Source organism: Heptranchias perlo, chromosome 15 (genome assembly GCF_035084215.1).
Source record: "Heptranchias perlo isolate sHepPer1 chromosome 15, sHepPer1.hap1, whole genome shotgun sequence".
In the NCBI taxonomy this organism is placed as follows: Eukaryota; Metazoa; Chordata; class Chondrichthyes; order Hexanchiformes; family Hexanchidae; genus Heptranchias; species Heptranchias perlo.
In genome coordinates this window covers 52,557,621-52,629,709 of record NC_090339.1, presented here as the reverse complement: position 1 = coordinate 52,629,709, position 72,089 = coordinate 52,557,621, and the positions used below count along the sequence as shown (strand labels likewise).

At 43.9% G+C, this 72,089-nt stretch overlaps 1 long non-coding RNA gene across 1 annotated transcript; it reads left to right on the top strand.

Moving 5' to 3' along the window:
* Nucleotides 1–12,898: 12,898 nt before the first annotated feature.
* On the top strand, nt 12,899–59,047 carry LOC137332760 (uncharacterized). Its single transcript, XR_010965742.1, has 4 exons — nt 12,899–12,966; nt 14,231–14,436; nt 38,884–38,994; nt 58,660–59,047. It is a non-coding gene; the product is annotated as an uncharacterized lncRNA (long non-coding RNA).
* Nucleotides 59,048–72,089: the final 13,042 nt, after the last annotated feature.

Sequence of the window (72,089 nt, the reverse complement as noted above, 5' to 3'; positions counted from 1 at the left end):
GTCCTCTACACTCAATATAGCCTGTCAACATCCACTGTTTAGGTTCACACGCTAGGTGCGGTACTGATGGTTAACTGGTACCCATGTAATCGCAACCTCATTGTGAGCCTGGAACTCTCCTCCCAAAAAGCTGTTGATGCTGGGGGCCAATTGAACATTTCAAAACTGAGATTGATAGATTTTTGTTAGGCAAGGGTAACGGAACCAAGGTGGGTAGATGAAGTTAGGATACAGATCAGCCATGATTAATTGAATGACCGACCAGGCTTGAGGGGCTACTCCTGTTCCTATGTTCCTAGAGTCAGTGCCTTCAGTGGAGAAAATTGGGGCAAAAAATAAATTAAAAACAGAAAAACTATTGAAAGTCGTGACTTACTACATGCAGTTTTTGTTTTCAGTTATGGGGCTGCAGTGTGTGGAGTAAGGTACTGTGATATTTTCAAAGGTAAGATTATTTAGTTTACTGCTGAGGAAATGGAAGGCTCTCTGAAGGAGGTCTGCAGGAAGTTTTGTGCATGTGGTGTAGACTTTGTTTCATGGATCACAGATGAGGCGGGTGGAGTGGGTGTCTTGAAGATAGATTTTTTTTTATATTCAAAGCTTTGGAAAATTTACCAAAGATTTAAAGTTTGTTTATTTAGCCAACTGAGTCATAAACATTTTTATTAGCCCAGTGGGGCTATAAATATTTTATATTATTCCAACAGGACATAATGCATAGAGATTATTAGGCTAATGGAGCCACAGACAGCTTTTATTGGGCCAATGGGGCCAGAAAACATTGAAACAGTTATTAAGGCAACGTGCCTACGCAGTTTTTAAAAAAATACAGGGAGGACGCCAGAAACAGGATTTTAGTAGACCAATAGGGCCAATAAGTATTGAAACAGTTATGATGGCAATAGAATTTTTAAAAAGTTAAGGAGACCAGAATCAGGATTTCGGTACATTGAAAGACCCTAGTACTGTTTGTAACTTACTTATAGCAGCAGCTGGTTGTAGACTTCAGTCTAGATACCCCCAACCTTAGCCTCTCTCCTGCTGAAACCTATTTACGTATACCTTTGTCATCTCCAGACTTGACTGCTCCTCCCATCCTCCACCCTCCATAAACTTCACCAAAACTCTGTACGAAACTCTGCAGCACATTTCCCATTTTGCATTAAATCCTACTTGCCCATCACCCCAGGCCTTGCTGGCCTACATTGTCTCCGCATTCCCCAGTGCCTCAAGTTTAAAACCCTCGTCCTTGTCTTTAAATCCCACCGTGGGCTTGGCCCCACCCTCCTTCAGCCATATACCCCTCCCCATCCCAAACTCTCTGTTCCTCTTACTCTGACTTTTTGTGCACCCTTTCCCTCCCTTCTCTGCACTTTTGATGACAGAGTCTTCAGCTACCTGCGTCTTACTTCCTGGAATTCCCTTAGTAAACTCCTCCATCTCTCCACTCTCTCTCCTTTTAAAAATTTCCTCAAAACCTATCTCTGTGGTCCCTACTTCTAATCTCTCCTTTCCTGACAAGAATCTGTTTTCCATACATTTTTTGTGAAGCGCTTAGGAATTTGATTTTTTTTTTAACATTAAAGACTCTCTCTAAATGCATGTTCTTGTTCAGTTTGAATCTGCTAAGTCAGAAAATAAGATATTGATATCTTTTTCTTACAAAAAGTTGTGGAACACACAGCAGATCAGGTAGCATCTGTGGAGGGAAGAAGGTAGGGTTAATGTTTCAGGTTGCATTGGTTCTGAAAAAAGTCATTGACTGGAAATATTAATCCTGCCTTCCTCTCTCCACAGACGCTGCCTGACCTGCTGAGTGTTTCCAGCATTTTCTGTTTTTACTTCAGATTTCCAGTGTTTGCAATATTTTGCTTCACTTGCTCTTGGCACCTTGTTACTTCAACTGAAAGCTTTAAGTGAAGTCTGCTCAGTCGGCTATCATTGAACCTGTCATCTTCCCTTTCTCCAGGTGTGCCAGCAGGGGCAGGCACAGTGCACCCAGGCATAGTAACACAAAACACACACACACACACTGATTCCCCCATGGATATTCAGACTATAGCCATAAAGATGTGGTATTCCAAAATGGAGCAGTCTTTGATAAGCTTGTTTAGAGAGAGCCATGAGGCAGGGTTTTAATGATCTCATTGATGTTAGTGAAACTGCTTTCAGTGCCGATCAGTTGCCACGGTAAGGCAGTGCCCAGCATCAGAGACATGGTTGGAATGGATGTGGTTCATAATGCTGTCATTTGAGGCACCAACACATCATGACCCTTGAAAACCGAAGCCTCAGCAGACACTACTGCTCCGACCAATGGAGGCATCTGCACTTCTGCCTGTAGGTTCAGGTGTGGTAGTGGATGAGTACAGAATCCGCCTGGTGCATCCTTGTCTTCCAAATAGTACATGTGTAGGGAGATTCTCATGCCAAAACCCACTGTTGTAGCTTTTGGGAGGGGGAGGTGGCTACATCACGATAATTGCCATAAAAGTTCCTGAAAACTTAAAAGGTGATGGCAAAAAAAACTTTCAAACAACCTTCTTACTTGTTTAAGTTAACTTCTATACACGGTTCAATCCTAGGCAACGCCGGATGGCCCGTTTATATTGGCGGATAGACGATTAAGTGTTGGGTACACACAAATGTCAGGAAATTGCATGGATGTCTAATTGGTGTCATCAGGAACTCATTACAGTATTCAAATTAAGCTCCTGTTTCAAGTGGGCGCTCCCTTCGACCACCAATTCCCCCACCAGAGATGCACGTGATATGCAAAATAGACTGAGATCTAATGTGATGGATCTCTGTCCCATTTTGCAATTGGTAATTCCTGAAAATCAGGCATTACCAATTGTAAAATCTAGACTACCATTTCTTCTGTTAAAAATAAAAGAAAAAACATTATGTGTCCAGATATCTGTCTTCTGTCATGATGGCACTTGCTGAACAGAATTTTCCAGACAGATGGATGGCTTTTGTTGGAGCTGATTTGCACCTACTCCCTAATGATCCAGTGAGGTGATAGGTGTCCAATCCCTACTTATAAGGAGAAGCTGAAGAAAGTTGTTTGTCTGAGGTCCTGGCAGACTAGGAATGTCTGTTATGACTCTGAAGTTTGACTGTTGAAATTGCATTGCCAAAGGGCCCAAAGTTTGAACCCTCTAAATGGAAATCATAAGTTTGGGTGCATCTATGTGTTTGTGCCTGCTATCTTGGAACAGAATGCCAACAACTGAGGCTGAGCTGATTAGCTCCTTTAAAGGGGGACCGATAGGAATCGGATTAGTGGTTGTAGGGATAGGAATGGACTGAGGTGATCAAATACTCCATGATACACAATAGAAACTGTGTTGCTAGGGCAGAGGGAAATGTTGGCCGGTGTTGAATAATGGAGATGAGGGAGTGGATGAATATGTGCTAGATTGCTTGATGAACTATGGACACTAGAGAATATTTATGCACAGAAGAAAAGAAAGAAAGACTTCCATTTATATAGTGCTGTTCACAGCCTTAGGATGTCCCAAAGCGCTTTCATAGAATCATAGAACAGTTACAGCACAGAAGGAGGCCATTCGCCCATCGAGCCCATGTCGGCTCTTTGTAAGAGCAATCCAGTTAATCCAATTCCCCCACTCATTCCCCGTAGCCCTGCAAATTTTTTCTCTTTAAGTATTTATCAAATTCCTTTTTGAAAGCCATGGCTGAATCTGCTTCCACAACCCTTTCAGGCAGCACATTGCAGATCATAACTACTTGCTGCGTAAAAAAAAATTTCCTCATGGTGCCTTTGGTTCTTTTGCCAATCGCCTTAAATCTGTGTCCTCTGGTTCTCGACCCTTCCGCCAATAGGAACAGTTTCTCTTTATTTACTTTATCTAAACTCTTCATGATTTTGAACACTTCTATCAAATCTCCTTTTAACGTTCTCTGCTCTGAGGGGAACAACCCCAGCTTCTCCAGTCTATCCACATAACTGAAGTCCCTCATCCTTGGAACCATTCTAGTAAATCTTTTCTGCACCCTCTCTAAGGCCTTCACATCCTTCCTAATGTGCAGTGCCCAGAATTGGACACAATACACCAGTTGTGGCCGAACTAGTGTTTTATAAAGGTTCAACATAATTTCCTTACTTTTGTACTCTATGCCTCTATTTATAAAGCCCAGGATCCCGTCTGCTTTTTTAACTGCTTTCTCAACCTGTCCTGCCACCTTCAGAGATTTGTGCACATATACCCCCGGGTCGCTCTGTTCCTGTACTCCCTTTAGAATTGTACCATTCAGTTTATATTGCCTCTCCTCATTCTTCCTGCCAAAATGTCTCACTTCACACTTCTCTGCGTTAAATTTCATCTGCCATGTGTCTGCCCATTCCATCAGCCTGTCTATGTCCTTTTGAAGTCTATTACTATCCTACTCACTGTTTTCTACACTTCCAAGTTTTGTGTCATCTGCAAATTTTGAAAATGTACCCTTTACACCCAAGTTCTAGTCATTAATATAGATCAAAAAAGGCAGTGGTCCTCGTACCAACCTCTGGGGAACACTACTGTATAGCTTCCTGCAGTCCAAAAAACAATTGTTTACCACTACTCTCTGTTTCCTGTCAGTTAGCCAATTTTGTATCCACGCTGCCACTGCCCCTTTTATTCCATAGGCTTCAATTTTGCTAACAAGCCTATTATGTGGCATTTTATCAAACACCATTTGAAAGTCTACATACACAACATCAACCGCATTGCCCTCATCAACCTCAATGTTACCTCATCAAAAAAAGCAATCAAGCTAGTTAAACACAATTTGCCTTTATTAATCCACATTTGTCCAAGTGACTATTAATTTTTTCCCGATTATCGTTTCTAAAAGTTTCCCCACCACCTATGTTAAACTGACTGGCCTGTAGCTGCTGGCTTTATCCTTACACCCTTTTTTGAACAAGGGTGTAACATTTGCAATTCTCCAGTCTTCTGGCATCACCCCCATATCTAAGGAGGATTGGAAGATTATGGCCAGCACTTCTGCAATTTCCACCATTGCTTCCTCAGCAACCTAGGATGCATCCCATCTGGACCAGGTGACTTATCTACTTTAAACACAGCCAGTCTTTCTAGCACCTCCGCTTTAAATTTTTTTTTTTTGAATTGTAGTCACTGTTGTAATGTAAGGAAATGCGGCAGCCAATTTGTGCACGACAAGGTCCCACAAATAGCAATGAGATAATGACCAGATGATCTGTTTTAGTGGTGTTTGCCAGAACACCAGGGAGAACTCCCCTGCTCTTCTTCGAAATGATACCATGGTATCTTTTACATCCACCTGAGAGGGCAGACAGGACCTCGGTTTAACGTTCCATCCAAAACACGGCACCTCCGACAGTGCAGCACTCCCTCAGTACTACATTGAAGTGTCAGCCTGGATTTTGTGCTCAAGTCTCTGGGGTGGGACTTGAACCCACAACTTTCTCACTTAGAGGCAAGAGTGCTACCACTGAGCCAAGATTGACACCTTGTGAATATTTTTTCTCAGGAGATTAAATGGTTTGACTGTAACTCATGATATGGCACATTGGTTTGTGAAAGAAGCCGATTTCATATTTTCTTTTATAGTTCCATGCTATATTTTCTCTGTGTTCTTTTAGTAGATGAAGGGAAAGTGTCCTTGTGCATAACTTATTGTTGTAGTGTATGAAGAGGAGATGTTCAGTGTAATGGTTTTAGGTTCTTCTTTTGCCTTCTCACAAATCTATTTTTTTATGCCACTGATCATTTATTTTATTGTAAGCTGAGATGGCTTATATTTTTGTGCCTTGTTAGCCAAATGATGATTTTTGTTAGAGAATTGGAAATCACTTTGATTTTAGTAGTAAACGCCTGCTAGCTGAATTTTAAACTTTAGTCGCTTCTATGGTGGCCTCTGATACCATTGTTTGCAAGGTTTTCCCAAGTCTATTAATACTCATTGGATTTTTTTATATGCCACGTATATCCAGCTCTTGGCTGACACATTTCAATGCCAATAAAATGAGGGCATCAGATTTCATGTTTGTTGATCATGTTTGGCTGCTTCAAAGCTTCAACAACACAGTACGGATTTTTTTTTCACTGAAATTTGTTTTTTTTTTGTTTATTTTTGTTCTCCAGCTTGTTCACAAGTTCATGCCACTTGCTTTTCTGTCTTTGTTATAATTGATGCCATTTTGGTCTGTTTTTATGTCAATGAGGGACCATACTTGTAAGAAATGTAAGGATTTTTTTTTGTAGGAGTGTAATCTTAATTGCTTGCGCCATGGAATTACTCAGTGAGCATGTCGGCCGTATATTTCTTTGCGTGCTTGGTGTTTTTTGCTTTGCTGAATGCTTGTTGAGTGGTTATTGATGCTAAGTTGTTCTGAGTTTTAAGGTACCTGTCAGTGGATTGGTATATAGACCTGAGTCTGGTGAGTAGGTGTTTCTCTCCCATGTTTTTTTCCAATTGAATTGAGAATAAGAAAGTACATGTAAGAATCTGTTTATTTCCAAAGGGAGGCATACATTTATTCAGTCTTTAACTTTAACTGTTTTGCTGGTTTGTAAAAAAGCTGTGAGCTGAGCAAGCATAAGTGTGTTCTTATTCGACACCTCCACTTACGTGGCAGCCCTCACTCCTTTGTTTGAACAATAACATTTCAGCACTGTACACCTTTTTATAAATGATAATTAAAATCGACAAATATGTTAACCAATTTAGAAAAAAAAATCATGATTGACATATAGAGCCCCCAAAGGTAAATACACCATCTGATGAGCCATCCAGATCAGTGCTGTTTTTGCTGACCTCAGTTGGCGCAGAAATTGCGGTACTACAATTTAACTCAGTGCTTTGGGCCAGGGAGGGGAAAATTCAGCCGGGATGCCTGTTCCTTTGGATGAGACATTAAACCAAGGCTCCGTCTGCCTTCTCAGATGGACGTAAAAGATCCCAGGGCACTATTCGAAGAAGAGCAGGGGAGTTCTGCCTAATGTCCTGGCCAATATTTATCCCTCAACCAACATCACTAAAACAGATTATCTGGTCATTATCTCATTGCTGTTTGTGGGACCTTGCTGTGCACAAATTGGCTTCCGCATTTCCTACATTACAACAGTGACTATACTTCAAAAGTACTTCATTGGTTGTAAAGCACTTTGGGACATCCTGAGGTCACGAAAAGCCCTACGTAAATGCAAGTCTTTCTTTCTTTCTTTCTTTCCTTCTGATCATTATCCAGTGAATCCCACTACAAAGTGCATATGTGTGAACACCAGATGAGGATGTATTGAAGTCTGACATCCTAGATCCTTGCTCCCTTACACTTATCATTACTGCCATCCATTCCGTGCATCCTAACTAATTGTGACTGCAGCATCTGGAGACTGCAGCAGCCAGCTAACAGTAAGTAATCTCCTACGGGGATCATCAGACCACTGGGGGAGGATGTGCCATCATCGGGCATTTAACAGCACAAAAAAGAAGAAACAATGGCAGTGACTGCCTTCAACTCAATGTGGGAGACTGTGTGCCTTCATGAGATCCAAAAAGCAGCTGATTATGATAGAATGTGCCCCAAGCAGACCAAAGTTAACAGTATTATTTTTCTCCTGCAGGATACAATGGAGAAGATTTTTGAAGAGAAAGACCTTGGAGTCCCCTCTACCTCTGGCAACACCGGCAACCACTCACCCACCCCATCATTCACCCTCTCCTTGCACTCATCAGCCCAGAGGCACTCATTCGAGGAGGTACAGAGTGTAGACAAGGAATTGACATGTGATGAGGCACAGAGCATGAGGAAGCCACAGGATGCAGATGTGAAAGTGGAACTTGATGAGTGGAGACGTGTCAGCAGAGCAATACGAATGTGAACTCAGGCCCTGCCATGAAGAGAGGGATGCTAGCAGGGCAACAGACACATAAGAACATAAGAAATAGGAGCAGGAGTAGGCTGTCTGGCCCCTAAGCTTGCTCCGCCATTCAACAAGATCATGGCTGATCTTCTACCTCAACTCCATTTTTCTGCACTATACCCATATCCCTTGATGCCTTTAATATCTAGAAATCTATTGATCTCTGTTTTGAATGTACTCAATGACAGCCTCCACAGCCCTCTGGGGTAGAGAATTCCAAAGATTCACCACCTCTGAGTGAAGAAATTTCTCCTCATCTCAGTCCTAAATGGCCTACCCCTTATTCTGAGATTGTGACCCCTGGTTCTAGACTCCCCAGCCAGGGGAAACATCCTCGTTGCATCTACCCTGTCGAGCCCTGTAAGAATTTTGTATGTTTCGATGAGATCACCTCTCATTCTTCTAAACTCTAGAGATTACAGGCTTAGTCTACTCAATGTCTCCTCATACGACAATCCTGCCATCCCAGGAATCAGTCTGGTGAACCTTCATTGCACTCCCACTATGACAAATATATCCTTTCTTAGGTAAGGAGACCAAAATTGTACACAATACTCCAGGTGCGGTCTCACCAAGGCCCTATATAATTGCAGTAAGACATCTTTACTCCTGTACTCAAATCCTCTTGTAATAAAGGCCAACATACCATTTGCCTTCCTGATTGCTTGCTGCACCTGCATGTTAGCTTTCAGTGACTCATGTACGAGGACACCCAGGTCCCTTTGAACACCAACATTTCCCAATCTCTCAGCATTTAAAAAATACTCTGCATTTCTGTTTTTCCTACCAAAGTGAATAACTTCACATTTTTCCACATTTTATTCCATCTGCCAAGTTCTTGCCCACTCACCTGCCTGTCTATATCCCCTTGAAGCCTCTTTGCATCCTCCTCCCAACTCACGTTCCCACCTAGTTTTGTGTCATCAGCAAACATGTAAATACTACATTTGGTCCCCTCATCCAAATCATTGATACAGATTGTGAATAGCTGAGGCCCAAGCACCGATCCCTGTGGTACCCCACTAGTCACAGTCTGCCAACTGAAAAAGGCCCGTTTATTCCTACTCTCTGTTTTCTGTCTGTTAACCAACTCTCAATCCATGCGAGTATATTACTCCCAATTCCATGTGCTCTAACTTTGTACACCAACCTCCTGTGTGGGACCTTATCGAAAGTCTTCTGAAAATCCAAATATACTACATCCACTGGTCTCCCTTATCTATTCTACTGGTTACATCCTCAAAGAGCGCCAATAGGTTGATCAAACATGATTTCCCTTTCATAAATCCATGTTGACACTGCCAAATCCTATTATTATTTTCTAAGTGTTCCGTTATCACATCCTTTATAATAGATTCTAGCATTTTCCCTACTACTGATGTCAGGCTAACAGGTCTGTAGTTCCGTGTTTTCTCTCTCCCTCCTTTCTTAAATAGTGGGGTTACATTTGCTGCCCTCCAATCTGCAGGAACCGTTCCAGAATCTATAGAATTTTGGAAGGTGACAACTAATGCATCCACTTTCTCTATAGCCACCTCTTTCAAAACCCTGGGATGTAGATCATCAGGTCCTTGGGATTTATCGACTTTCAATCCCATTAATTTCTCTGATACTATTTTTTTACTAATACTAATTTCTTTCAGTTCCTCATTCTTGCCAGACCCTTGGTTCTCTAGTATTTCTGGGAGGATTTTTGTGTCTTCTTCCGTGAAGACAGACACAAAGTATTTGTTTAATTTCTCTGCCATTTTCTTATTCCCCATTATAAATTCTCCCGTCTCTCTCTGTAAGGGACCCATATTTATTTGCCTTTGCCAGTCTTTTCCTTTTTACATACAGATAGAAGCTTTTACATCCGTTTTTATGTTTCTTGCTAGTTTACTCTCATATTCTATTTTCCCTTTCTTTATCAATTTCTTGGTCCTCCTTTGCTGAATTCTAAAATGCTCCCAATCCTCACGCTTACTGATTTTTCTGGCAACTTTATATGCCTCTTCCTTTGATTTAATACTATCTTTAATTTCTCTTGTTAGCCACGGTTGGACCACTTTTCCTGTTGGGTTTTTGTGCCTTAAAGGAATGTATATTTGTTGCAAATTATGTATTGATTCTTTAAATGCTAGCCATTGCCTGTCTACCGTCATACCTTTTAATGTAGTTCCCCAATCAATCACAGCCAATTTGCGCCTCATACCTTCGTAGATTCCTTTGTTTAGATTTAAGACCCTAGTTTCGGATTGAACTACATCACTTTCAAACTTAATGAAGAATTCTATCATATTATGGTCACTCTTCCCTAAGGACTCCTTTACAACAAGATTATTAATTAACCCTTTCTCATTGCACAATACTAGATCTAAAATAGCCTGTTCCCTCGTTGGTTCGTCAAATACTGATCCAGAAAACCATCTTGTATACATTCCAGGAATTCGTCCTCCACGGTATTAGTGCTAATTTGGTTTGCCCAATCTATATGTAGATTAAAGTCCCCCATGGTTACGGTATTACCCTTGTTCCATGCACTTCTAATTTCCTGCTTTATACCATGCCCTACATTACTACTACTGTTTGGTGGTCTATAAACAATTCCCACCAATGTTTTCTGCCCCTTGCTGTTTCTTAGCTCCACCTAAACTGATTCAACATCTTGATCTTCTGAGCCAAGATCCTTTCTCACTATTATACTGATCTCGTCCTTTATTAACAGTGTTACCCCACCTCCTTTTCCTTTTTGCCTGTCCTTCCTAAATGTCAAATATCCTTAAATATTCAGTTCCCAGCCTTTGCCACCCTGCAGCCATGTCTCCGTAATGGCAATTAGATCATACCCATTTACTTCTATTTGTGCCGTCAATTCATCTACCTTGTTGTGAATGCTGCATGCATTCAGATAAAGTGCCTTTAATTTTGCCTTTTTAACATTTTTTCCTATTTTGATCTTATTTGCCTTATTGACCTTATTGACATCTGGTGGTTCTGCGTGGCCTCTCCCAGGACATGCAGAAAATGGCTGGGATAGTGGTAGAATCCACTGCCATGCTGTACGCCAACATCTGAGCGGAGTTCATTTTCTCCAAGCTGCAGGAGCATCATTTACCCTTCTCCTGCTTCCTGAGAGATCTAATCAAGTCAGTCAGCTCAATGTGGAGGGCCTGAATGAAGGACTGCAGGTCTTGGGGCATGGTCTGGAGAGGTCAATCGATTGGAAAGTATATATGGCAGCATCTTGGAGGCACTAAAGAATATTTTGTTAACTCTCTCAGGAATTTATGGATCTTTTTGATTCCATGAAGTCTGTTCTCCCACTGATTGCTGGAAACCTGAATCCTTGTCCCAGCTGATGGGTATCCCTTAGAGCTTGCTTCCCCTTCATAGCAGCAGCACAAAAGAGCACAATACCAGATCCCTACAGAAGCCTTCATCTTTGTAGGATCAGGCCTTTCCCGTATCAATCCCAGGACTTGGGGATTGGGGGGTTCATTAGGAGAAGGTCCACCTCCAGCCAAAGAGGCTTATCATAATTAGCAGCAGCTGTCTATATCTCAGTCCCAAGACCCTCAGGTAACACGTAGAAGAAGTGTTAGAATAGGGCAGCAAAAAACTTGCATGATTTCAAGGGCTGTGTGTGGTGACAGAACCAAGTAATGTTTTTCGAAATAGTTGTAATAAATCATTGGAATTTTGTAAGGACTGCTTCTTCTTTGGTTCTCTTGTATGACAATGGGGAACAGGAAAAGAAGAAAGAAAGAACTTGCATTTATATAGCATCTTTCATGACCTCGGGATATCTCAAAGCGCTTTACAGCCAATGAAGTACTTTAGAAATATAGTCGCTGTTATAATATAGGAAACACCAATATGCACACAGCAAGATCCCACAAACAACAATGAGCAGATAACCTGTTTTTAGTAAGGGAGAAACATTTTTTTTTATTCGTTCATGGGATGTGGGCATCGCTGGTGAGGCCGGCATTTATTGCCCATCCCTAATTGCCCTTGAGAAGGGCAATTAGCTCGGACACCGCCCTGAAACTGAATAGGATCTATGCCGGGCGCTTCTGCAGTGAAGCCCCAGCCTATGATGGCCACATCAGAAATTCCTGGCCCCGCAAATTAATAATTGTTGACATGCACCCCTCCCCATCCCAGGAATTTTGGGGCCTCAGTCTGTAAATGGCATGGAAAGGATGCTGACATGGTGGCGGGGTTGGGGGAGGGAGGGGGCTCTAACATTTGATCTGAGCTGGTTTTAGTTGAAGAATTAAGGGAGGAAATTCTTGGAGATTGGTTGCAAATTCTTGAAGCACACTGGCGCCCGTTTTGATGTGCAACCAGTTGATGTCCCCTGTGGTGTCCAGAGCTATGAATGAAAGGGAAATATTAGGAATAACATTTGACACTGGGAGCTTACTCTAATTTTAATAAGTTAAGATAGGGTCAGTGTTTAAGCTAAAGTGAGCATTTGTCATTTCTAATAACTGACACTGGCCCCGATATTAGCAGGGAGGCGGGTTGGCAGCGGGGCGGGGGGGGGAGATTGGGCGCATGGCAAACCCGCATGAACCAAACTTACCATTTCTGATGCAATCGCACGTTGATTGATAGTGGTTAATGTCCTCTCCGGGTTTCGCACCCGGTAGCTGGCCTGATTGACAGGCTGGCTGCCATCAGCAGCAGCAACGCGAGGGGGGAGCGGGAAAGAGAGAGAGAGCCGGACGTCATCCGGCGCTGGACTGGAAGACCGGGGCGGGAGGAGAGGGGAAGACCGGGGAGGAAAGAAGATTGGGGTGGGGGGGGGCAGATTGGGGGGAGATCGGGGGAAGATGAGATCGGGTGAGATCAGAGTGACATCGGGAGGGTGAAGAGGGGGACATCGGAGTGGGAGACATCGGACAGCGGAGCAGGTTTCAAAGGTAGGTGCATTTAGTGTTTTCACTTCATTGCATGTTTTTTTATTTAATTTTTTTGTTTCTTTCTCCCTGATCCGGCCCTTCACATTTGGTTTTACCAGGCGTGAATCAGAAGCGGTGGGCAAGCCGCCCAGGTAAGTTAAAACTCTTTCTAATCACTTCGTCTGTCACAGGTAAAGTGCCTGAAGTACCTCAATGAGGTACATTTGGCTCTTTAACTGTCGCAAGCCTGCGGGACTTATGGTTTCGGATCGCCCGTGCGCACACAGGCGGGTCCCTGGGAAACTCGGAAGCCGGCGGGTTGGGCGATTTTTGCAGCTCCCCCGCCCCAACGCACCCACATTTGCCTCCTAAAATCACCCCCACTGGGTCCGGGAGTGTCTGAATTGCTTTTCACAAGTTAGTGATTACAGACATTGTTGTAAGTTACAATATTTATTACATGATAAAAATGCAGAAAACACTTTTTTGTAGGTGGATCTGTTTGAGATTTTTTTTAAATGGCCAATTCTGTGAATGTAATGCCGGTCTCCATGACAACAGACTGTTCTGTGAAGTATGGAGGGAACATTCAATGACAGCGCAGCTGGACTTAGTTTAAGGTTATTTACAAGAGCAGCTGCTGCCCCCTGAGATCATATCACACATACACATGTAACACAAATTATTTGTACAGCAAGGGGACAGGAATTTATATGACTTCCACATACACAAAGATCACTTCCAAATATCAAATATAATCAGAAGCCATAACTGATATGAAATTCTGTTCGTTCTGGCACCAGCCACATTATTGGAGCTCTCACAATGTGGTCTGAACGATCACACTGCCACAAAAGCTTAAATTGTGTAAAACTTTTTCACATTGATTTTACTTTTCTACTGTTTTTTAGAGTAAGACCATTGACTTCAATAGAGGCATAGAACATTGGTACCTTCTCAACAAACAAATGCTCCCAAGATATTTTAGTTGATGAATTCACTGCCCAGTATGTAATTGACCTAAACAGAGCAAGAAAGTCAGATGTTCCATTCTTGGTTTAAGCTGAGTTAACTGATCTGTCTCCTGGGTGCTTGCTTTGATTTGCCTCAGCGTCCTGGCTTATGGTTAATGAAAAATCAGCCAGTGTTCCCACTCTTGATTGCTATCCAAAGGCCCCCATTGAAGTATGCATATATGTGGACAGTTGTTGAGGGCAGGACCAGGTTAGCTTCCATGGTCAAGGCTCACGTATGGAAAACTGATAAGCTTATGGATTATACATAGAATAATAGATACCTCGAATGAGTTACAAGCGCTAATTTAATGAAGGGGATCAAGTGGTTTATAGACAGAATAATGGACACCTTGTGTGAATTACAATTTCTCCAACAGTTTTCTCCCCTCTCTTACTCTAGTTGCTGGGGTGTGGTTCCATAGATGCTGGATGCCCCTGGTACCTCTTCCAAATTGCCGTTCATGTGTGAGCACAGACCCTGAAGGATGGCAGACTATTCATCATGTGGGTTATCACAGCAAAGCTTGATACTGTCCTCACCTGCTCTCCATAAACACTAAGTTCCAGCAAGGGATAGTGATTAGTAGCAGAAGGCAAGTATAGAAGGTAAGTGTCTTTATAGATAACACTTGGTCCATGTGATCTTCTGGATTGGTATCAATCGCCTGAGGGGGTCGGAGAGGAATTTTCCAGAGTATTTTTCCCTTATTGGCCCTGGGTTTTGCTCTGGTTTTTTGCCTCTTCCAGGATATTACATGGCTGCGGATGAGGGGGGTAGGAAGTGTCTAGTCATGTTGCTCCAGCCATCATGAGTGTGGGGCAGGCTTGATGGACCAGCTGGTCTTTTCCTGCCCATCATTTTCATATGTTCGCGTGTTCGTATGTTAGGAAGCAATACTAAAATACTGTATTTAGATATGTCAAGGTAGCAGAAGATGAGGACTGGTTAAGGGGCTGTAAAGAGCAAATTTAATACAGATATCAGGAAGTATTTCTTTATATTGATTTAGAAGAGGAAAAACAAAGAAAGGAAAAATGGGGAGATGCCATCAGTTTACATTCTAGTGTCAAAAGAATTATAATTATATGCATTCAGGCATCGATCTCAGGATTACCCAACCCCAGAGGGAATGAAAGGCTAGAACAAAGCACATTAACTTGACCCCATCCCAGCTCCACATCCTCCTCATCACCTGTCCCACTAGCCAGAAATTTAATGAGGTCAGGCATAAAATGTTGAAAATAGTGCTCATTTAGAGGGGACTATTTTTTTAGGGCTAAAACTATTGCAGAACTCTGAAGGACTTTGTTACATTGCACGTTTGAATATCTGTCTGCTTATGTGCTGAGTAGCTGAGGAAGGCCCAGTTTATATAAACAAACTGAAATAAGATGTGTCCTCTTGTAGTCCAGCAATAACTACCAATACCTGCTGCTGAATCCTTCATCCATGTCTTTGTCATCTCCAGACTTGACTATTCCTGGCCAGCCTCCCATCCTCTAACCTCTATAAACTTTACTCATCCAAAACTCCGCTCTGCAGCATGCCCCACACATCCATCGTCGCTCTGCCCGCTGACATACATTGGCTCCCAGTCCCCAACACCTCCAATTTAAAATGCTCATCGTCATGTTCAAATTCCTTCATCTCCCCTCCCTATCTGGGTAGCCTCCTGCAGCCATACAACCCTCCAAGAATTCTGCATGCCTCATGTGCATCCCCCACTCCCTTTGCCCCACCATTGGCAGCCGGGCCTTCAACTGTCCAGGCCATAAGCCCTGAAATTCCCTCCCTAAACCTCTCCATCTCTCGACCTGTTTCTCCTCCTTAAAGATCCTGCAAAAAAGTTACCTCTTTGGACAAACTTCTACTCACCCTAATATCTCATTCTTTTGCTTGATGTCAATTTTTGTCTGATTATGCTCCTGTGAAGCACCTTGGGATATTTTCATACATCCTTACATCATTAAATAAATTTAAAACAGAAATAGACAGTTTCCTAGAAGTAAAGGGAATTAGGGGTTACGGGAGCGGGCAGGAAATTGGACATGAATTTAGATTTGAGGTTAGGATCAGATCAGCCATGATCTTATTGAATGGCGGAGCAGGCTCGAGGGGCCAATTGGCCTACTCCTGCTCCTATTTCTTATGTTCTTATGTACATTAAAGGTGCTATATAATTGCAAGTTGTTGTTGTTGTATTCGTATGATATTCACCTGTCCGTTATTTTTAGCACAGATGTTAACCTTTTCATATTCGTCTGCTAATATTAACACCAGTAATCTCTAGGCTCACACTTTTTATTTAATCTCTTGAGAAAAGGTTCTGCAAAATTTCATCCTGATCCCCAGGTAACTCTAGGATATCTCTCTATTCTCACACTTCTGCTCTTCAAGCCTGACACCTTGCTTCCCACAGAACATATTTCCACTGTGTCCCATGCAATATTTGATTATCTCTGTTCTTCCTGGCCTTTGAAGGTAATAATTGCCCCAGATGGATTTCAAGGCTTTTTCACTGAGAAAGTTGCATTGCCAGTTTTCTCCTTCTGAACCTTTAGGATAGGTATTAATTTTATGAAATTCAGCTAGCCACAAACTGTCCACTGATGTGAACATCCTTATCTTCATCTGGGAGAATGCAATAATTGAGAGATGTTGTAAACATTATTGAAAGACAATATTGAAAAATGCTGTGCAAAGCAAATATGCAAAAAGGAAGAATTAAAGTCATTTCAAAATGACAGGGAAGTCTTTCAAACATAATTTTCAGAAAAAAGGATCTGCTTAGTAGGAAAGGTTGTTGAAAAATATATTAAAGGTTGCACTCTGTGGTACTGATAATGTGATCCCCTGTGCAGGGCAGCTGGGACTGTCACTCTTTGGTACTCCACAAGCCTGTATCCCAGTAAGCTGACCTCTTGCGATGATGTGATGGCACTCCCATATGATGTATTAGGAATGCACTGAACTCAAGAGAACAGGAGTTCTGCTGGCAGCAACTCTTAGAGGGCTGCATATAATGTCACCACATTTCCCCGGCCAGAATGGAGATGATTGGGTAATTCCCCCATCAATCACGCCTGGAGACCGCACGACTGTGATCGGGATTGATTTTACGCAAACAATTTGTATTATGCAACTATCCTTCACTCACTGCATTTTGCTGGAGAAATTACCCTCCTTTAATGGGAGACATTGCTGTAGTTTGGGTCATGAGTTCTGCTTGCTGCAGTTCGTAGAGACACTTTTTAAATACACTCTGCTGAAGTGCGCTGTTTAAATAGACTCTGTTGAGCAAATAGACTTTGTTTGCAGTAAAATAGACATTTTGATGTAGTGCGCTGTTTAAATAGACCCTGCTGAGTAAATAGACTTTGTTCGCTGTAAAATAGACTGTTTGGTATAAGTCCTGCTATAAGTCCTGCCCTACCTTCAACTCATTGATTGACACAGTGATATCCATAGGCACTTCACTCTTTGAGAGCTGCCAGCTACCCTTAAAGCTGAAGTTTAGAAAATGATCGGCAGAGAATGGCCCCATTCAGCAATCAAGCACTGGAGCATTTATTTTCAGGAGAGGGCCATTTAGCAATAAAGAGTACCATCAAAGCAGCGTGAATGGAGGTGATGGGAGTGCATCAATGAAGTCTCACCTGTGGTCCAAACCTGGAAGCAGGTGAGGAAAATATTTTTTGGCCTATACAAGGCTGCCAAGTTAAGTGAGAAAACATGAGATAAAAGCTTAATAGGTTGTTTTGAGAAGCTTCTTTATTGCTCCTCAGTGGAAGCTTGGTACATCACCACTGAGAGAGGATGCAGGGACCTTTGCCAACTGCTGCTCTTTATAAATGCACAAGCATGCTCATTTTCTTCTGTTTCACTGTGCTGTTTTACCATTTGACAGTCCTGCCCATGTTGGTCATTAGCTGGGTTGAGTATCAAGCACCAAGTACGATGCTTGAGAAACACTGTGGAAAAGTGATTGCCTAAATGGGAAGAGTTATGTACAGGAATGCAGTGGCAGTGGGAGATTGGATAATTGAGAGGAGTAGATAATTATTTCTGTAACTGAAAAGTTGAGTCCCGAATGGTATGTTGCTTCCCAGGTTCCAGGGCAAGGGACCTAATGAAGTTGATGCAAAAGCTCTTAGAGATGGACAGGGATGAGCTGAATGTCGTGGTTCATGTCGGAAAAATAGGATTCAGGTTCTGAAAATCAACTTTCAGCATTTAAGCAAATTAAGAAGCCACTAAAGGAACAGCCAGATTAGCAAGATAAGTGTGTGGCGAGAGAAAAGGGTCCTAAGTTTTCTGGACGGCAACAATGTACCTGGAAACATGGCAGCCAGTTTGTACACAGCAAGGTCTCACAAACAGCAATAAGATAATGACCAGATCATCTGTTTTGGTGATGTTGGTTGAGGAATAACTGCTGGTCATGACACTGGGAAGAACTCTCTTGCTCCTCTTGGAATAGTACCATGGGATGTGTCCACCTGAGATGACAGATGGGCCACCAGTTTAATAGCTCATCTGAAAGACAGCAACTCTGACAGTGTAGCACTCCCTCAGTACTGTATTGAAGTGCCATAGATTATGTGCTTCAAATCTCTGCAGTGGGGCTTGAACCTACAACCTTCTGACTCAGAAGCAAGAGTGCTACCACTGAGCCAAGGCTGACACCTCCTGGCAGTGGATCATCAAGGCCAAATAGGCAGCTACAGAGGCTTGAAGCTGTCCCTGAATTTCCAGGCCCTACTGCCAGTGCTAGGTCCTGCCAAGAGATGGGTCTGTGCTCTGGTTGCCCCAAGGCCATTTAAAAGGCCCGAGACAGAAAATGTTGATGATTCCAGAGCTGAACAGGTGCAGTGCACTTTTGCCAAGGAGGGGCCCACGAAAATCAATGGTGACCCCCAGGATGTTGATGGTGGGGATTCGGCGATGATATTGCCGTTGAATGTCAAGGGGAGGTGGTTAGACTCTCTCTTGTTGGAGATGGTCATTGCCTGGCACTTGTCTGGCACAAATGTTACTTGCCACTTATCAGCCCAAGCCTGGATGTTGTCCAGGTCTTGCTACATGCGGGCTTGGACGGCTTCATTATTTGAGGAGTTGCGAATGGAACTGAACACTGTGCAATCATCAGTGAACATCCCCATTTCTGACCTTATGATGGAGGGAAGGTCATTGATGAAGCAGCTGAAGATGATTGGGCCAAGCCACTGCCCTGAGGAACTCCTGCAGCAATGTCCTGGGGCTGAGATAATTGGCCTCCAACAACCACTACCATCTTCCTTTATGCTAGGTATGACTCCAGCCACTGGAGAGTTTTCCACCTGATTCCCATTGACTTCAATTTTACGAGGGCTCCTTGGTGCCACACTCGGTCAAGTGCTGCCTTGATGTCAAGGGCAGTCACTCTCACCTCACTTCTGGAATTCAGCTCTTTTGTCCATGTTTGGACCAAGGCTGTAATGAGGTCTGGAGCCGTGTGGTCCTGGCGGAACCCAAACTGAGCATCGGTGATCAGGTTATTGGTGAGTAAGTGCCGCTTGATAGCACTGTCGACAACACCTTCCATCACTTTGCTGATGATTGGGAGTAGACTGATGGGGTGGTAATTGGCCGGATTGGATTTGTCCTGCTTTTTGTGGACAGGACATACCTGGGCAATTTTCCACATTGTCGGGTAGATGCCAGTGTTGTAGCTGTACTGGAACAGCTTGGCTAGAGGTGCAGCTAGTTTTGGAGCACAAGTCTTCAGCACTACAGCCGAGTTGTTGTCGGGGCCCGTAGCCTTTGCTGTATCCAGTGCACTCAGCCGTTTCTTGATATCACCTGGAGTGAATCGAAGTGGCTGAAAACTGGCTTCTGTGATGGTGGGGATATCGGGAGGAGGCCGAGATGGACCATCCACTCGGCACTTCTGGCTGAAGATGGTTGCAAACGCATCAGCCTTGTCTTTTGCACTCACATGCTGGACTCCGCCATCATTGAGGATGGGGATGTTTACAGAACCTCCTCCGCCTGTTAGTTGTTTAATTGTCCACCACCATTCACGATTGGATGTGGCAGGACTGCAGAGCTTTGATCTGATCCGTTGGTTGTGGAATCGCTTAGCTCTGTGTATAGCATGTTGCTTCCGCTGTTTAGCATGCATGTAGTCCTGAGTTGTAGCTTCACCAGGTTGGCACCTCATTTTTAGGTTCGCTTGGTGCTGCTCCTGGCATGCTCTTCTGCACTCCTCATTGAACCAGCGTTGATCCCCTGGCTTGTTGGTAATCGTAGAGTGAGGAATATGCCGGGCCATGAGGTTACAGATTGCGTTGGAATATGATTCTGCTGCTGCTGATGGCCCACAGCGCCTCATGGATGCCCACATTTGAGCTGCTAGATCTGTTCTAAATCTATCCCATTTAGCACGGTGGTAGTGCCACACAACATGTTGGATGGTATCCTCACTGCGAAGACGGGACTTCGTCTCTACGAGGACTGTGCGGTGGTCACTCCTACCAATACTGTCCTGGACAGATGCATTTGCAACAGGTAAATTGTTGATGACGAGGTCAAGTAAGTTTTTCCCTCGTGTCGGTTCGCTCACCACCTGCCGCAGGCCCAGTCTAGCAGCTGAGTCCTTCAGGACCCAGCCAGCTCGGTCAGTAGTGGTGCTGACCGAGCCACTCTTGGTGATGGACATTGAAGTCCCCCACACCAGAGTACATTCTGTGCCCTTGCTACCCTCAGTGCTTCCTAACATGGAGGAGGACTGATTCATCAGCTGAGGGAGGGCGGTAGGTAGTAGTCAGCAGGAGGTTTCCTTGCCCATGTTTGACCTGATGCCATGGGGTCCAGAGTCAATGTTGAGGACTGTATATCACTGTACTGCCACCTCTGGTCGGTCTGTCCTGCCGGTGGGACAGGACATACCCAGGGATGGTAATGGAAGAGTCTGGGACGTTGGCTGAAAGGTATGATTCTGTGAGTATGGCTGTGTCAGGCTGTTGCTTGGCGAGCCTGTGGGACAGCTCTCCCAATTTTGGCATAAGGCCCCAGATGTTAGTGAGGAGGACTTTGCAGGGTCGACTGGGCTTGGTTTGCCGTTAGTCGTTCGTCGTGTCCAGTGCCGGGTGGTCTTATTCTTATTATGACTTTTGTTTCGCAAGATTTTACAACTGAGTGGCTTGCTGGGCCATTTCAGAATCAACCACATTGCTGTGGGTCTGGAGTCACATATCGGCCAGACCGAGTAAGGACATCAGGTTTATTTCTCTCTAAAGGGTATTAGTGAACCAGATGGGTTTTTACAACAATCCGGTAGTTTCATGGCCACTATTACTAATGCTAGTATTTTAATTCCAGATTTTATTTAATTAATTGAATTTAAATTCCCTAGCTGGTATGGCAGGATTTGAACTCATGGCTCCCGATTATTAGTCCAGGCCTCTTGGATTATTAGTCTAGTAACATAACCACTATGCTACCGTACCCTTTCATTTCTAGCAGGCTTTCCAGTGCACCAAGCATTTGGTGGTGTATACCCATCAGCCGGCTTCTGTAGCCTGGCCCATCGAAGACCTCATCTGACGCCTCCACATCAGAACCATTGCGTGACCTCGCCCTTCGGCAAACTGGCACCTGCGGTATCCATTCCCCCTGCCCCGGCTCCTGCGCACTTGTGCCCAGTGGCTCACCATGTGCAGATCCGTCCTGTATTCTAGCCTTTACAGTATGCGCAGTGTCAGTATCTGAGTTGGTGGATGCGAGTGTCAGATCAAGCGCCGGTGTGGCTTCATTATCACTTTCTTCCACCTCCTCTTCCTCCTCCTCCACCTCGGATGGTGCCGGCTCCAGTTCTTGGGCATCCGCAATGACAAAGGAAGACGGGTTGAGTTGTGGAGCGGGGATAGGAGTGAGTAGGACGTGCATGCTGACACCATCTGCAGCAAGTGTGTCAGAAAAAATTGTGGGATGAGGGAGATGTGGGAAATGAGAAGGAGGATTAGGTATGCAGAGACCCCCTTCCTTGGGACCTCCAGTGCCCTCACTGACCACGGCCGCAGTGATGTCTCGCCCAATGACTTGTAGCACTGTCTCCTCCAAGGGAGTGAGGACTTGGAAGCACGCCTGTCGTCCCTCTGGTCTCCTGCTGCTGGCTGTTATGCGCCACCTTCTCCTGTAAGACAAAGGGAAGTGTGTCAGTGAATGTCCTGCAATGTGTTTGGGTCATGTGCCTGTCATGGTAGAATAGCTGCCAGTGTATGTGACCTGTGAGTGGTGGGTGTGTGGATAGCAAGTGTGCTCCTATGTGGGGGTGAGATGCAGCATCCGAAGTGCAGGGTTGCGTAGAATGGGCAGCGTTTGTTGGTCGGTGGGTAAGAGGGCGTGTCTTGCATGGAGCAGTGCTGCGGTTGGTTGGATGTGCCACTCGACATTTGCATTCACGAACCTTGACCACTTGTGTCGAATCATTGAACTTTCTCCTGCACTGTACCCACGCACGTGGTGCTGTGCTCCTGCCATTCACCTCCACTGCCAATTCCTCCCTCTGCCTCCGTAGCTGGTGTCTGGAGGGTCTACTGCCACCCTGCGGGTACAGGATGGCTCTCCGTTCCTGCACTGCCTCCACTAAGACCTCTAATATGTTGTCGGAGAACCTAGGGGCATTCTCTCTTGCCATCCAGCACTGCTTCCGTTGACAGTGCACCTCCCCTTTAAGAAGTGCAGGCTGCCTTTACCTAGTGCTGGCCACGCCCCATATCGGGCCTCCTGTTGGTGCATTCAGCCCTCAATGGCACCAGTAGTGCTAGTTGCGCATGGGAATCAAGGTAATGAGATTGCAGCACGAATCTCGTGTGCTGCCTGCATTGCTAACACCAGGCGTGGGTTAACCACGCACCGGTATCGGGCTTTATCGAATTTAACCTCCAATATAATTGGGTTCAAAGTAAGAATAGAAAAGGATAAGAGTCAAGGGAAAAGGAATTGCATCAAAGGCTCGAGTTATAATGGATGAATAGAGTGGTTAGATCGAATTTGGGGCAATTATGAGGCAGAACAAATGAACAAATATAAAGAATGTATAAAAAGGCTATAAAAAGAGAGATTTGAAAAGCTAAAAAGGAGTAGAAAATTAGCAAAAAGGCATAAAGGGCAATAAAAAGAATAGATCTGAAATTTCATGGGGTTCTCCCGATCCACGTCCGTAACTTTGAAAAGAGCTGTAAGGCACATGCCTTGACCAGGACAGTCATTAAGAGAACCATAGGGGCCCTAAAGAGGAAGTTTTGTTACCTTGATAGACCAGGAGGTGCTTTGCAGCATGTTCCAGAGCATGTATCCTACATAGTTGTATCTTGCTGTGCCCTGCACAACTATGCTACCCAACTGGCTCACTAACGTGCTTCAGTAAAGGAAACCTGCCAACCTTACCTGGCCTGGCCTAGGTGGTTGACTCTTAATGCCTTCAGGGAAATTTTTTATTGGCAATAAATACTACCTTGCAAGTGTCGTCCACATTTCAAGAACAATAAAAAAATTAAAAAGGCCTAGTCATGGAGATTCCTAGAGAGGTAGCGCAAGACACTTTTTGGCAATGCAGTCCCACATGCTTGAGCCATCCTCTAGTACCTTGCCCGAGTGCCAATTTCTGATGTAGAAGCCTAGATAGGGAACATTGACAGGTTTTAATCGCTGCACCATTGGTGGCTGTGCCTTCAGCTGCCTAGACCCTAAGCTCTGAAATTCCTCCCTAAAGGTATCCGCCTCTCTATCTCGCTCTCCTCCATTAAGACACTCCTTAAAGCCTACCTCTCCCAATATCTCCTTATGTGGCTCGATGTCAAATTTTGTTTGATAATCTCTCCTGTGAAGCACCTCGGGACATTTAACTAAGTTAAAGGCACTATATAAACGCAAATTGTTGTTGTTATGACTGTAGGAAGCAGGCCAGCTGAGAGCAATCATTTCCTCTCTTGATGTCCAAATAATCACAGTTGCAGTTGGAGTCACTGGAAGACGATCAGGATCCCAGGTTAATTTTTCCCCTCTCTAGACCAGCATATTGAGGCCAATTACATGACCCCTACCACTGCCCTGGCTGAGAACAGCTAACTCCACACAGCCCAGTAATTAGATTTGGCGCCTTCCTTGTCTGTATGGCTCAGTTCCACAGCAGGAAGTGCACTTGCTAATTGAGCTTGGAGGGGAGGGAAGGAGGCTACACTGTTTCTGTATAATTCACTAAGCACTCGACCTTAATTTTATAAAGAAAAAATAAGATTTCGGCTGCATCTTTAGAGAGCGATGAGGTATGAAAAATCCCACTTACACAAGCTTGAATGACAGAAATGTACCCAGCAAGTTGAAGAATTCTGTGTTTGAACAGAATTTAAAAAACCCAAAGAACTTGCCTTTGTATAAAGCCTTATCACAATCTCAGGATGTGACAAAGCATCTCATGTCCAATGAACTATGTTCGGAGCATCATCACTGTTATTCTGTAGACAAACGCAGCAGCCAATTTGCGCACAGCAAGATCCCACAAACGGCAATAAGATGAATAACCAATAGTTTAACTGTTATTACTGTTGGTTGAGGGCGGAATGTTAGCTGGGACACCAGGACAGGAAGCTCATCCTGCTCTTCCAATAGCACCATGGAATCTTTTAGGTTTACCTGAACATTTTTGAAGTGCAAAAAGTAAGGAAGCCTTTATAAAATGGATCAGTAATATACATTGTATAGTAAGAGTTAATACTGCTGCCAGCCAATCAGAACTCCTATTTGGGAATGCCTCTTTAAAAAAAAGGCGTTGCCATCGGGCTGTGGGTTTTATGGAAAGGTTTAGTTCCTGGAACATTCAGATATAGCCTGCACCATAAATGCTCCCATGAGAGCCACGGGGAACAGTTCGCACTTAGACACTCGATCTGTTGCAGTGCGAGAGATTCCCTGGCTGCTTTGATTACACAAAACTTAGCTTGACTTCATTTTCTTTAAAGGGGGAAAAAATGTGTTTGGTAAACTTTGTTTTTTTTGTTTGGGAAGGGAGGAATGCCAGAAGGGCGCCAGTGTTATTATCTGTGAAAGTGACGTAGTGTATGATTGGCGCGATGGCATGTCTCAGTGTGCTTTGCATCACTGCCTCATGTCTTTACAAACGCAAATAATTCTCATGAACATTTTTGCCCTTTAAATTTTAACTTAAGAAGGCTATGATCCGATTAATTCCTGGCCAAGTTGTTAATTTTAATATCTGGCAAAGTGAAACAGAAAGGTGTGAGATATTTTAATAGGCAGCAAAAAAAAACACAGGCCATCAACATATTTTATAATAAATTTTGGAATAATGGTTTTATATGTTTGGAGTGACGTTAAATTATGAAAAGTGATTTTGCAAACACCTCAGTGTGGCAGTAAAACCTTTCCATAATCTATATTTTTTTCTCTTCACATTGTCCTCGCCACACACCCCCAGAATTCATAAGATTTTTAAGAATAGGAAAAGCTAATTAGGCCCAAGAAGCTCCATTTTGAATTGGTATGTGCTGTTCCCAGGCAAGGCACTGCTGCTCACAAACCAGCCACTTGGAGATTTGCTGAGTTGAAGCTCCAATTGTTTCATCTGTCAATTTTCCCTTTCTCTACATTGAAAAGTTATTGGCTTCCAATTGTCAATGGTGACCCTGGGGTATATTTTCTCCTTTAGTTAAAAAATATATAAGAAACAACTCACCTTTTGGTTAAAACAGACGATCTGGTCATTGTCACATTACTGTTTGTGAGACCTTGCTGTGCGCAAATTGACTGCCGCGTTTCCTACATTACAACAGTGACTACACTTCAAAAGTACTCAATTGGCTGTAAAGCGCTTTGGGACATCTTGAGGTTGTGCAAGGCGCTATATAAATGCAAGTCTTTCTTTCTTGTGTAACACTGTCAATCAAACTGGCAGGTGCTTTTGGCTTTCCTGGTGATGTTTTTGCTGTGCATTAATTTTCTAATCTCAGCTGTCAGAAACCTATCACTCAGCACTGATAATCAGTTTCCCATTTCAGAAAAAGCTAATGAGCTGCTTACCCAGAGAAAAAAAATAGAGTAAATCTATTTGTTCACGGTGAGGAACTGCTGGCCAAAATGTTTTCAAATGTAGGCTGATGCCAGACCTGAATTGACTGCACTGCCATTTCTGACCTGGCCAAACCCTCTGCAAATATCAAACATTCTGCTGGGGCATCTTGCAAATACAGTCGCAGCCTGGGACATCTCCTTCAAATACTGCAAAATGCCTTCAACAATATACACAATATAGAAGAAAAAGAAGAACTTGTGCCTTTCATAACCTTTGGATGTCTCAAAGGGCTTTACAGCAAATGAAGTACTTTTGAAGTGTAGTCACTGTTGTAATGTAGGAAGCGTGGCAGTCAATTTGTGCATAGCAAAGTCCCTGAAACAGCAATGAGATAATGACCAGATAATCTGTTTTAGTGATGTTGGTTGAGGGATAAATATTGGCCACATGTGGAGAAACAGAGTTAATGTTTCAGGTCGATGACCCTTCGTTTCTTTTTCCACAGATGCTGCCTGACTTGCTGAGTATTTCCAGCATTTTCTGTTTTTAATGTCATGCAATATTAGCTCTGTGCACATTTAATCTGTGGCATCACCATCCAATCATTATGTGTGATTAGTTACCTTAATTTCACTCATAATAACTACACAAAGTTGTTCATGTGCCAAATATTTCTATGCTCTCCAAATTAAGAGGACTTAACTTGAATTTATCAGTGTCAATTTGTCAATCCCACTCCAGAGTCTTGAGCACAAAGTCTAGGTCGACACTTCCAACATCACAACCAGCACAACCAATATCGCTAAAACAGATTAACTGGTCATTATCTCATCACTGATTGTGGGACCTTGCTGCATGCAAATTAGAAGGATATGCTGATAGCTAGAAGGATATGCTGATTAGATGAAGTAGGAAGGGAGGGGGAAAGGAGGAGGTTCGTGTGGAGCATAAACTCAAGATAAGGGGCTGGCCATTTAGGACCGAGATGAGGAAAAATTTCTTCGCTCAGAGGGTTGTGAATCTTTGGAATTCTCTATCCCAGAGGGCTGTGGATGCTCAGTCACTGAGTATATTCAAGATTGAGATCGATAGATTTTTTGGACACTAAGGGAATCAAGGGATATAGGGATAGGGCGGGAAAGTGGAGTTGGGGTAGAAGATCAGCCATGATCTTATTGAATGGGGAGCAGGCTCGAGGGGCTGTATGGCCTACTCCTGCTCCTATTTCTTATGTTCTTAAACACCGGCATGGAGCTGTTGGGCCAAATGGCCTATTTCTGTGCTGTATTCTATGTGATTCTATGTAGAAAATTGGCTGGCGCGTTTCCTACCTTACAAATGTGACTACACTTCAAAAGTACGTCATTGGCTGTAGAGCATTTTGGGATGTCCTGAGGTCATGAAAGGTGCTATATAAATGTAAGTCTTTCTTTTTTTCAATGTTATGATTGACACTCACACTCAAAATTCATTGATCTTGATAAAGGTAGAATGTCCAAGTTTCCAGAAGAAACCAAATTGTTTGTGAAATGAGGATGTTCACAAATAAAAATAAAATTTACAGAAGCTACTAAGGCTTCAAATTGACAGATAAATCACCATTATTTTCCCTCTTTTCTCCCTTCTCCTCCTGTGTGAACTGATGTATCCTGGGGTATGGGTTCACAGATGCTAGAAGCCTTCGAGTAGCTATCTTAATTGTTCTGCATAAATTGGAACCCCCAGAACATCAATGGAATGTTAGCATTTTCTATTCATATATGCCATGGGTTTATTGCTAGGTGCCCTTGACGGCTACATGTCATCCATCAGTGAGGCCCTGAACTTTTGGAAAGTCTGCCATATGGTAAAAGTGCTATGCCCTGTCATGATGTTGCTCCCTTTCCACGGATAAACTGACAAAAGTGTTTCTCCTGATAAAACAAGGCTTTTGTCACTTGTTTTATGCTTTGGTGGCATGAAGACTGACCAATGCAGCAAATGTCGCCTGTAAGGAGCCATTCGCATAAAACACTATTGCTACGATAACCTTCATGGCAGTGGGCAGAGCTGCGCCTTATATAGAGTTTGGGCTTAAGCTGATGGCATAAGTCCATGACAGCTTCCCTTATGAAGTGCAGTCAGTGAAGGGTAGTATCTTTAGACATCCTGAAGTAGGTGTGCTTTGGTGGGAAGACTTGGATCTTCAGATGAAGGTGAGTAGATGCTAGATGCCTGAGGTGCCTTTGTTCCCAGAACGCTCTTCCTCTTCCTAATCCATCACTGTCATTAGAAATGCTATAAGAAGTTCGATGCTGAGCACTTTGGTTACTGCTAAGAAAACAGCTGCTATCAGCAACAGTACTGCAAGAGTTATGATGTAAGGATATAATATAAACCAGGCAAATGTATGCGCCATCAAGAATGATAGGCCAAAATGCAAAAGTTAATTCAAATTATGTAAAAAAAAATTGGTTCAGTAAAACATGTTGGGGAAGAAGCGAAGGCCCTAAAAAGTAAGTTTTAAACTTATCTTTCTAGGGTCAGGAGGACCAGGTGTACTCCTCCGGACTCCACAAAGGAAGTCTGCGCCTCTGATTTCTCAGGCTCCCACCCACCCTCGCAAGACCCTGCTGAAACCCCCTGCACCCCTGTGATTTACCTCAGTGCCGAGCCACCTGATCCTTGGCATCCGACCAGCAGCTCCTTTTTGCCCGTGTTGGGCGGGAAGCTAGCTGGCAGGATGTAAATGAGACCCAGAGGTTATAATAGTCTGGGCCTCAAATTGAAGGCATTGTGAGGTTTGATGCTAGCCCTCCCCCCTGCCCCTCTGAAAACCGCTTCCAGTTTAAATCGCCTCCAAAGACTCTGACCCAATTGATTCATCTTTACCATCTGACAGACCAGAGATCAAAAAAGAAAGGAAGTAAGACCAGATCGGGGGGGAGGGGGGGGGGGGGGAAGATCGCAGTTCGGCCTGGAGATCAGGGGGACATCGGCTGGGAGTCAGCCTGGAGATCACGGGGGAGGGGGGGTTTGGATTGTGGGGAGGGAGGCTGACCACGGCAGGTTTGCTTGGGGGACCGGGGGGGGAAGCATTCCTGCTCCTCCTGGCCCACGGCAGTGCTGGAAAAGCACTTACCTGTTGGATTCAGCAGTTCTCGCCTCCCTTCAGCTGCCGGGTTTCCCGAACCCTGCGCAACCCGGCCCGCAGCCATTAAATGTATAAGGCTGCTAAAAAAGCTGAGGCCAGAGCCTCATCAACATACTTAAATTACTGACCTCCTTCTCCAGAGCAGGTTACTCGACCCCCACCGCACCCACCCAACAACCCGCCCCGGTTAAACTGGAATTTTGCAGCGGTTTGGGGTCGGGTTTCAGATTTTTAAGGATTTAACCTCTACCCCTCTCCCACCCGTTAAATTTTCCCATAGTAAAGTGCTAAAGTTTATCAATTAAATTTTGTACAGACCATTATTATTTTGAAGTTTTCTCTGAATGGACACAAATAGAAAATAGTAAAACAATTATTTTTTTTGAAGGAAAGAAGAGGTAATGATGCAGTATGTGCTTTCAGAGATGTTCCCTTGCATCAATAATTGTCAATGTTTAATCAGGTTGAGTACATCATTTAGGGAAATTGCTATCTGACAATATAGTAATTAGACAGTATGTCAGTTAGACAATATATCAGTTTGATGCAGAGTTCTGTTAGAAGAGACTGGGTTGCTTTATGCAGTTTTTAAACCTAAATAAAGTTATTCCTTTTCATTCAATCTTAGATTCAAAGAACCTTGAAACAAGTTCAAAATAAGCATGTCACTATTATCTTGAATTACATAGAATGTACAGCACGGAAACAGGCCAATCGACCCAACAAGTCCATGCCGGTGTTTATGCTCCACACGAGCCTCCTCCCTCCCTACTTCATCTCACCCTATCAGCATATCCTTCTATTCTTTTCTCCCTCATGTGTTTATCTAGCTTCCCCTTAAATGCATCTATGATAGTCACCTCAACTACTCCTTGTGGTAGCGAGTTCCACATTCTAACCACTACCTGAGTAAAGAAGTTTCTCCTGAATTCACTATTGGATTTATTAGTGACTATTTTATATTTATGGCCCCTAGTTCTGGTCTCCCCCGCAAGTGGAAACATCTTCTCTACATCTACCCTATCAAACCCTTCCATAATCTTAAAGACCTCAATCAGGTCTCCCCTCAGTCTTCTCTTTTCTAAAGAAAAGTGCCCCAGCCTGTTCAATCTTTCCTGAAAAGTATAACCTCTCAGTTCTGGTATCATCCTAGTAAACCTTTTTTGCACCTTCTCCAGTGCCTCTGTATCCTTTTTATAATATGGAGACCAGAACTGTTGACGACACTCCAATTGTGGTCTAACCAAGGTTCTATACAAGTTTTACAAAACTTCTCTGCTTTTCAATTCTGTCCCTCTAGAAATGAACCCCAGTGCTTGGTTTACTTTTTTTATAGCCTTATTAACATGTGTCACTACTTCTGGTGATTTGTGTATCTGTACCTCCCCAGATCCCTCTGCTCCTCTACCCCCATTTAGACTCTGATTTTCCAAGGAGTATGTCGCCTCCTTATTCTTCCTACCAAAATGTACCTTATCTATATTGAAATTCATTTGCCAGTTACACGCCCATTCTGCAAGTTTATTAATGTCTGCCTGTACTTTGTCGCTGTCCTCCTCTGTATTAACTATACCCCCCAATTTGGTGTCGTCTGCAAATTTTTAAATTGTACTTCCAATTCCTGAGTTCAAATTGTTTATGTACAAGGTGAACAACAGTGGTCCCAGCACCGATCCTTGTGGAACACTACTTCCCACCTTTTGCCAGTTTGAGTAATTACCTTTAACCCCTACTCTCTCTTTGCTGTTTTGAAGCCAGTTTGCTATCCATTCTGCTTTCACATGCTCTAATAGAATCACTTGAGATCTAGATTATATTTAGTAAATGGGTTTAGCTTGATTTTTGAAATAGTTAGTAATTACTTAGTCTTTTTTAATTTTATCTATTTTTTTAAATTTAAGTTTAAAAAGTTTATAGATTCGTTTATGGTCCCTTGGTTTAAATCACATTGCATCTCCTTCCCCTTCGGCACCTAATTCCCACACTCACCAAATTCCCAGCTTAATCTGTTAGCAATTCACTCTGTTACAATGTATTGGTGTGGCACTACTTCATTAAACATAGCTGTGGGTTTATATTTTTAAACCAAACACAAATTAACAGAAAGCAAGCAGTCCTGCAGTTAGCAGCACTTTGATCTGACAGATTGGATCGTCATCTTTGCTAGTGCACATTAAGGGAAGAAATGGAGCATCTCAGCCTAAGAACATAAGAAATAGGAGCAGGTGAAGGCCATACAGTCCCTTGAGCCTGCTCCGCCATTCAATAAGATCATGGCTGATCTTCTACCTCAGCTCCATTTTCCTGCCCTATCCCCATATCCGTTGATTCCCTTATTGTCCAAAGATCTATCGATCTCAATCTTGAATATACTCAATGACTGAGCATCCACAGCCCTCTGGGGTAGAGAATTACAAAGATTCACAACCCTCTGAGTGAAGAATTTTTTCCTCATCTCTATCCTAAATGGCCGACTTCTTATCTTGAGACTATGATTCCTAGTCCTAGACTCTCCAGCCTCTCAGCATCTACCATGTCAAGCCCTCTCAGAATTTTGTACGTGTCAATGAGATCACCTCATTCTTCTAAACTTCAGGGAATATAGGCCCATTTTATTCAATCTCTCCTCATAGGACAACCCTCTCATCCCAGGAATCAATCTAGCAAATCTTCATTCCGCCCTCTCTAAGGCAAGTATATCCTTCCTGAGGTAAGGAGACCAAAATTGTACACAGTACTCCAGTTGTGGACTCACCAAAGCCCTGTACAATTGCAGCAAGACTTCCTTACTCTTGTACTCTAACCCCATTGCAATAAAGGCTAACATATAATTTGCCTTCCTAATTGCTTGCTGTACCTGCATGCTAACTTTCTGTGATTCGTGTATAAGGACACCCAAATCCCTCTGAATACCAACATTTAATAGTTTCTCACCATTTAAAAAAAATCTGTTTTTCTATTCTTCCTACCAAAATGGATAATTTCACATTTCCCCACATTATACTCCATCTGCCACCATCTCGCCCACTCACTTAACCTGTCTATATCCCCTTGCAGCCTCTTTGTGTCCTCCTCACAGCTTACTTTCCCACCTAGCTTTGTATCGTTATCAAACTCGGATACATTACACTCGGTCCCCTCATCTAAGTCATTGATATATATTGTAAGTAGCTGAAGCCCAACACTGATCCTTGCGGCACCCCACTAGTTATAACCTGCCAACCTGAAAATGACCAGTTTATTCCTACTCTCTGTTTTCTATCCGTCTGGCACCTTATCGAATGCCTTTTGAAAATCCACTGGTTCCCCCTTATCTACCCTGCTAGTTACATCCTCAAAAAACCCTAATAAATTTGTCAAATACGATTTCCCTTTCATAAAACCGTGTTGACTCTGCCTAATCATATTATGACTTTCTAAATGCCCTGTTACTACATCCTTAATAATGGATTCTAGCATTTTCCCTATTACTGATGTCAGGCTAACTGGCCTATAGTTCCCTGTTTTCTCTCTCCCTCCTTTCTTGAATAGCAGGGTTATATTTGCTACCTTCCAATCTACAGGGACCGTTCTAGAATCTAGGAAATTCTGGAAGATCACAAGCAATGCATCCACTATCTCTGCAGCCACCTCTTTTAAAACCCTCGGATGTAGGCCATCAGGTCCAGGGGATTTGTTGGCTTTTAGTCCCATTAATTTCTCCAGTACTTTTCCTTTACTGATCTAAATTACTCTCAATTAAATTTCTCACTCTCTTTAGACTCTTGGGGCTCAATTTTGAATTGGTGGTGGGTTAGCAGCAGGGGGGGGGTGGGGGGTGGTGATGGTGCGCATGGCAAACCCGAATAAAAAAAACTTACCTTTTCCGACACGATCGCGATGTAATTGATGATGATTAAAGTTGTTTCCGGGTTTCGTGCCCAGCAGCCAGCCTGATTGACGGGCTGGCTGCCGACAGGAGCTGCAACGCCAAGGTGGGGGGGGGAAGAGAGAGAGGGAGACGTCATCCGGCGCTGAAACAGAGAGTGGAAGGTGCTGAAGATCGGGGGTGGGGGGAGAGGGGAAGATCGTGGGGGGGGAGAGGGGAAGATCGTGGGGGGAGAGGGAGATCAGAGAGGGACATGGTGGGGGGAGAGGGGAAGATTAGGGAGACATCGGTGGGGGAGATATCGGGGGGAGAGGGGGACATCAGAAAGGAGGACATCGGACATCGGAGCAGGGTGGAAAGGTAGTTTATTTTGTTTTCTAACTTTGTGCAATGGTTTTTTATTTAATTTAATTTGTTTATTTTTGCCTGATCCGGCCCTTCACGTCTGGTTTCACCAGGTGTGAATTGGAAGCCATGGGAAAGCTGCCCAGATAAGTTTCAAATCGTTTTAACTATCTACTATGTCAGAAATAAAGTACCTTAAGTACCTCAATGAGGTACATTTTGTTCTTTAACTATCATCCGGCTGGTTTTAATTGGCGGAGGGACTTCCGGATTCGTGAAGCGCGCACGCAAACAGGTGCGTCTGTGGGAAACCCGGAAGTCGGTGGGTTGGGGCCGGCTTCCTCACCCGCTCAGATTTCCCCGATTTTCACAGCCCCCCTGCCCCCAACACACCCGCAATTTCCTTTGAAAAGCGAGGCCTTGGTTTCCCACTATTCCTGGTATGTTTTTGGTCAAGACAGATACAAAATATTTGTTTACTGTCTCTGCCATTTCCTTATTCCCCATTATAATTTCTCCTGTCTCTACCTCTAAGGGACCCACGTTTACATTCGCTAATCTCTTCCTTTTTACATACTTGTATGGGAAGAGAGATGCGTCTCGTATCTCTCCCCCTGGCGGCAAGAGCCAGACTGTTACTGCTGCCACCCAATCATCTTTATTCCTCTCGAAGCCTTTACCACTATCTACAAGGCATTTGGTGGATAGGTGCAGTCTCAATAACACTCAAGAAACTTGACACCATCCTGGACAAAACAGATCACTTAATCCACGCACTGCAGCAACTCAACGAGCTTACTTCCACGGCATATAGCCCTGCGATCTCTACCACCTAGAAGGACAGGAACAGCATTGTCATGGGAACATCATCAGCTCCAAGTTTCCTGCAAAGTCACATATCATCCTGCCTTGGACTATGTATTATTCATTCCTTCATTGTTGCTTGGTCAAAGTCCTGGAATTCCTTATCTAACACTATAGTGGGAACATCATTTCCACAAGGACTGCCGTTGTTCAATAAGAAGGCACCCATCACCCTCTTATGGCAATTAAGGAAGTAAAATAAATGTAGCCTTGCCAGCATTGCTCACATCCTAAGAACAAATATAACAGCAAAAAAAATCCTTTTCTAGATTTTCTTGCTGCTTGATCAAATTCACAATGAGGCCTTGAACTATAGCAGTGTAATCCAACAGTAAATATTTTTTGAAACTTCAGAGCTTCAGAGGGGAGAATAGTAATTCACCTCCCGAGTGGTCCAGACATCTGAACTGCTGCTTCAGAATTCCAAATGTTTATTTACTGTGGACCTTGTTGTGGAATGGGCATAGTTATTGTTCCCCTACCTTGGTATAGGGGCTGTGAGAAACCATAGTTGCATTACATACTCCATGTGACTCAAGCAGTGGCGTAGGCAGAGGTGGGGAGGGGGGAGTGGGGGGATGTTCAGGGAGTTCAAACAACCCCCGAAATTTCGATGATTTTTTTATAATCAAACCACTCCTTCTTTCAAAAGAAGGTCCCTGAAATCACTTAATAGAAACACAGAAACAATGGATGTTCTTCCAGAGCTGGTCAGTTCCAAATTCGACCAGCGAAAACCGATTAGTTGGGCTTGTGCTTCTAAACGTTCACCGGGATATTGCAGTGAATTGTAGTGAAGTTATTAGCAACACGTAGCTAGCACTTGAACTTCCTGCTTTAGAGTTTGTTCAACAAGCCTGTTTTTTTCTTTTCATTTGCTTTATTTCAACTGTTAGATTAATGGAAGTAATAATGTTTCTATTTAAACTGATTGTGAAATTCCAATTTGGAAAATAAGCTCATATTCAAACATTTCCCCTCTCCCCCACCAAAAAAAATCCTGCCTACACCACTGGTCCCAAGAGCCAGCTTTCTATTTCTCCTTACCTTGCAATAATATCGGCACTAAATGCTTTAAAACAAACAAATTGTGACAACTGTCAGGGATCTGGGTATTAACATGCATGATGATGATCTGTAAATGGACTGACTAGTACATCTTTCAATTGATGTGAATATCAGAATTGTGGTTCAGTGCACAAATCGCTATATGTGTGTGCAGTCAATGATGCTGTGCACTTTGGAGAATTCAACAAAATGATAACAAATGAGATGCCCTTACTACTTTAACAGGTGTTAGTTGTGGCTCAGTTGGTAGCCCTCTGAGTCAGAAGGTTGTGAGTTCAAGCCCCACTCCAGAGACTTGAACTCGTAATCTTGGCTGATACTCCAGTGCAGTACTGAGGGAGTACTGCACTGTCAGAGGTGTCATTTTTCTGATGAGACATTAAACCGAGGCTCCGTCTGCCCTCTCAGGTGGATGTAAAAGATCCCATGGCGCTGTTCAAAGAAAAGCAGGGGAGTTCTCCCGGTGTCCTGGCCAACATTGATCCTTGAACCAACAACTTAAACAGAGACATCCCGAGGTCGTGAAAGCACTATATAAATGCAAGTCTTTCTTTCTTTTATCATTTTTGAATATGATATACCTGTGCACATACCTATAGAGAGTTTCAGTAGCATTCTTTACACATATCTGCTGACTCCAGTGAAGTAACCTCTCGAATTCTGGAAGCTTCCAGTTACATAGAACTGGAGGCCTGTCGTAATATTGATATCCACTGATAGAGCAGTGCAAATTGTTGACTATTGCTGCAGTCTTTGTACAGCTGGTCATACAGTCTTTGCTGAGCCTCTGCCTCACGATACACCACTCTTTTTTGAGGTTGTCAGACCTGGTAGCACCTTCCCCAGAATTATTTGTTTGGATCATGGTGTGCTTCCTGCAATCTAAATGTTCTCCCAGCATCTCCTGCTGCACCATCTGATATGCAATAAGTGCACCTGCATCTATGATACTTACCTCTGAGAAGTCCTGTAATAATGCAGTGCTCTGCTCCCACTTACAAATTCTGTCCTTCAATTACCAACTATTATCTACTGTCATTGAACATTCACAATGACTTTTTCTTGTACATTCTTCTCTCAGGAAATGAACACATCTTTCCCTTCAATTCAATTCACTTTGGCAATTACTAGTTTTAACAGGCTGTTAACAAGCTTAAAAACATATTTTTTTTGGCACCGCATTTTAGCTCACGATATCTCGAAGCGCTGAACGTTAATTATATTACAAATTCATATTTGTGTTGTTTTACCATAGTGTTTTGTTTCTTCTCTTGATGCTTTACGCACAATTAAAAAAAATGTTAACACTTAAACTAAGAGGAAAATACGAGTCAATGGCCAAGCAATTTTCGGGCCCAGAATCGGCCGCCTAATCACGTGAGCGGAACTAGGAAGTAAAATTAGTCAGGTGCCCTCGTTATTATGAAACAGTTGCACTGTTGATTGGCATCTCACCTAATCAGGGACGTGAAAATCTGGCGTCCCTGATGCTTTATTTAAAGGCAGCCTGCATCTCTTAAAGGGGAGGTGCATTTGGCTGCAGGCAGCTTCTGAACATGAAAGGCCGAGGAGAAGCTTCAAGGCTCCACCGCTTCTTGGATGCAGCACCAGAGGTCTTGGTGGAGGAGGTCAACAAGAGGAGGGACGTCCTCCCCACCATGTGGCCTGAAGATATCCCACCGAGCTGCTTGGCAGCAGTGGGCATGGGTGGCAGTCGGTGTCAGTGCCAGGAGTATTGCCACCAGAGCATGGCTGCAGTGCAGGAAAAGATTTATGATCTGACCAGGATTGCTAAGGTAAGACTCCTCACTACGATCACACATGACTCTCTGTATAACCCTGCACTACCTGAAGGACCAGCACTCACAACCTTTCCCTCCACCGATTACCAGAACTCTCCTCCATTCACTGCAGCACACTTCACTCCACCTCCTTCTCCTCCTAATGCCACACTCGGCATCTCCTACTCTCCTCACTATTATTGCCGTAAGAGTCTAACCTCTGCCACCCTTCACACACTAGCAAGACTATTCTATCTTGACATGCCCATCCTCAAAGCACCTCACTAGGCTACCACTAGCACTCTCCCTTCTTTCTTACAGGGCACGCTCACAAACAATAGTGGAGAAGAGGCCAAGGACAGGAGAAGAGAGAGCGTCCATTCAGGTCCTTTCTGCAGTTGAGGAAAACATCATGCAGCATGTGGGGATGGGTCACGTCAGGGGAGTGGTGAATGGCGAGGCTAAAGGATGTGTCCTGCAGGGTTCTTCGCCATCTTACACTCTGTCCCTTCTCACTGAGATCTCACCCTCACAAAATATGCCTGACAAAGTGCAGCTGCTTTCAGCAGCCAGTCATCTGTCTGTCTCTGCTTATCCTTGACACTAAATGCTAATCCTTGTCCCTCTCTTCCCTTTCAGGTCAAGAAAATGTAGAATGCTCAGAGGCTGAGTCGCTGCAAGACAGCATCACCCAAGATCACATTGTATCACTTGACCTTTCTTTAGTAAGCACCAGCTCAGAGACTGGCACTACGCATACATTAGAGGATGAGCTGGAGGGATTTGCACTGGGAGACTCACTGAGCACTAATGTGCAGGAGAGTAGGCAAGGGGATGGGACAACCCTAGAAGTAGCCACACAGAGGGAGAGCTCGAATCCTGGCCCTGCTGCAGAAGACACAGATGAAGATCTTAAGAACACAGCCTACATTAAAAGACTGATCCCTATATACCAAAATCTTTTCAGCGCATTGGACAGCCTGTCAGTGAGCTTGCAAACAATGGCACTGAGCATGGAGGAGTCCAGCTCTAGCTCATATGGGATCATCCAGTACGGCATTGAGACCATGGAGCGAGGGGTCAGCTCTATAAACACTGGTGAGTGAGGTCCCAGATTGATGGAGCCTCTGGTTCCAGCTCTGACTGCTTCGCTGGGAGCTCAGACTGCTGCTGTCGTGGCTCTGGGGGTCTAGCACCTCTTCAGCCTTTCAATCCATGAAGGAGAGCATAGAAAGGAATGTGGAGAGCATGGATAGGGGCTTCCAGAGCATCACAACACTCCTTCACTGCTCTTACGCAGATCAGAGGCAGTTTAAAGACACATCCCCATGACAGTGGCATTGATTCCGTGGGAGAGACTCATGCTGTCCTTTCTCAGGATGTCAGCAAACTTACTCCCTTGCCAGCCTCTGACCCAGTGCCTTTGTTGGTTCTGCAGAGCCAGCTGGCCCAAACTTCTCCAGCCAATGCCGAGATATAGCAGTCTGCAGCCGGGTTTTCAAGGCCTAGAGCTGCTCGAGGTCGCCCACCACAACCATCTCAAGTGCCCTCAGTGGATGATCAACAGCCTCCTACCTCCCAGGTTCTTGCGACTGGGGAACCATCTTGTAGGAGCACTCAAATAGATAAATTAGCGCAGTGGGCAGGCAGCAACAGATTGCAACAGGTTAATTTTAGTTCAATATTAAGAGAAGGAAAGGTTGTTCAATTCACAATGTTAAGAAAAGAGTTTTTTTGCATTGATGTTGGTCTTCATATTCTTAGTTATGGAAGAGGAAGGCTCATGAGGTAGTAGTGAGATGGTAGTTGGAGGGCATTCAGATGGTGGGTGGAACGAGTGGGTCAAATGGTGGGACTGTTGGTGTGCTGGGGGAGTGTTTGCTTAGGAGAATCGTTCCTCAGTAATTTGTTGCCTTTCAGCTCCGGCAGCTGACAGCATGCTCGCCCTTGATCTTCCTCATCGTCCTCATCTTCCACTTTTTCATCTTGCTCCTTTACTTCTCCGATGCAGGATATCCCACCACGAAATTGGTAAGTGGAACGTCGATTTTGCGCCCAAGAACGTTTCCACCCCAATGTCTTCAATATAAAATTATACATTTTTTCTACATCTTGGGGGAAATTTTAGTCTAACCCGCCCGTCGAGAAACTGACTGGATCAGTCAATGGAGAGTAATATTGGACGCAATGTAAAACCGGCATTGCACCCGATCCCGTGGGTTTCCTGTCCGGTGAGTTAGGTTAAAATTACCCCCATTATCTCTGATAGGCAACTTTCTCTGTTGTTTTCTGCATTTCCTCTTTGTCTCTTTTGCTGTTTCTCTTTCTTATTTATCCTTTCTGATTTGTCCATCACACTCCCTTTTTCTCTTTTACTTTAGAAACAGAATTCTGTGGTTTCTCTCCTCATCTGTCTTTCTGATTCTCTTTCTTTTATTTGTGTCTCTGCAGTGTCCAAACCTTGTTCTTCTCTGTCTTCCTTATCTCTAGGCTGTAGACACGTTAGGTTAGATCTGTAACACAGGCACATGTAAAATGCTTTGGCTAACTCTGACATCATGATACTAGGTGCTGCTGCTTTCACCATTCGTACAGGGCCATTTTACACACATAACAAACTGGACTCTTTCTGTAAGAAATGACAGAGGGTTTCCACAATCATTAACAGCAATGAGGCAAGAGTCCAATCCAATTTCTGTCAAGCTTTTGACAAGTTATTTGGAACTATTTCAGAGACAGCGATACTCAAGCAGGCAGAGGCTGCTCAGTATTAATTACTTACAGGCTTCACAAAGGGGGGAAAAAAACCTACATTATATTAACTTCTTTGGCAATGTTTAATGTGAGACATTTTTTTCCATGAATGAAATGCAAGTCAAAACAAGAAAAAATGTAAAGAAAATTGCTAAGATTCTTACCAGCTGTGGGAAGCTCTGAATTCAGCCTTGACTCAAGCATCTTAGATATGATTACAAGAAATCTGCATCAATGCAATTTGCTTCTGGTTCTTGCTTATGAGGGGACTCTATTTGAAAAGAAAGCCTTATTTTTCTGTTGTTTCACTTTGATATTGTGGTGAATCAACCAGTCGAGAGAAATGATACCTGGAGAGCATAAACATGGGTAACTGTAAACTTGGGAAGTGCAGTGTATTTGACAATGGCTCTTTACCTAGTTCAGATTGTGTGCAGGCAATAGGACTCTGGTGAAATGGATTAGACACTGGTCCTTTGCCTCTCTAACCTAACTTCACATGAACATACAAAAATGATGGACAGGAAAACACCTACTGGTCGATCCAGCCTGTCCCACACAGTTGTGCGACCTTATGCATCACAATATATACACTCCCTCATGTCATTTCCTTGGAGAGGACAAAAAACAGATGAAAATCCAAGCCAATTAGGGGAAAAAAACTGGAAAATCCCTCTACGACCCTCTTAGGCAATCTAAAACTAGTCCAGGAGAGCACGCTGGCCCTGATTATGTTATACGGTACCTACCTCTTGTATGAGGTGATCTCTGCCCCAGCCAGAAACCGGTCCTGATCTCGCTTGAAGGAATTCAGTGAATCAGCATTCTCCAAATGAGCTAGCAGCCTGTTCCAGAGACTCACAGTTCTCTGGGAAAAGAAGAACTGGCTAACATCCCACCTAGTTCTGCCCTTTCATAACTTGTAAGTGTGACCCTTGGTCCTCCCTAACCTGTTTAGTTGAAATAATTATTCTACATATCTACATATCTTACATCACAATCTAATCCCTTCATTATTTTAAAAACCTTGATCAAATAACCCATAAGTCTATGCTTCTCTAAAGTATAGAGACTCAGCTCTTTGAGCCTATCTGGGTAACTAAGGTGTTTTAAACTGGGAATTAATCTCGGGGTCCTCCTCTGCATCCTTTCCAAAGCCTCAATATCACCATATGAGGAGACCAAAACTGGGCACAATATTCTAACTTAAAGCCAAACCAAGGTCCTGTACAGGGACACATTTATAGTGAATTGTCCTATGAATACACCCTGGAACCCTGTTCGCTTTAGCTATAGCTTCGCAGTATTGATCGTGGACCTTCAGAGATTGATGCACTATAATCCCCAGATCTCTTTCCTTCACCATTGGTTTTAATTCTTTTCCCTGTAGGGTATGTATGTTTAGCATTTGATCTGTCTACATGCATAACACAACATTTTTCTATGTTAAACATCATTTATCTGTTCCCCCAACACATAGAGATCTGCTTGGAATAGTTGAGCATCCCCTACAGTCCTAACTCTCGCACATATCTCGGTGTTGTCCGCCAACTTGCGGATCATTCCCTCACCACCTACATCTAGATCACAGATGAAAATAGTAAATAGTAAAGGTCCTAATACCGATCACTACGAGACACCAGTGGTAACCGGCCTCCATGCAGATTCAAATCTAGTCCAGACTGATGGGATCAATGTCTTCTCCCTCAGTTGTGTGTAAAGGTTCTGTATGAAATGAGCTTGGAGTAGCATTGACCGGATTCTGAAATGGGGGTCGCATTTTCCTGTACTAACATCGCTTAACTCAATAAACACAACATTTTTCCAAAGTTCTTTGCAGCCCAGCCTTCCACTGGTTTGGGCTGGGAATGGGCCGTCATGGTGGCTGTGCCCTTAAAAGGAGGCGCACAGAAGTGCACAGGCAGAAAGCACTTCCTGTTTTTGGATGAGACGTTAAACCGAGGCCACGTCTGCCCTCTCAGGTGTACGTAAAAGATCCCATTGCACTATTTCAAAGAAAAGCAGTGGAATTCTCCCCAGTGTCCTGGTCGATATTTATCCCTCAACATCACTAAAAAAGACAGATTATCTAGTCATTATCACATCGCTGTTTGTGGGACCTTGCTGTGTACAAATTGGTTGCCGTGTTTCCTACATTTCAACAGTGATTACACATCAGAAGTACTTCATTGGCTGTAAAGCGCATCGGGATGTCCAGAGGTCATGAAAGGCGCTGTGTAAATGCAAGTTCTTCTTCTCCTTGTTAAAGCTATCTGTGCTTGATTCTGTCATTTCATCTTCGTTTTGTTGCATTTGTTAAACTGCATTTTTTGTTTCTCCTTTTGCCACATACCAATCACGGAAGTTTCACTGCAATCTGCAACAGCCTGGTAGGATCTTGCTGGTAGGATGGGCTCCTTTTCAAATTCCTGTTGTTCTCAAGGAGCTAAAGATAGTAAGGATTTCCAGATGGTTCCTGAATGGCTGTACCTCAAGCAGGTTGTCCAGACCCTCCATTATGCAGGTAGCAGGTTAACAGACCCCACTGTAGGTCCCTGGGCATGCCAGCAAATTTGTGCCTGCAGCACCTACTTCTGTCCAGGGAGGCCTTTTCTGCAGGTTAGAATTGTACCTCAAGGTGGTATCCGGTTGCAGCGGCAGCAAAGTAGTCTTGAAAGGTTGCAAGTTGAAGGAGCACATTCAGACCGACAGATATACACACCAGCTGGGTGTCAGTACATGACCGTGCATCATGCAGCTAGGTGTTCCAAAATGACTTGAGTGTATAAGTGTGGCAAAGTTTCCCATTCCACAATGCATCTTAAAGGTGTGTCTTCCTGGAGTATGGATATCCATGAGGTGCAAAGAATGAGCTGTACAGTGTGTGAGGGCTTAGCATAAGTGAGAAATACATGTGGTTACAATTTTCAGAAAGCAACCTTTGGGCTGTCAGTAAGATCCATGGTACTCTTGGGTACTATTTCCTTGCCAGATTCTTTTAATGTTCCATTTTCTTCTTCGTCTGTTCTAAGGTCCTGCAGTGAGCATACATGGCAGTGAGCTTGCTTACAGCAGCTGCCAGCAATGATGAATTGGTGTCCTTTGGGTACCCTGAGGTGTCGAGTTGAATAACCTTCCTCACACCCACTTTGTGCAGCTGTATTTAGCCATCAGCAAATAGGGGGTCAGGTGCTCTACCAATCTGCCATTCGCCCACACCAGTTGTGTCTACACATCTGGTTTCCTTTCACGTCATTTACTACTCCCAGCCTTGGCCAAGGCTGATAAATATTTGAAATTGATTTTGGAGCTTGATAAAGGCTGACATAAATATCTGTCTTCATATCCTTAAAGATTATACATCCCATAATTTGGACCTGCTGACCAGAAAAATCCCCTTTGCTTCATTGGACTTGCTTCCTACACAAGAACAAAGCTGCACTTGCTCCCAAGCGTAATTATTCAAACGAGCTGAATAATTTCAGGACATTCCGTGCATTTCCCCACTGGCAGTTTGTGCCATCAAAGCAGCACAAAAACCTCAATTGCACTGGTAGCAGAATGTTAGGCCCCTGGTGACCAATGTTTGTTCAACATCTCTTGTAATCTACAAATATTAGATTGCTCATTATTAAAACAATATCATGTATTACCGCATCAAGGGAATGGAGAGCATGGATTCATTTTTTTGCTAAAAATAATGACCAGAGACTATGGGGCCATTTCCATGTCCATTCCATCCGGATTTTGGGGGCAGGTGGGGCACAATGGACCACATTAATGTGGCAGCAAAGAGTCCCATTGGATTGCTGTTGGATCTTGACCCAGATCCACTTTCTAGTCATCCCTGGGGTTGGGCATTGAAAGCTGCCATTCGAAGTAGGCAAGAGCTTCATGAGCCTATTCAATAGGGGGTGGGTAGGGCACTAATCCACCTTGCAACAACTGGACATACTGGACACCAAGGCCCTACCATGCCCAGGAATCCTGGTGGGAAGGCAGCCTTGAGGAAGTCCCTTATGTGGGAAAACCTTTAACATTCCCACAGATACTTTCATGTCCCAACTCTGACCCCATCCAAAGTCGGCGGGAATGATGTCACCGCCGGAGGGAGTCAAAATTTTTGGGGAGTCAGACTGCCATTGGGGACCCACAGAAACGGTCCCTGGCAAGGTAAGTAGAGATGGGGGGGTGGGGGAGTGGCAGTCGGCAAGTCTGCGATTGGTGTCGGGGTGGGGGGGGGGGGGTGGGAACCCGGGGCAGGGGAGCCCCAATGTATCCTAGTGGGGCCAGGAACCTTAAAAAAATTTTTAAAGTGGACTTACCTGGGCCTAGAGCCTTACTGCGCTGGCAGGTCAGAGGCCGTGCGAACCATAGTCCGGCCCATGGGTGAAATGGCGCACGCATCCCGATGACATCATTGTGATGTGACACCGCCACTTAAACTAGGCCCCCGCTCCTCTGGAGCAGGCGACTTTCCCATGCCTGAAGACAAGTAAGCAAAAATGGTGGGAGGCGAGAATTTGTTGGGAACACAACGCGAACCCCCCCCCCCCTCCCCCACCATTTAACCCCTCCCGCCTGCATCTTTCCTGCCAGGCAGGATGGGGGGCAGGAATTAAAACCAGCCCTAATGTTTCTCATGTGTTTCAAGAATATCACCTGTCTCTTCTGAGATTTTCAAACAGTCTCTTTGCTTCTTTGAGATTTCAAAACTGGCCCTCTCATGGCATTTTCCATCCAGCAAATGCCATTTTCAACAGAACGGAATAGTTTTTTTTTATTCGTTCACGGGATGTGGGCGTCGCTGGCAAGGCCGGCATTTATTGCCCATCCCTAATTGCCCTCGAGAAGGTGGTGGTGAGCCGCCTTCTTGAACCGCTGCAGTCCGTGTGGTGACGGTTCTCCCACAGTGCTGTTAGGAAGGGAGTTCCAGGATTTTGACCCAGCGACAATGAAGGAACGGCAATATATTTCCAAGTCGGGATGGTGTGTGACTTGGAGGGGAACGTGCAGGTGGTGTTGTTCCCATGCGCCTGCTGCCCTTGTCCTTCTAGGTGGTAGAGGTCGCGGGTTTGGGAGGTGCTGTCGAAGAAGCCTTGGCGAGTTGCTGCAGTGCATCCTGTGGATGGTGCACACTGCAGCCACAGTGCGCCGGTGGTGAAGGGAGTGAATGTTTAGGGTGGTGGATGGGGTGCCAATCAAGCGGGCTGCTTTATCTTGGATGGTGTCGAGCTTCTTGAGTGTTGTTGGAGCTGCACTCATCCAGGCAAGTGGAGAGTATTCCATCACACTCCTGACTTGTGCCTTGTAGATGGTGGAAAGGCTTTGGGGAGTCAGGAGGTGAGTCACTCACCGCAGAATACCCAGCCTCTGACCTGCTCTCGTAGCCACGGTATTTATATGGCTGGTCCAGTTAAGTTTCTGGTCAATGGTGACCCCCAGGATGTTGATGGTGGGGGATTCGGCGATGGTAATGCGGTTGAATGTCAAGGGGAGGTGGTTAGACTTTCTCTTGCTGGAGATGGTCATTGCCTGGCACTTATCTGGCGCGAATGTTACTTGCCACTTATGAGCCCAAGCCTGGATGTTGTCCAGGTCTTGCTGCATGCAGGCTCGGACTGCTTCATTATCTGAGGGGTTGCGAATGGAACTGAACACTGTGCAATCATCAGCGAACATCCCCATTTCTGACCTTATGATGGAGGGAAGGTCATTGATGAAGCAGCTGAAGATGGTTGGGCCTAGGACACTGCCCTGAGGAACTCCTGCAGCAATGCCCTGGGCCTGAGATGATTGGCCTCCAACAACCACTACCATCTTCCTTTGTGCTAGGTATGACTCCAGCCACTGGAGAGTTTTCCCCCTGATTCCCATTGACTTCAATTTTACTAGGGCTCCTTGGTGCCACACTCGGTCAAATGCTGCCTTGATGTCAAGGGCAGTCACTCTCACCTCACCTCTGGAATTCAGCTCTTTTGTCCATGTTTGGACCAAGGCTGTAATGAGGTCTGGAGCCGAGTGGTCCTGGTGGAACCCAAACTGAGCATCGGTGAGCAGGTTATTGGTGAGTAAGTGCCGCTTGATAGCACTGTCGATGACACCTTCCATCACTTTGCTGATGATTGAGAGTAGACTGATGGGGCGGTAATTGGCCGGATTGGATTTGTCCTGCTTTTTGTGGACAGGACATACCTGGGCAATTTTCCACATTGTCGGGTGGATGCCAGTGTTGTAGCTGTACTGGAACAGCTTGGCTAGAGGCGCAGCTAGTTCTGGAGCACAAGTCTTTAGCACTACAGCTGGGATGTTGTCGGGGCCCATAGCCTTTGCTGTATCCAGTGCACTCAGCCGTTTCTTGATATCACGTGGAGTGAATCGAATTGGCCGAAGACTGGCTTCCGTGATGGTGGGGATATCGGGAGGAGGCTGAGATGGATTATCCACTCGGCACTTCTGGCTGAAGATGGTTGCAAACGCTTCAGCCTTGTCTTTTGCACTCACGTGCTGGACTCAGCCATCATTGAGAATGGGGATGTTTGCAGAGCCTCCTCCTCCCGTTAGTTGTTTAATTGTCCACCACCATTCACGACTGGATGTGGCAGGACTGCAGAGCTTTGATCTGATCCGTTGGTTGTGGAATCGCTTAGCTCTGTCTATAGCATGTTGCTTCCGCTGTTTAGCATGCATGTAGTCCTGAGTTGTAGCTTCACCAGGTTGGCACCTCATTTTTAGGTACGCCTGGTGCTGCTCCTGGCATGCTCTTCTACACTCCTCATTGAACCAGGGTTGATCCCCTGGCTTGTTGGTAATGGTAGAGTGAGGAATATGCCGGGCCATGAGGTTACAGATTGTGCTGGAATACAATTCTGCTGCTGCTGATGGCCCACAGCGCCTCATGGATGCCCAGTTTTGAGCTGCTAGATCTGTTCTGAATCTATCCCATTTAGCACGGTGGTAGTGCCACACAACACGTTGGATGGTGTCCTCAGTGCGAAGACGGGATTTCATCTCCACGAGGACTGTGCGGTGGTCACTCCTACCGATACTGTCATGGACAGATGCATTTGCGACAGGTAGATTGGTGAGGACGAGGTCAAGTAAGTTTTTCCCTCGTGTTGGTTCGCTCACCACCTGCCCCAGGCCCAGTCTAGCAGCTATGTCCTTCAGGACTCGGCCAGCTCGGTCAGTAGTGGTGCTACCGAGCCACTCTTGGTGATGGACATTGAAGTCCCCCACCCAGAGTACATTTTGTGCCCTTGCTACCCTCAGTGCTTCCTCCAAGTGGTGTTCAACATGGAGGAGGACTGATTCATCAGCTGAGGGAGGACGGTAGGTGGTAATCAGCAGGAGGTTTCCTTGCCCATGTTTGACCTGATGCCATGAGATTTCATGGGGTCCACAGTCAATGTTGAGGACTCCCAGGGCCACTCCCTCCTGACTGTATATCACTGTACCGCCACCTCTGGTGGGTCTGTCCTGCCGGTGGGACATGACATACCCAGGGATGGTGATGGAAGAATCTGGGACGTTGGCTGAAAGATATGATTCTGTGAGTATGGCTATGTCAGGCTGTTGCTTGACTAGTCTGTGGGACAGCTCTCCCAATTTTGGCACAAGTCCCCAGATGTTCGTAAGGAGGACCTTGCAGGGTCGACTGGGCTTGGTGTTTTGCCGTTGTCGTGTCCGGTGCCTTGTGGTCCGATGCCGGGTGGTCCGTCCGGTTTTATTCTTATTATGACTTTTCGTAGCGAGATTTTACAACTGAGTGGCTTGCTAGGCCATTTCAGAGGGCAATTAAGAATCAACCACATTGCTTTTTTCCTTTTTTATATCCTGGAAAAGAGATACCGAGACTTCATCAATTTCGAAAGCAAGCCACTCAAATTGAAGAAGGAACTGTCGGTCAAATAAATACAAATTAAACCAATCACAAAGTTTGTATATATTTGAAAATTATATGTTAAACTCCCTCTCAAGCCTGTTACCAGGGAGGCTACAACAATACACTTTACAACATTGTATCAACATTGGTATAAGACTGTAACTGGCTGTTAAATTCCTGAAGCATAATGACTTTTAAACAGAACTAAAACCTAGACAAAAATACATTGTTTTTGTCATAAACAGTTACATTTGTTAAGATCTTGTTAATGCCCAATTAAAAGTTAACATGCAAAACTCCCCACGAGTAAAGAAACAGTGCTGGTTGTTATTAGCTCCAGCTCAAACCTGCCGTTACATAAGGAATAGACGAGCAAGGCTCCACAAAGTCTTACTGCAGTAGCCTGCGCTGTATGAAATGGGGTTTGTGATTTGCAATCAAACCCCTTACAGGCTCTGATTTGTCTTTTGTGCCCCACTTGTACCTTTTGCTTAAAACTCATTCTGACAAAGTAGCATTCCATGTGTTCTTTGCCAGGCGTGACACTACAAAAAAATCTTCACCAGAAATCCTGCAGCATTACCCCAACACCTACACCCCATTTTTACACTTGCCTCTTGCAGATTCTGCTGTTTTATTGGTATACTCCCATTGGTGGGGGTGACCCCTTCAATATGGAGATAAAAGATGAAGCGCAATAGTCATGTGAGTTGTCCACTCAGGTGGACGTAAAAGATCCCATGGCACTATTCGAAGAAGAGCAGAGGAGTTCTCCCCGATGTCCTGGCCAATATTTATCCTTCAACCAACATCATTAAAAAACAGATTTTCTCGTATTTATCACATTGCTGTTTGTGGGACCTTGCTGTTCGCAAAAATGACTGCTGCGTTTCCTACATTACAGCAGTGACAATACTTCAAAAGTACTTCATTGGCTGTAAAGCGCTTCGGGACATCCTGAGATAGTGAACGAAGCTAAATAAATGCAAGTTATTTCTTTCTAAAGGACACAGCAACAGTATGGGCAATGATTACAGGCCCCCTGTAATACATAAGTTCATCCAGCACCTCATACAAGTAAAGGTTAATTTCTTAAGTTTAACAAACAGCAAAATAATTTTTTTTTTAATGGATTTAGTTATATTCTATTAGATCGTTTTGGCTTTTCCATTGTCCCTTTACTCATTCCAACCAGCAAGATTGGGATTCCACTGCCAGAGGAAGTAGGTTGGAGAAAAGATCTGCTGGCAGATTTTTATAAATTGATTTCCTGGATGTAATCACAGTGAAGCAGTTGTTTTTCTGTAAGTCCACAGTGATGATACATGATACAGGGTGTTTGGGGTACTGTGAATAAACTATTTGCTCCATTACTGCTGAGTGCAAGACTCCAGCTGATTTTTACATTGCAATCAGTACTGGCATCCCCTTGTTATCCATTCCAAACTACTGTCAAATGTGCAAAACAATATTTTTTAAAATTTGTTCTCAGGATGCAGTCAACACAGGACAGTCCACATTAATTTGCAATCCCTAGTTTCCCTGAGCAGGTGGTAGTAACTTTTCTCCTTGTATCACTGCAGTCCTTTTATTTTTGTTTTGTAACAATTGTTTTACAACTAAGTAGATTGGAGTCATGTGTAGGGCAGGACAGGTAGGGGAGGCAGGTTTCCTTCTCTGAAGCAGATTAGTGAACCAGTTGGGGTTTTATGACAAGCCATCTTTGATGATCATTTCACAACTTACCATGGTGGTGGTTGCTAGTCCAGTGTCATAACCACTCTACCATAACCACTCTACTTACACAGAAATGTATGAACCTGCCATTTTGGTCATAAGTGGCTATTTTACTCTGGAAAATTAACTGTTCTCCTCATTTTCAAATGAACAGAGGAAATCATTCCCCTGGATATTATTTATACTTAAAAAATAAAATGCATTGTTATTGCAATAGGTTTCTGTAAAGTCAAAAATAGTTACTGTAGCAGTATGAAGGACAGAGTACAGAAATGAACTGGGCATGACTTACGGATATCAACATGTGCAAAATATGTAACTGTAGCAATAAAAAAAACCTTTTTATTCCTGATATTTTTATTTTAAAAATACAATAGTTTAAAGCTGAACCACGAAAAATCCAGATTCCCTTTTATCATGGGGAGAGGGTGGAATTGTGATGATTGTTCTTTTCTTTCTTGTGATACAGTAATCAGTAGAATTACGTAACAGCACGGCAATTTGGGCTCATTTAAAAACAAACCTTTCATTTAGAAGTTGAAACGTTGGGCAGTAAAGCTACAGAATAGCTATTCACAATTGTATTTGTTTTAGTCACACAGCACTGCAGGAAGGAGAAGCAGTAGAGCTCTACCCCACCCCAACAAGGAAAAAAAATTCCAATGTTACATCTAGTACCTCCGTACCTTTCCCATTGTGCTTTCGGATCTAGTTAACATCACCGTCCACTTTTCAGGGGAAACAAGAGTTGACCAACAATATTCATCACAATGAGTCCATTCAGAAATGATGCAATAACTTTTCAAAGCAATCGAAGAGGGATCATCTTGTGTGCACTAATATTCTTGCCTGTTTAATGCTGATAGATGAGTCATTATTTTGCCTTGCCTGGCCAAAAAAAATACGGTGTATTAGGCTTTGTAAGCAATCAGCACTTTACAAAAATAATTACAATGGTGACATTATATAATTTGTTTCAATATGAATCAGACCCCCCTTTGTCCAGCTTTATTACTTAACTGATGCAAAGCCTTCCATACATATATATAGTAAATAAATGAGAGCCCAAAGGATAAATGGGCAACACGTTTGACAGAATGCTTAAGAAAACTTGGTTGCAAGACACAGAAGCACTTTTTGCAGTGGCAACCTGTTCCATATTAGATGGAAAAGGCATAGAAATTATAAAAATGGATATTTTTAATTTAATAATTCCTCAATGAGCAAAAGTAATTTTGTTTGCAAAGTAAAAGGAGAAAAGGTTAGTATTACCCTCACTACTGATTGGGTTGGGAGTTGCTGGAGCAGGGTGTGCCTGATTAGTTAGACATTTTCCAGCCCCCTTCAGCTCAAAATTTTTTTGCCCAGTAAGTTGCTGGAAGTGCGAGCTGATAACAGCGCAGTGAGGGCAACGGGGCATCTGGGACCTTAGTGAATGACGGGACTAACAGTCTATCTCCTTAACCAATGAGATTTAAGGATTGAGAAATAAACAGAGGAAGGACTGAGAAGGAGGGTGAATTAGAGTCAAATCAGGCACAGAAAGATAAGTAAAGTGAGGGAAAGATTGGATTAAGAGGGAGAGAAAAAAGAGACAGAAAGGAAAAGTAAGAAAAAAAATAAAATTGAAGGACTGAGACGCCACACTTTTAATTGTTCACTTTCTGGGCCAGATAGGCAGTTATTAAGAATTATCACATCGTTAAAAGGGTAGTTACACTATTAATTACTAGACTTACTTTCGAGTTTAATGGGCAATTAATGTGAAAATGCAGCAACTTCATGAAACTCACTGGGAGGTTAAGGGCGAGATGCCATTTTCGCGAAGCTAACGGTGGAGCAGCGCAAATCGACCGGCAACGTGTGGCGATTCGTAATTCATGGGGTATTTCTTCCTCGCCACAAGTTGCTGGCCAATTTGCACATTAATAACGGCGTGCGTTGTTCACACCCCATTATTTTTCCAGCAATTTCTGGCCCATTATCTTTAAACAAAATATACAAACACTTCGAAAAAATCCATTGTTGTGGGATTTCTTCACAGTCAGCCTCGGAGAGAAATAACATGTCAGAAGCACTGGCTCAATCCTGTTGGGCTACTCATCAAAGGACTTCAAGGACATCTGACTAACAGCATGTTGCAATTATGTGGAAGAGGGTGTCAAGTGGCAGACTAGTATATTTGTGTAGCTTGACAAGAAAATCATCTAGCTTGGCTAAGTGTACCCAGTCAATGTGCATGGTGTGTGGAGAGACATAAAGGGCATGATTTTAGTTCAGAGCCAGGAACCCAACGTGTCTGTCGATATTCGTGTGGGGAACCCGGAAGCCAAATGAGTGTGTTGCAATCTGTGATTGCAACACAATTGAAGGTAAATATTTGTGCTTTTTTAAAAAAAACTAAACTTAATTTAATAAATTAAACAAGGCCAGTACTTGGTTCAACCTAAAAATAATGTGATTGGCATTGTAGTAATCAATTAAATAAATAAAATAGTTATGACCGGGCAGGAGATGTGTTGCAGCTGCAATATGTGGGAGCTACTGGACAGTTTTGTCCAGGGCGTCTACATCTGCGGTAGGTGTCTGCAGTTCAAGGAACTTCGGCTCCGAGCTGAGGAGCTGGAGTCCGAGCTGCAGACATTGCGATGCATCAGGGAGGGATAACGTTACCTGGACACTTTGATCCAGGAGGCAGTCACGCCCCTTAGACTAAATACCATAGAATTGGCACGTGGTCAGGGACAGGAGGGTATGACTGCAAGTGAGGCAGGTACGGGGATCCGGGAGGTAGCATTGCAGGAGCCTCAACCTCTGCACTTGTTCAATAGATGCGAGGTTCTTGCAGCCCTTGTGGACGAGTGCAGGGACTGCAGGGAGGATGAGCAAACTGGCCAAGGCACCGTGGTTCAGGGGGCCATTCAACTGGGGGGAGTAAAAAGGAATGTGGTTGTAGTAGGCGACAGTATAGTTAAAGGGATAGACACTGTTCTCTGCAGCCAGGAGCGAGAGTCCCAAAGGCTGTGTTGCCTACCCGGTGCCAGGGTTAAGGTCATCTCCTCAGGGCTGGAGAGAAACTTGGAGTGGGAGGGGGAGGATCCAGTTGTCGTGGTCCACATAGGTACCAATGACATAGGTAGGACTAAGAAAGAGGTTCTGCTGAGGGAGTTTGAGCTGCTAGGGACTATATTAAAAAGCAGAACCACAAAGGTGATAATCTCCGGATTATTACCTAAACCACGAGCAAATTGGCACAGGGTAAATCAGATCAGAGAGATGAATGCGTGGCTCAAAGATTGGTGTGGGAGAAGTGGGTTTCGATTCATGGGGCACTGGCACCAGTACTGGGGAAAGAGGGAGCTGTTCTGTTGGGACGGGCTTCACCTGAACCATGCTGGGACCAGTGTTCTGGCAAATCGAATAACTAGGGCGGTAGAGAAGGCTTTAAACTAAATAGAGGGGAGGAGGGCTCAGGTGGGGCGAAGTTTAGATTGATAAAGAGAAAAAACAAGGAAGTAGTACAGGAAAGTGATGTGGGTAATGATAAACAGAGTGTGTCAGGAAGGGACAGAGCGTACAAACATAAGAGTGCACTAGCAAATGGGGCCGGGGTAGGAAAGAATGATAAAAAGACAAAATTAAAGGTTCTTTATCTGAATGCGTGCAGCATTCATAATAAGATAGATGAATTGACGGCACAAATAGAAACAAATGGGTATGATCTTGTGGCTATTACAGAGACGTGGTTGCAAGGTGACCAAGGTTGGGAGCTAAATATTCAGGGTTATTTAACATTTCGGAAGGATAGGAGAAAAGGCAAAGGCGGTGGCATAGCTCTGTCAATAAAGGATGAAATTGGTATAATAGTGAGAAATGATCTTGGCTCAGAAGAACAAAATGTTGAATCAATTTGGATGGAGGTAAGAAATAGCAAGGGATAGAAATCACTGGTGGGAGTAGTATATAGGCCCCCCAACAGTAGCTACACTGTAGGGCAAAATATAAATCAGGAAATAAGGGGGCTTGTAAAAAAGGTAATGCAATAATCGTGGGCGATTTTAACTTTCACATAGATTGGACAAATCAAATTGGCAAAAATAGCCCTGAGGAGGAGTTCATAGAGTGTATTAGGGACTGTTCTTTAGACAAAGACTTCAGGGAACCAACCAGGGAACAGGCCATTTTGGATCTGGTAATGGGTAACGAAACAGGATTAATTAATGATCTCAAAGTAAAGGATCCCTTGGGAAGCAGTGATCATAACATGATAGAATTTCACATCCAGTTTGAGAGCGAGGATCTTGGGTCTGAAACTACTATATTAAACTTAAATAAGGGCAATTATAAAGGAATGTGGGCAGAATTGGCTAAAGTGGACTGGGTAAACAGATTAGATAGTATGATGGTGGATAAGCAGTGGCAAACATTTAAAGAGAGATATTTTATGACTTGCAACAAAAATATATCCCTGTGAGGAGGAAAGACTCCACAAAGAGGGTGAACCAACCATGGCTAACTAAGGAAGTCAAGGATGGTATCAGGTTAAAAGAAAAAGCATACAACATGGCAAAGATTGCTGGTAAGTTCGAAGATTGGGAAAACTTTAAAAATCAGCAAAGGATGACTAAAAGAATAATAAAGAGGGAGAAAATAAATTATGAGAGTAAACTAGCAAGAAATATAAAAACTGACAGTAAAAGCTTCTACAAGTTCTAAAAAGGAAGAGGGTAGCTAAAGTAATTATTCCTTAGAGGATGAGACTGGGGAAATAATAATGGAAAACAAGGAAATAGCAGAGGATTCGAACAGATATTTTGTATCTGTCTTCACAGTAGAAGACACTAATAACATACCAATAATAGTAGAAAATCAAGGGGCAAAGGGGAGGGAGGAACTAAAAACATCACTATCACTAGAGAAAAAGTACTAGGTAAACTAATGGGTCTAAAGGCTGACAAGTTCCCTGGACCTGATGGCTTGCATTCGAGGGTCTTAAAGTGGCTACAGAGATAGTGGATGCATTGGTTGTAATCTTCCAGAATTCACTAGATTCTGGAAAGGTCCCAGCGGATTGGAAAACCGCAAATGTAAAACCCCTATTCAAGAAGGGAATGAGACAGAAAGCCTAACATCTGTCATTGGGAAAATGCTAGAATCCATTATTAAGGAAGTAGTAGCAGGACATTTGGAGACTCATAATACAATCAAGGAAAATCAACATGGTTTTATGAAGAGGAAATTATGTCTGACAAATTTATTAGAGTTCTTTGAGGAAGTACGGGCAGGGTGGATAAAGGGGAACCAATGGATGCAGTATATTTGGATTTCCAAAAGGCATTCGATAAGGTGCCACATAAAAGATTACTGCACAAGATAAGAGCTCATGGTGTTGGGGGTAATATACTGGCATGGATAGAGGATTGGCTAGCTAACAGAAATCAAAGAGTCGGGATAAAAGGGTCATTTTCAAAATGGCAATCTGTAACTAGTGGGGTGCCGCAGGGATCAGTGCTGGGGCCTCAACTATTTACAATATATACCAATGACTTGGATGAAGGAACAGAGTGTCTTGTGGCCAAATTTGCTGATGATACAAAGATAGATGGAAAATCAAGTTGCGATGAGGACACAAAGTATCTGCAAAGGGAAAGTGACAGGTTAAATGAATGGGCAAAAATTTGGCAGATGGGAAAATATGAAGTCATCCATTTTGGGAGGAAAAATAAAAAAGCAAAATATGATTTGAATGGAGAAATACTACAAATGCTGCGGTACAGAGGGATCTGGGTGTCCTTGTACATGAAACACAAAAAGTCAACATACAGGTGCAGCAGGTAATCTGGAAGGCAAACGGAATATTGGCATTTATTTCTAGGGGGATGGAGTATAAAAGCAGGGATGTCATGCTACAATTGTACAGGGTGCTGGTGAGACCACACCTGGAGTACTGCATACCGTTCTGGTGCCCTTATTTAAGGAAGGACATACTTGCATTGGAGGCAATTCAGAGAAACCCGCGACCTCTACCACCTAGAAGGACATGAGCAGCAGGCACATGGGAACAACACCACCTGCACGTTCCCCTCCAAGTCACACACCATCCCGACTTGGAAATATATCGCCGTTCCTTCATCGTCGCTGGGTCAAAATCCTGGAACTCCCTTCCTAACAGCACTGTGGGAGAACCGTCACCACATGGACTGCAGCAGTTCAAGAAGGCGGCTCACTACCACCTTCTCAAGGGCAATTAGGGATGGGCAATAAATGCTGGCCTTGCCAGAGACGCCCATATCCCATGAATGAATGAAAAAAAAGGTTGATTCCGGGTATGGAAAGGTTGTCTTATGAGGAAAGATTGAACAGGTTGGGTCTATACTCATTGGAGTTTAGAAGAATGAGAGAATGAGAGGAGATCTTATTGAAACATACAAGATTCTGAGGGGACTCGATAGGGTAGATGCTGAGAGGATGTTGTGGGGGAGTCTAAAACTAGGGGGCATAGTCTCAGAATAAAGGGTCGGAAGACGGAAATGAGAAGGAATTTCTTCTCCCAGAGCGTCGTGAATCTTTGGAATTCTTTACCCCAAAAAGCTGTGGAGGCTGAGTCATAGAATACATTCAAGGCTGAGTTGGACACATTTTTGATCAGCAAGGGAGTCAAAGGATATGGGGAAAGGGCGGGAAAGTGGAGTTGAGGTAAAAATCAGATCAGCCATGATTTCATTAAATGGCGGAGCAGGCTCGAGGGGCTGAATGGCCTACTCCTGCTCTTATCTTTTATGGTCTTATGGTCTTTTCAGGTTTCCCGCACTCCAGGCAGCCAGATTGAAAGGCTGGCTGCCTGTCGGAAGGGGGAGGAGCCACGAATCGGAGAGGGGGGAGATAGGAAAAGAGAGATTGTGGGCTGTGGAAGAAATCGGAGGGATGGGGGATGGTGTGGGGATGTGGATAACATTGGGTGGGCCTTGGATAAGATCAGGGGGTCCACCAGTAAGGGGGTGGGGTCCACCATTGGGGGGAGGATTGGCCGATCGTGGGGGTCCAATCATACCAGGTGAGCTTGATGGGCCTGGAAGAAGCACTCCTGCTCCTCCAGGCCCCCAATCAGTGCGATAAAGGCACTCACCTCATGGATCCGGCCCCTCCTGCCTGCTTTCACCAGCTGTGAATCAGAAGTGATGGGAAACCCGAACAGGTAAGGTTAAATTTGTTTGACATTTCTAACACACAAAAAATTAAGTGCCTCAATGAGGTACATTGCCCTTTTAAATATCGGCCCGCCGGCGTTAAGAGGGGGAGGGACTTTCAGGTTTCTGTTACGCATCCAAACCCGGAAGTGGAGCAGGGATGTGGTCACGCTCCAAAAACCCACTATTTTTACTGCCCGTCTACCCTCAACCCACCCATTCTTCAGGGTTAAAATTACCCCCAAAGAACCTGTTTGAAGCCATCCTGCATGGCATCAAATGTATTTTTTAGTTGGACAAATCGAATGACAGATTCATAATAGTTATCACTTGAGACTTCCGACAACTCTACCTGTTATATATATCGACTGCGCGGGTACTGGGCTTTATAGAAAGTATGATTTATTTTTCCTATATTCTGTCAGTGTTCCACGCATGTCCTTCCCGACAGATTATCTGAGGAAACTCTGAATTGCATCATTTAATTACATTTATATTGACTGGTCTTACGTCATGGCAATTACATATTACACTCAGGAAGCTCCTAATTGCTCAGGATCAAAGATCAAGGTTGTAATTAATTGGAACTTTTATAAGTGAAGTAAGTAACTAACTATCTTTTGCTGGTAAAGCTGTTAATATTTCCCCAACCAAAGCAAACAAGTCCCAATAGTACACAATTCATTAAACTATATCCTGCTGGGAAAAGGTCAGGCATTCGCGCATTAATCTTTATGTACGTCAAACTTTCAAAGTTTAGTGTTTAGAGATAAACAACAGAGATAATATGCTGGAAATCATCAGGAGACAGATATTTCACTAATCTGGTTGATATCAATGAGAAGGACTTTTTCTGCCTTTTGTCTTATCTCAGCATCCCAGTAGCAATGTTCTCTGTCCTTCAGAGTTTGATCCCCCTTACTTAAGGCATTGGTCCCACACAATGATTCATGATGCTCCTCCCCTTCTTCACCACGATCAGATAGTTCAAAACACATCTCTCTTGAGTTTGGATTCTTTTTTTCTGCTCCTGGCTCAACGGTAAAATCTCTCTCCATGACTAATAAATTACAGCCCTTTGGCGATTTTGGATCCTGTTGACCTTCTTTGGCTACTTGATGATGACTTATGCTCCATCCTATAGTTAAAGTTTAGGATAGAGTCCATCTCTCTTTGGCGAACTGTACAGTTAAACTGCTTCCGTACAATCATTAGGTTTGACAGCACAGATCAAGTCATAGAATCATAGAATGATGCTGCTTAGAAGGAGGCCATTTGGCCCATCATGCCTGTGCTGGCTCTTTGAAAGAGCTATCCAATTAGTCCCACTCCCCTGCTCCTTCCCAATAGTCCTGTAATTTTTTCCCCTTCAAGTATTTATCCAATTCCCTTTTGAAAGTTACTACTGAGTCTGCTTCCAGATCATTACAACTCGCTGCGTAAAATAATTTCTCCTCCTGTCGCCTCTGATTCTTTTGCCAATTACCTTAAATCTGTGTCCTCTGGTTACCAACCCTTCTGCCACTAGAATTAGTTCCTCCTTATTTACTCTATCAAAACTGTTCATGATTTCGAACACCTCCATTAAATCTCTCCTTAACCTTCTCTGCTCTAAGGAGAACAACCATAAGTCATAATTTATTTTTGCCTGTGATCTCAGACATGTTCATGAACAGTGTCCAGTTGTTCACTTTGTAAAGGGGTCATGGCGTTACCATCTGACACAGTGAGGCAAATATTATGCTGTACGTATGGTAAAGTTTTTGGTTACTGGAATATTCGTTGCAGCAATGTGTCAATACATCCGTAATAATTATCCAACCCTTTAACACTTGCACTGCTACAAAGAAAGAACAAGAGATACAAAAAGACAGACAGGAAGAGATTGAGTTCCACAAACGGAGAGCATCTCAAGTTGTATTTGAAGCCATGCGTGAGGCTGTGCTCTGTCCCACCAATCAAATTCTAGCAAGGTTGCCCACAATATTGTTCCTAACCTCTTGCCCCAGGTGGCTAGCTCCCAAACCTTTGGTGCCATCATAATTGTTCCATAATTGAGAACTGCTCTGATGTACTAGTCTTGTCATCAGTTATTTTCCTGGCACTCTTTCATCTCTTTTTATTTGTTCTCAGGATGTGGGCGATACCGACAAGGCCGTATTTGTTGCCTAGCCCTTCTTGCTTTGAAGAGGACAGATTTGCCAGGTTATGGGGAAAAAGCTGGGGTGTGGGACTAATTTGGACACCTCTTTCAAAGAGAAGGCACAGGGCACGACGGGCCGAATGGCCTCCTTCTTTGCTGTAAGATTCTATGATTCTCTCCAGTCACTAAAACAGATTATCTCATCATTTTCATATTGCTGTTTGTGGGACCTTGCTGTGCGCAAAATGGCTGCCGCGTTTCCTACATTACAACAGTGACTACACTTCAAAAGTACTTCATTGACTGTAAAGTGCTTTGTGACGTACTGAGGTTCTGAAAGGCGCTATACAAATGCAAGTCTTTTGTTCTTTCATTCTATGTCCAATAAACACTCAGGTTGGTGTGGTAATCTCTCTGGAATATTCCTTTTCGATATAACTACAAGAGGAGACCCTGGTGTGTAACTGTAGCTATATGCTAGCTCCCATTAGGGGGGCCTTCTAGTGTTCAGTTAGCAGTATACAACAATAATACATATCACCATCTTATTTTCTTGGGTTTCCATATGGAAGACCCCCTGAAAGCTCACCCGTTGAAAGAAGCCTCAAAACTTGCATCCAGCCTCTTCAAATTGGCGGATCAGAAAACGGGCTGCCAGCGACCTCGAATAGGTTTTTTTTTTTAACTTCTTAGTCAGCAAGGAGGAGCAGCAGTGTTGGAAGTCATCTGGTTGCTGGCTTTTGACATCAGCCAGAGGGTCAAGAAAACCAGCAAACTTCTCAGGCCCGTCGTGGGGCATAAGTCCCTTCCCCTTGATCTGGGACGCCTGCCCATTTGCAGTGCATTCCTGTGCCTAGGCGAAGGCAAGGACGCGCTAATGGGTTGAACCTGAAAATTCAGCCAGGTTCAGCGGTGCTCCAGTCGGGTGCACTTTGCCATCGCTCCACCCATCTTGCACTTGGGCATAGGAAAATCAGGCCCTAAACGTGGCCCTCGAGGCTTCATGGCACAGATCTCCGTGGCTCCCGAAGACAAAAGCTTTACACCCCCGTCATAAAACATGGTTAAAATACAATTGCTGTGAAGATGGTTTTTTTTAGTAATTGCAGATATCAGACTCCTCAAAGGAGTATAGGATGTGTGCTTCTGGATGACACCTCTATATGACACGGTGATAGGAAACCATTTGACGACGGGATTTAATTTACTGGGAAGTTTATAAAATAGTCAATTGTGTTGATTCGTATCTTATTCTTCCAGCTCTGGCATGGAAATTTCCATCCCACCCATTCCACATCTCCCTGTGATTTCCACCGCCTCCCCACCAGAATACACCTGCTTCCCCCCCTTCCCCCTCTCGCAATCACTACATTGTGTCTATTTCCTATTTGCACCTCACTCAACTTGCCCCATTTTTGTGTACTTCTATTTGCTGTCTGTCTGAATTAGTGCTGGGATTCAGCAAGCAACTTGAGAAGGTAAAGGAATGTTAATAGGGGATGGGGCTAACCCAGCTTTCGTGTCATAAAGTAAAATGGCTCTTTTTTTTAAATGTTATGCACAGAACCCTTTCACTTACACCAGGCCCTTGCTTCCTTTTAGCTAGAGAAAAAACAGCACCAAAATGGCACTACGTGGAAACTGCATTGAGGAAAATGTATGATGGGGGTCAGACAATACTGGGAATAAAGAAAGACACTTGGAGTGGGAGAGATGGAATTTCTGGACTTGTTAAAAAATGTTCCAAGCACTCCAAATGAGTGCATATATTATCTGCATGCCCAGGATTTGTGGGCACCCATTAATGTTTAGTTCTGATGTTGCGCACATCAATGGTGACTCTCGGGATCTTTGTACATGTTAGATATCTAAGGGTAATTATATCACCCCTGGTGCTTGGGTCCTTGGCATTCATTTGTCCATGGGCACAATTTTAAAAGTGAAAAACGAGTGGGTTGGGGACGGGGGGCATTCAAAATCGCAACCATTTCAGACCCGCCCCCAACCCGCCCATTTCCAGTTTTCTCTGGGGCGGGCGACCAAACCGCTCCCAGGAGGCGGGTCAGGCCTTAAAACCTTTCAAGGAGGTTGTGGGCCTCCATTTTCCCACAGTTTCTGATTTCAACCCCGGGGTGGGAGCCGGGATTCCTGGGCCTTCTCTTTCATGCTACGTGAAAGGAGGCGAGAAGGCCCAAGACTAACAGGTAGGTGGCTTTCTGGCACAGCTTGTGAGCCCGGAGGAGCAGGAGTGCTTCTCCAGGCCCAACAAGCCTACCTGCAGTGACCCCCACAACGATCGCAGACCCCCGCCCCCGATCTCTGCCCCCCCCCCAACAATCGTGGACCCCCGATCCCACCCCCAATAATCACGGACGCCCGAGATGACCCATGACCCCCCCCCATGATCGCGGACTCCGACCCTGATCTCCAATCGCCCCCCAAGGATCGCGGATCCCCGACCCCGATTCCCCCCCCAACACTCACGGACTACCGACCCCGATCCCTGATTCCCCCCCCCCATGACTGACCCCCGATCCCTTCCCCCATGACTGACTCTCCCCGTGACCCCATGCCAACTCATGCCCCTGCGCCAACCCATGCCCCCTCCCCCCCCCCCCCATCCATTCAAATAAAGACTTACCTGAACACGTCCTCTGCCTGGCTGGTCTCCCCTCCCACTGAGACCAGCCTGTCAAACCCGTACTTCCAGGTTTCCCGTCCGCAATTTGACCCCCGCCCCCTTCCCGGCTCGGAGTCAAAATCATGCCTCATATCTCAGTAATGGTGCTCATGTGCTTTTGTCAAGATTTCTGCCCGATTTGGTGAGTACCTATTGGCTTGCAACTTCCAATTCACCCATGTCTTGGATTGTACGAACTTGTTGTCAAGTTGTGCATTGGGTTCACATCATGATGTTCAACGTCCGGTTTCGGTTCTCAGCCTCAAGTGTCAGTGGTGCATTCCCATAAGTCTTGTTGGGATTCAAAAGGTTGCAGTCATTTTCATCTTGGGGTTATAGCTGTGCCTTCACATTGATTCTGTGACAATGCTCGCAAGCTGGATTTGCCCAGTCTGATAATTTATCAACATTTTAACACTTGTTTCTGCAGCAATGCTTCATGTTAATGAAGTAGCTTCCAAAAATTCTACTTCTCTGGATCATCTGGACTTTCATAGGAACATAGGAATGGGAATAGGCCATTCAGCCCCTCGAGCCTGTTCTGCCATTCAATTAGATCATGGCTGATCTGTGACTGAACTCCATTTACCCGTCTTGGTTCTGTCACCCTTAATGTCCTTACCTAACAACAATCTATCAATCTCAGTTTTGAACTTTTCAATTGACCTAGCATCAACAACTTTTTGGGGGAGAGAGTTCCAGATTTCCACTGCTCTTTGTGTGAAGAAGTGCTTTCGCATTTTTTCCTAACCAGGATAGGAAGTAGTCCTTATACCAAACTGCTTGTCCTAACAGGTATGAAACAACGGAACGACAAAGCCAAGACATTTCTCCTTCTGGTGACATAATACCACTATTAACCAACTATAGTAATTAATGATCCACTTTACAATAGACTATTCGTGCAAAAGCTTTACTTTAGATGTAGCTTAAACCCAATATTTCTTGGAGCCTTTTAACTGCACCACAGACATCCTTGTTTTAAACAATGATGTTATCAGGCTATAACAAGGATGCTTGCCAAGAAAAGCCTTTTAATACTTGGTCCTTAAGGTTCTCAGAAATTGCTGGTGCATCGTGCATTATACAGCCCAAGTGGTGTAACTATCAACTGATAAACGGCACTCCAGGTAGGGAAAGCAATATCTACGTAATCTCTAGCGACAATTTCCACTTGCTAGTAATCACCACATTATACCATATTGAGAATAATTAGTTTTTGTATCATTCAATTAAAAAATGATAGGTCTCCCCTGTGTTCAGCTTAAGTTTTTTCACAGTTAAACAAAAACCTTACATCTGGGAAATATGAAATAAAAACATAAAATTCTGGAAATGCACAGCGGGCCCAACAACATCTTAATGAGAAAGATACATTAACATTTTACATAGAATTACATAGAATGTACAGCACAAAACAGGCCATTTGGCCCAACAGGTCCATGCCAGTGTTTATGCTCCACAGGAGCCTCCTCCTACCCTTTTTCATCCAACCCCATTAACATATCCTTCTATTCCTTTCTCCCTCGTGTTTATCTAGCTTCCACTTACATGCATCTATGCTAGTCGCCTCAACTACGCCTTGTGGTAGCAAGTTCCACATTTGAACCACTCTCTGGATAAAGAAGTTTCTCCTGAATTCCCTATTGGATTTATTAGTGACTATCTTATATTTATGGCCCCTAGTTTTGGTCTCCCCCGCAAGTGGAAATATCTTCTTTATGTCTACCCTATCAAACCCTTTCATAATCTTAAAGACCTCTATCAGGTCACCCCTCAGTCTTCTCTTTTCTAGTCGGTTCAATCTTTCCTGATAAGTATAACCTCTCAGTTCTGGTATCATCCTAGTAAATCTTTTTTGCACCTTCTCCAGTTTCTCTATATCCTTTCTATAATATGGAGACCAGAACTGTTCACAGTACTATAAATGGGGTCTAACCCAGGTTATATGCAAGTTTAACATAACTTCCCTGCTTTTCAATTCTATCCCTCTAGTGATGAACCCCAGTGCTTTGTTTGCTTTTTTTTGTGGCCTTGTTAACCTGCATCGCTACTTTTAGTGATTTGTGTATCTGTACCCCAGATCCCTCTGCTTCACTACCCCATTCAGACTCTTGTTTTCCAAGGAGTATGTGGCTTCCTTAATTTTCCTACCAAAATGTAATACCTCACACTTACCTATATTGAAATTCATTTGCCAATTACACACCCATTCTGCAAGTTTATTGATGTCTTCTTGTATTTTGTCATAGTTCCCCTCAGTATTAACTATACCCCCCAATTAGGTGTAATCCTTAATCAGAATTGATATGGCAGGCTGGAGGAAATTATATATTTATGGGACCGACAAAGACATGGCAGGACATGCCCTAAACCTAACTTTTCTGCCTTGCTACATCTCTCCCCAATTTCGATTTAAGTTTACCAAAGTGGGGTCAGATCGGACGGTAACTGTGGCATTATACATGGGTTTCTGGTATCCAGCGTATCCCGTTAATGGCGGATGTCCCTACCCAAAATGCAACACGTGCTAGAATATGCCCTACGCACAACTGCAGAAGGGGCTCTTTGCATGTCAACTGGTAAATTTAGTAACTCAATCTAAATTTTCCTATATGGAGGCAAAGAGCTGCGTTATAATATGCAATTCATATTTCTTGCTATCAAAAGATTTACTAGAATGGTTCCAGGGATGAGGGACTTCAGTTACGTGGATAGACTGGAGAAGCTGGGGTTGTTCTTCTTAGAGCAGAGAAGGTTAAGAGAAGATTTGATAGAAGTGTTCAAAATCATGAAGGGTTTAGATATAGTAAATTAAGAGAGACTGTTCCCATTGGTGGAAGGGTCAAGAACTAGAGGACACAGATTTATGGTGATTGGCAAAAGAACCAAAGGCGACATGAGGAAAAACCTTTTTACGCAGCGTGTAGTTATGATCTGGAATGCGCTGCCTGAAAGGGTGGTGGAAACAGATTCAATTGTGGCTTTCAAAAAGGAATTGGTTAAATACTTGAAGGGAAAAAATTTGCAGGGCTACGGGGAAATAGCAGGGGAATGGAGCAAACTGGATTGCTTGTACAAAGAGCCGGCATGGGCTCGATGGGCTGAATGGCCTCCTTCTGTGCTGTAACCATTCTATGATTCTATTCTAAAATTCAAATTTATAGAAGACAAAATTAGTAGGCAATTTGTACCCTGGAAACTGGGGAAAATGAGTTCTTCTGAAAGTTTAAACTAGCTTCTAGAAATAATTGAAGACAGCCAAAGTGCTAATATATCGAATTCCACTACATCCCGCTGCAGATATACCCTCCTTCACTCCTGCAACTGGACAAGATGGGTTGTACCTGCAAATATAGCCAGGAGTTCTTTATGTGCAAAATGAGATTTGTATTCTCTGTGGTGACATGATCCCACACAGATTGGCTGCCTTGATCTGTTTAAATCACATTCTATATATGTAAAAAAACACCATCATTTGGCTTTGGTTTTACTTGCCAAATGGGTTGTGAGAGTGGAAATGGAACAACTGCCTGTCACCCAGTTATCGAGAAGATTCAGTCACAGTTCTATTGCCTTTGGAAAGTTATTTTGTTTTAAAAGAGAAAACTCCTTTTACACAACTGTTTACAAAAGATATGGGACAATAAATAATTGATGAAGGTCGCATCATTAAATCCAGAATTGCTAGTGATGGAGCTGTCAGATAGTTTCACGAGAAATTATTTTATTAGGTGTGTTTTATGATTAACATGACTGTTTAGACATAGGCTTTCAGAAGTTTAATTCTCCATTGGATATGTTAACATATCGTACACGTTATTTCGAAGAGTTCTAGTTTCAAATCCCTTTTAGTTAGTGCAATCTGAATGGTTAACAGTGGACGGGGATTTCTGATAAAAGTGAAGGACAGCTCGGGAAAGTTCCAAACATGGAGAATCAGAGTGCAAGGCTTTCCTCTACCGTTGCCTCTCCTACCTTTGTCCTAATGGGCTCCAAAAAAAATCCCCAGGGATAGATGGTATTTATCCAAAGTACTGACAGCAGGGAGGACATCTATGAAGCACTGACAATTATTATGAGTGAGTCAATGAACTCTGGACAGGTACCAGTAGATTGGAAGCAAGAGAACATGATGCCCATATCCAAAAAGGGCGACAAAAAAGAAAGAAGCAATAACAGACTACTTAGTCTAACTTCCACTCCATGCAAAATAATGGAGTGATTATCAAGATTAAACTTAAAGATCATCTGTATAACAACAACCAAGTTAACAGCAGTCAGCATGGATTCCGAAGGGGAAGATCCTGCCTGACCAACCTCCTCAACTTCTATGAGGAAGTGACAAACTGTGTGTACCTTGACATCCAAAAGATTTTTGATAAAGTTCCACACAAAAGGTTATTAATTAATCTTAAAGCTGCGGGGATTCGGAGTAAACTTTGGGAATGGATAAGAAAGTGACTGAAAGACAGAGAACAATTCCCCCAAATTGAATGGAAATAGAGTTGCGCCCGCCAATGGCCTGAAGAGGTATTTACATCAAAATTTCTTGGTTCAGCCATATGCATATCCTTTGGAATAGTGATTGGTGTAAAACCTGTGTGAAGTGGGAGTAATCTGTTGGAGTGTATGGAAATTAGAATGCTTGATAATCTTGTAGTTTTCGGTTCTGATAAAAGGTTACATCCAAAATGTTAACCTGTCTTTTCCCTTTGCAGATGCTGTCAGTTCCACTGTATATTTTATGTTTTTGTTTTATATCAAGAAGCAGAATTTAGCTGATGCTAACCTTAAGTTTTAAAAGCTTGTAGTTTGTAAAAAAGAAAGGAGAGAATGAGGAAGTGAAGATATTCCACAGTTTGAAGTCTTGGTAAAGAATGAGTCATGGTAGGACATGTGCAATGAGTCTTCATTTCAACACAGTGAGGAACGAGGAAGGCGAAAGAACATGTGGAAACACATACTTGGAATCTAGGAGAGCGAAGAGAACACATTAATAGAGTGGAGAGGAAAGGTATCATTCACAAACGTAGACGCAGGACGCCACATCCTGCCACATCCAGTCGTGAATGGTGGCGGACAATTAAACAACTAACAGGAGGAGGAGGCTCTGTAAACATCCCCGTCCTCAATAATGGCGGAGTCCAGCACATGAATGCAAAAGACAAGGCTGAAGCATTTGCAACCATCTTCAGCCAGAAGTGCCGAGTGGATGATCCATCTCGGCCTCCTCCCAATATCCCCACCATCACAGAAGACAGTCTTCAGCCAATTTGATTCACTCCACGTGATTTCATGAAACGGCTGAGTGCACTGGATACAGCAAAGGCTATGGGCCCCGACAACATCCGGCTGTAGTGCTGAAGACTTGTGCTCCAGAACTAGCTGCGCCTCTAGCCAAACTGTTCCAGTACAGCTACAACACTGGCATCTACCCGACAATGTGGAAAATTGCCCAGGTATGTCCTGTCCACAAAAAGCAGGACAAATCCAATCCGGCCAATTACCGCCCCATCAGCTTACTCTCAATCATCAGCAAAGTGATGGAAGGTGTCGTCGACAGTGCTATCAAGCGGCACTTACTCAGCACTTACCTGCTCACCGATGCTCAGTTTGGGTTTCGCCAGGACACTCGGCTCCAGACCTCATTACAGCCTTGGTCCAAACATGGACAAAAGAGCTGAATTCCAGAGGTGAGGTAAGAGTGCCTGCCCTTGACATCAAGGCAGCATTTGACTGAGTGTGGTACCAAGGAGCCCTAGTAAAATTGAAGTCAATGGGAATCAGGGGGAAAACTCTCCAGTGGCTGGAGTCATACCTAGCAAAAGGAACTTAACTGGACCAGCCATATAAATACTGTGGCTACAAGAGCAGGTCAGAGGCTGGGTATCCTGCAGCGAGTGACTCTCCTCCTGACTTCCCAAAGCCTTTCTACCATCTACAAGGCACATGTCAGGAGTGTGATGGAATGCTCTCCACTTGCCTGGATGAGTGCAGCTCCAACAACACTCAAGAAGCTCAACACACCATCCAGGACAAAACAGCCAGCTTGATTGGCACTCCATCCACCACCCTAAACATTCACTCCCTTCACCACCGGCGCACAGTGGCTGCAGTGTGTACCATCCACAGGATGCACTGCAGCAACTCGCCAAGGCTTCTTCGACAGCACCTGCCAAACCCGCGACCTCTACCACCTAGAAGGACAAGAGCAGCAGTCACATGGGAACAACACCACCTGCACGTTCCCCTCCAAGGCACACACCATCCCAACTTGGAAATATATCGCCATTCCTTCATCGTCGCTGGGTCAAAATCCTGGAACTCCCTCCCTAACAGCACTGTGGGAGAACCTTCACCACACGGACTGCAGCGGTTCAAGAAGGTGGCTCACCACCACCTTCTCAAGGGCAATTAGGGATGGGCAATAAATGTTGGCCTCGCCAGCGATGCCAACATCCCATGAATAAATTTTAAAAAAGGAAGATGGTAGTGGTTGTTGGAGGCCAATCATCTCAGCCCCAGAACATTGCTGAAGGAGTTCCTCAGGGCAGTGTCCTAGGCCCAACCATCTTCAGCTGCTTCATCAATGACCTTCCCTCCCTCATAAGGTTAGAAATGGGGATGTTCGCTGATGATTGCACAGTGTTCAGTTCCATTCGCAACCCCTCAAATAATGAAGCAGTTCGAGCCCGCATGCAGCAAAACCTGGACAACATCCAGGCTTGGGCTGATAAGTGGCAAGCAACATTCGCGCCAGACAATGACCACCTCCAACAAGAGAGAGTCTAACCACCTCCACTTGACATTCAACGGCATTACTATCGCCGAATCCCCCACCATCTTCATCCTGGGGGTCACCATTGACCAGAAACTTAACTGGACCAGCCATATAAATACTGTGGCTACAAGAGCAGGTCAGAGGCTGGGTATTCTGCGGCCAGTGACTCACCTCCTGACTCCCCAAAGCCTTTCCACCATCTACAAGGCACAAGTCAGGAGTGTGATGGAATACTCTCCCCTTGCCTGGATGAGTGCAGCTCCAACAACACTCAACAAGCTCAACATCACCCAGGATAAAGCAGCCTGCTTGATTGGCATCCCATCCACCACCCTAAACATTCACTCCCTTCACCACCGGCGCACTGTGGCTGCAGTGTGTACCATCCACAGGATGCACTGCAGCAACTCGCCAAGGCTTCTTCGACAGCACATCCCAATCCCGCAACCTCTACCACCTAGAAGGACAAGGGCAACAGGTACATGGGAACAACACCACCTGCAAGTTCCCCTCCAAGTCACACACCATCCGACTTGGAAATATATCACTGTTCTTTCGTCGTCGCTGGGTCAAAATCCTGGAACTCCCTTCCTAACAGCACTGTGGGAGAACCGTCACCACACGGACTGCAGCGGTTCAAGAAGGCGGCTCACCACCACCTTCTCAAGGGCAATTAGGGATGGGCAATAAATGCCGGCCTCGCCAGCGACGCTCACATCCCATGAACCAATAAAAAAATTGAATTAAATTATCATATTGAATTGGGGCACAATTTTGCAAAACATTTTTGTTTCTCCTATTAAGTTAAAGAAAAGTTCTGCATTGAATTCTACTGTTTCTCATGGATTGTTGCTGGATCATTTTACACGGTCAAATTAGATTAATTAATTTAAGATTTTGATCTGTTTAAGAATTAATTGTATCCCTTGTCACAGCATGGATGAGCTTCCATGTTTACAAACAATGATGTTCACACTGATGGGAAAGAAAACTCAAGAGGGAATGGAAGGAGATGTTGAGCTTTGTTTCTGATTAACTTGCAATTGGGTGCTTCAAAGTGAAATGTTCATAAAGAACATAAGAAATAGGAGTAGGAGTAGGCCATACTGCCCCTCGAGCCTGCTCCGCCATTCAATAAGATCATGGCTGATCTTCAATCTCAACTCCATTTTCCTGCCCAATCCCCATATCCCTTGATTCCCCTCGAGTCCAAAAATCTATCCCTCTCATCCTTGAATATACTCAGTGACTCAGCATCCACAACCCTCTGGGGTAGAGAATTCCAAAGATTCACAACCCTCTGAGTGAAGAAATTCCTCCTCATCTCAGTCTTAAATGACCAACCCATTATCCTGCGACTATGCTCCCTAGTTCTAGACTCTCCAGCCAGGGGAAACAACCTCTCAGCATCTACCCTGTCGAACTCCTTCTGAATCTTATATGTTTCAATGAGATCACCTCTCATTCTTCTAAACTCCAGAGAGTATCGGCCCATTCTACTCAACCTCTTCTCATAGGACAACCCTCTCATCCCAGGAATTAATCTAGTGAACCTCTGTTGCACCGCCTCTAAGGCAAGTGTATCCTTCCTTAGATAAGGAGACCAAAACTGAACGCAGTACTCCAAGTGAGGTCTCACCAAAGCCCTGTACAATTCTAGTAAGACTTCCTTACTCTTGTACTCCAACCCCTTTGAAATAAAGGCCAACATGCCATTTGCTTTCCTAATTACCTGCTGTATCTGCATGCTAACTTTTTATGTTTCTTGTACCAGGACACCCAAATCTCTCTGGACACCAACATTTAATAGTTTCATAATGAACAGAATAGTTCATAATGAGTCCCCTGTTGGCTCACAGAATAAATGCACCATGTGGAGTGTCACTGATCCATACAGATTGAGAAGTTCTCAGATTCAATCTTTGGTCTGTATTGACCTCAGTTAGAGTGCAGGTAGGGTTTTAAAATGGGACTTAGCACCCTTAGACTAGGAAGGGAAAACATCAGGAAGGTCCTCCCTCCTGATTGCTACCCAGCAAGTCTCATTGGAAAATGCACATGAGTGGAAGTGAAGTACAAGCAATTCAGCTTGGCTGTGATCCTTGCTGTTTAGGCTGCACGTGAAGGATGGCCATTTTGGTGAGGTACCTGAAACCTAATGAACTATGGGCCTGAATTGGTCGGAACCCTCAGGAAATGTGGCAGGTAAAACTGGTGAGAAAAACAAAACGGAAAAAAAAATCACAATAGACATGTTCTTTAATTAATCGCAGTGCAGTTTGATTACCCTAAGATGGCACTTACCTGGCCTAGAAAACTCCTGGCAAACGTTAATGTGGAACCTTGCCACTGAATGTCAAGAACTTAAGTGCAGGTTTGTCTCTTTTCTTGTGCTCAAAAAATTCCTTTTGTACCTTTGTGTCTGACTGGATGAATCATTTTAGAGCTGGGCTTGTGGGATTTGCTGGGCTATTGAGTTAATTCCACATCCAGTTCTTCAGCACTCCAAACAGCATCTCCGGATTTCCTCCATTACACACAGATAAATTAGTTGTGGAACAGAACAGAACTGGAACCCTCTCGAGATGTGGACATACCAATCCCTTATGCTTAGCATTCCACACAAATTGTTCAATTCAAGCTGATGTTGGCGTTGATAAACATTACACAAAAGTTAGCTCAAATCTTTTTCACGCACATTGGGCCAGATATCGCGTAGAGTGGCAAGGCAACGCTCATCGCAGCTCCTGCAAATTAAATTAATGAAAATACTTACTACAGGCCCTGTGGTGTCAAATTGCTTGATTTCAATCTTTAAAAAAATTGTGCACTATCAACCCAGCCTCTTGAGCAGCATGGAACAGTCTGTGAGAATAGAAGACAAGTCCACAAATCTGTCAGGAGGAGAAGTGATGCCCACAGATTCAGGCTGCATTGCTCAAGCAGACAAGCAGACTTCATTCATTTAAAGTTAGTATTCTGGATATCATTGTAAATAAAAATTTTAATGTTTATAAAAAGCCAAAGAAATTATTGAATTAAGTTTTTTTAAAAAATTTAATTTTTAATTTTTTCTTAAATGACCAACAACGAATAAAATAAGTAGTATGAGACGCCACATTTTTAAAAGTTAATTTTTAGTTGTTTGGCAGTCATTAAGACTAACTGTGCTTTTAAAACTCAGTTTAGATCTGATGTTTTTAAACGTACCTGATTGGTGGTGTAATTAGTTACTTTCCAGCTGGACAGATAAGCAAGTTTGCGCTTTTTCAATGATATCTCTGATTGCAGCATGCGATGGCCCTTTAATTCGAAGCTGTCAAATCGCCGACGGACCAAAGGAGCAAGTTCGCGATTTCCACGTTTTACTGCGCATGTACAAATGCAGGAACTTGCTCCTTTGATTCACCATTAAAAATGGAGAGCGCTGTTGAGCTCCTCCGTTATTTCGGGAGCAATTTCTGGCCCAATGTCTGGAAATAAATGAAAGCGAGCACGGAGAAGTTTGCTTTGCTTGGAATGGCTGTAAAAAATATTGAACAATTGACAAAGCAGTTGTAGGATCGGCCAACAGAATGGATCATCCAGCAAAGGGTCTGGTGGAAGAAAATTATCCTCAGGAATGAGGAAGGCATCCAACAGTGATGACAAGCCCAAATAAAAGCTCTCTTTAATGTTGGCTGGCCTTTCCTACGTGAACCTTTCTCTCAATTATGACCCAGAATTGGAAATCTGCAACAAAATAAGTGAAAAGTGGTTTTTGGTGTGACTACTGTGCTTAGGTCAAAGCCCAAAGAAAGGTGTAGTTAATGTTAGCTGACTTGTTTTTTGTGCCAACTATTCTCCCACAATTTATCCAAGTTGTAAATACACAGTGAAAAATCGTTTTCCAAATGGCACATGAAGCTGTAGGACCAAACAATCAACGGCTTATATTCTAATTGAACCATTTTTGG